General features: G+C 39.5%; 2 protein-coding genes across 2 annotated transcripts; one reads left to right on the top strand and one right to left on the bottom strand.

Annotated features, from left to right (window-relative positions):
* Positions 1 to 11,296: 11,296 nt before the first annotated feature.
* On the top strand, positions 11,297 to 29,983 carry LOC129767319 (protein pangolin, isoforms A/H/I/S-like). The gene is made up of 3 exons (XM_055768049.1): positions 11,297 to 11,954; positions 12,064 to 13,869; positions 27,697 to 29,983. The coding sequence occupies exons 2-3, from the start codon at positions 12,656 to 12,658 to the stop codon at positions 27,791 to 27,793; spliced, it is 1,311 nt and encodes a 436-aa protein (XP_055624024.1). The 5' UTR covers positions 11,297 to 11,954; positions 12,064 to 12,655; the 3' UTR covers positions 27,794 to 29,983.
* Positions 29,984 to 33,116: 3,133 nt separating this feature from the next.
* Positions 33,117 to 36,662, bottom strand: LOC129765546 (uncharacterized). The gene has a single exon (XM_055765951.1). The coding sequence runs from the start codon at positions 36,660 to 36,662 to the stop codon at positions 33,117 to 33,119; it is 3,546 nt and encodes a 1,181-aa protein (XP_055621926.1).
* Positions 36,663 to 62,516: the final 25,854 nt, after the last annotated feature.

The raw sequence follows: 62,516 nt of genomic DNA, 5'->3' as shown, positions 1-62,516 counted from the left end.
GAGTATTCTTTCTTTCTGTTCTTCCATTATCCAGTTGGACCACCGGACAGCGAAGACAGTTGATTGATCATTGTTGAGTTATTTAGAGAACAGCAGCCCGATGTGTCTTGCAGAGCAGAGCAGTTGTATGGATGAATCGATCTTATTTCGACCGTGGATCGATCTCCATCGCTGATAATTGTTGCGTGGACGTAGCTATTCTGTAACAACACAAAGATGGTCAATGAGGGTCCTGAGTTTTGAACTCACGATCGATCGCTTACTAAGCGAACGCGCAACCAATGTGGCTACGGAGACCCCCGATCTATTGACTATATATATATCGCATTGATAGTCACCTTAAGTTCGGTGAGTTCCATGACTTTGGAGTCACCCTGTACTTCAGTACAGCTGTCGCATGTCAAAATATAAATGAAAACAGAGATCGCTCTCTCGAAAACCATTCGACTGTAGTTTTGTGTTTATCGTGTCTAAGGAATTTCTTGTGTAAATCTTCTTCTTCTTCGTCAATGGCACTAACGTTCCTAGAGGAACTTCGCCGTCTCAACGTAGTATTACTTGCGTCATTTTTATTTGTACTTAGTTGAGATTTCTATGCCAAATAACACGCCTTGAATGCATTCTGAGTGGCAAGCTCTAGAATACGCGTGATCACAGTGCAAGTCGGAGGAAATTTCTTTGACGAAAAATTCCCCCGACCAGAACGGGAATCGAACCCGAACACCCGGCATGTTAGTTACGACGCTAACCACTCGGCCAGGGAAGCTTGTGTAAATTAGTGTATTCAATAATGATGATTCAAACAAATTCGGACAAAAAACTCATAAACCTATCCCATTTAGTATGATATGTGTGGGTGACTACTTTACCTGCACGCAAAAAAAAAGTTCGATTTTTCAACTTTTGATGTAAAACTACGTCTTTCATTAGGGGGGCCAAATCAGAAAACAGATCACGTTTTTATGAAATAAAGTTAACATTAATAACTATTTTTGCCGCGAACAGATTTTGGCGATTCACATACGAATCGGAAATTCCGTAAGATTTGTTTAATAGGCTGTACATAAGAATCCTCTGGTTTGTAAATGGTTAAAATTCATGAAAACTTTAAGCGTTTCCATTTTCCCATACATTTATTCTGTCCGTTTGCGTGCTTTCCCGAACAGAGGTGTCAATAACGAGCAACTTATCGACGACCAACGGAGGGGAAATCGTAGGATATAAAGTCTCCGTGAACAAAGGAAAAGTAGAAGAATGAAGAGGAATACTTGCCTAGAGTATAAACAGTGGATCTCGCTGAGGCAAACTTTCATTCTGCTTCGGACTGTTGATCAATCCAGTTCACTTTGCTTTCGCTGCACTTCGATCTAAGATTGGACCCCACCAGTGGTAATCCAGCTTGGATATCGTCGTTTGGTTTTTCTGTTCGTTTTTCGCGTTATACGTATCGTGTATTTTTCTTTCCGCGTCATAAATTGGACGCTTCGCGTAGTATGTGATGAGCAAGAAGAAAAGGAAGGCAGGCTCGAGCCCTGCAAAAAACGAACGCATTGCCAGGAGCAATAAAATTTCGAGACAAGCGATGTAATGATGCACGCGATGTTGCTGTAGTGAAAAGCACTCGCACTGAACCGAGCATTCGCGAGTGTGACACCACATCAAACAACAGCGAAGTAGGCGATTCCGGCTTCCAAAAACGGTGATTGAAGCGATATGTGGGCGCAGGAAATGGGCATATTCCTTATGGTGACCCTTATGCCCTCACTTCCCCTATATATAGAAGGATTGTGTCACATTTACCCGAAACCCACTCACCCGAATGACAGTTACTCGAAAGACATTAACCTGAATGTAACAAGTACCCGAATACGACAGCTACTCGAATGTAACATTCACCCGAACTGATGCTTACCCGAATGCGACATTTACCCGAACGCAGCAATTACCCGAATGGAACAGTTACCCGAATGTAACATCTACCCGAATGCGACACTTACCCGAAAGAAGGATATATTCGAATAATACACAAATATTATTATTAGGAAGTATTTGTATATTTATTTCTGATCAGCAGTCTTCAGAATGCAACTCGGTGCTGATGTGCAACAAGATTTTTGTACCCAGTTGAGCTGCCACTCCTTGTGCACACACGCGCTCTGGCGAATTAGCACGCTCCGAAACACAGATGAAATGTTTGGTTGTCAGCGCCGTGAGCGCAAGCCAGTTTTAAGCTGAGTTTTACGCTGAAATTCGGATTGCTCTCTCTGTTGAGATATTTTTTTCACACAAGCGTATACGGTTCAAATGGGGACGCGCTGTTGTTTTTATGCTTTGCCTAGAACGAACGAAGACAAAGTGGGTGCTAGAATTTGATGTGTATGTGTGTGTGTATATAGAATGAGACGCGCATCACACAAGTGAGAATAAATGTTTAGTATCTGAGTTCTGCGCCGGGTACATTTTGCGTTGTCGTGCTTATGAATTTTGTGCGCTTCGCACCAAGAGAGAATACGAGTGTTCTTTGAGCGCGCGCTGATGAAAATTCAACTCAAGCGCAGCGTTGCGTTTGTTTTCTGAAGACTGCTGATCAGTGTTATATGAAGAACATATTTGTCTCGTACGGGTACCCAGCAAACATAAAATCGTATAATTTTGCACATGTCAAGTCTTACAAGAACATACCGAGATAACACCGATAGCTACGGTGTAATCACAAGTGTCGATCAAGCAGAGGATTATAAACAATAGAAGACTGAAGCTTTGAAGCACGCCAAATAAAAGCTGTCAAAAATCTGTAATTTCCTTTGAATCGATCCCGACAAACTTCAAAGAATTCGTCTTACAAGAAATCCGAATAATATCAATCAAAGTATGTATCGTGTATATTTGAAATCGCATAAAATGTAAAAACTCGATTTTATATACCATTATCAAATTAAGTCGCAATTCGGTATAATAGACATCAATTTTATGATGTACATTGTCGTAAAATATATTTAATCCGCGTCATATGCGAATATTACGCTGATGCAGTTTGTGTGTCGTATAAGCGTATAATTTAAATGAGGGGCTTAGTATGGAAGGGGTGTAAGTGATTTGATCGATTTCTCTACATCGACTCTCTCTTTTGGTCATAACTTAGCTTTTTTAAACATTTTATGAAAATATTTTGTGCCATTTGTTTTTTTTTCTATGTCTGTAATAAATCGTATATGAGTATGGCAAAAGTCGTATTTGGTGCTTTGACAATTCATGAATATATTCATATTAGATCGCAATTCAATTTCAACATAATCGCTATTATAGCCGGTCAAAGTTGCATATTCATCCAAACAAATTCGGTAAGCATTTGCCATGTATGTATATGGCCTCCACTTTTGCATGCATATGCCAGTTAGGCGCATTATATGTCAACCAAATTTTAGGGCATATGATGTTATATATATGCTTGTTATGCGATTTAATGTTTGTTGGGTAGTGCAATTTCAGAAATAATGGCGTTGAATAAAATCCTTTTCAAAAAACAGGAAGTGGGTTATATCTATGGTATAACCGCAAGGGTGACGTAGGACTATCGTTGATTTAGAGATCATTTGTTTGAAGTTGAATCTGAATTCATTCTGAATAAATGAATATTTGGAGAACTTCGAAAACGAGAGAGTTACCTTGGAGGCACAAGGTTTTATGCATCCAATATTGGATACGGAAAAATCCTACTGATGGGGAAGAATAATCTTCAGAAGCTATCCTGTTAATTGCGATTGATTGAAAAATCACAAAACCAAATGGATTTGGTCACAGTGTTACATGGATAGAAAACATTAAAATAAACTCTTTCACATGAATATAATTTTAAATTCCCAGAGGAACTGGCAGATTATTTTCAGTAATGATTGGATATTTCCACATTTTCCTCGATACTAGAAGCCCACCAGTGGTTTATGCTAACTCGATAACCATCTGTTAATAGCACTTGATTGAAACATATTTGGTCATAGTGTTACATGGATAGAAAACATTCAAATAAACTCTTTCACATGAATGTATTTTTAAATTCCTAGAGGAACTGGCAGATTATTTTCCGGATCTTTCTCGATCCAAACGGAAAGAATTCCGTGCGTGTATGTGTGTGTGTGTGTGTAGCGGCTGCTTCGAGATCTTCCCGGGGAACCGTTTGTGGCATCACTCTCCTCCTGATGGATTCCCTTCTGGCCTAAGGTGCACAAACAGGCTCTTGGTGACACCATTCATCCGCGCTTTCATGATAAATGAAGAGCTTCACCACAACAGCGAAAACATGCTCCAATCGCTGTTCAATTAGAACTGAGTGAATTTCCGAGCGGCGCTCGCTTATATACCGATTGGTGATTTCAATAGCCTGTTTTGAAAGCAAATTTAAGACTATTGAAACAAGTTTTTGGATCAGAAAGTAACAAGTATAGAACGCGTAGACATTTTATCTTTCGAATGAAGTGTTTATCATACCATTTCGTTCAGTTGTTTAGGAGCTATTAACACTCAAAATCTCGGTCTCCGGCGTAACGCTTTCGTTTTCGAAACTTTGATTTTACACCCAGGAATAGAAATGAAAGACGTAGTCCTACGTCAATAATGAAAAGTGGAACAATGCAGTTTTATAACGTATTATAAGTTTATTCATTCATATGGATGACGCTGCTCGTTAACCCAAAGGTAAGCTGACAATTCTGGTACATACATGGCACTGAAATGCAATTTTGATTATGAGTTTATTTTTTCGCAATAAAATCTGTTTTGCGATCATGACATGCATAATTAACCGGGCGAATGCAATGCACCAGGTAAACGTATGCCGTCCGACGCTCGCTAACGCTAACTAAAGGATCGTCTCATATGTTTCAAACAAACCGGGCAATCGGTGGAACACAGGTTTGCTTGCGAGAGTTCGATTACGATATAAAAAAAAGATTATTATTATATTTTTGGTCTCTGTAGTGTGTCTATAGTGTTTATTCGGAATATATTTATTTAATTATGAACCAAACGTTTACAATTGAGACTGAAAGAATGTTTCAGGGCATAAAACTAGTAACGAAAGAAGTGTGAACTTACCTTGTAGCAACCTTGTAGCAACGCCACGGGAAGACACAAATCTGAACTTATTGTAATCAGTATATTCAAAAAACCAAGGAGACCAAAACAAACCATCTAACAGTTGATTATAGTTGATAATTCCTTAATATTTTTCTTCGTTGATCGTATTTTTGACGTAGGATTACGTCTTTCGGGAACATATAGGGGTACAAATTGAAAATCGAAAATCGAGCACATCTTGAAAATTGTCCAATTTCAAACGCTTATCGCTTATCGCATCAGTTCATGATGGATTGATGCGATTTTTGCGTCAATCAATTTCGGCACTCCATAACAATTTGTTACATTGAATCAAATAATCTATGTCATGAAACTAGTTATTGAATAATTGGAAAATCTCAACCCCTACCCCGTCCAAGGTGGCTTTCATCATATCTCATCTTATGGACATTGGTGGAGTGAACAAAGAATACCTAACAACCAGACAAAACGGCCCTTTCCAGGGCCACCAAATCACTATCGAAGAGTTTAACAATGTAATTCTTCAAATATATCCAAAATCAGCATCTAACAGATAACCTAATGGAATTCTACGTCAACTATAAGGTCGTGTCTCGGACACAACCCTCCTGTGACTTTTTCACATATTCTTTAACCCTTGTCTTCGTTCGCCGAGGTAGAGACGTCGGTTAATCGTTCGATTAATTTGCGATTCACATAGAACGTTACGGAAAAGAACGTCTACGTTCCGTCAACGTCTCCATCAATTCACACATACAGTCAATGCTTGCACCAGCACCGTCACGTCAAATGTCAAACGAATGATTTATTCAATGTTATTCATGGTGTCGCCATCTACAACAATTTTGAATTGCAATGCCCTCTTTCAAATCAGCTTGCCTAGAGTCAGTTCTAAATTTAGAAAAATTCAGTGAAAATCATTGAACTATATTATTAAAGAAGGAATTTTTCTCAAGGTTAATGCATTTTTTGGTTAAGAATTAGGCTATATAATTTTTTTATCCAACCATCTAACATCGACAACCTGATAGACCACGCGATCAGAATGACAACGTGATACGTGATCATTACAAGGAAAAAATATTCGCTCTATTCATCGAATGTTGAAAAACAATTATTCGAATGAATCGAATATTGAAAAATGCCCCAACGATTAATTGATAATCGAATAAATGAAAAATTTACACATCACTACGCCGAGGCATTTTGATTGAATATCATACTTTTCAGTTTACTATTTTTGACAGCAGAGGCAGCCGTGGCAGTGTTCCGAGCTCTGCAATACAATTTTCTTAACCAATATTAAAGTTGCTAAAACTTACATTATAGACCCATTAAACCTAGAAATAATAATTGAGGGGCTCAAAATGAAAGGGGTGTAAGTGACATCGTCGATTTGTCTACATCGACTCTCTCTCTCTCTCTTTTGGTCATAACTTAGCAAACTGCAAACTCATTTCTAGATGTATTTGACAATGTGGAAAATAGGTCACAACCTCATCTATTGGATTATATAGCAAACTCAAAATGGAACGTTTTTGCAGCTAAATTATTAACTGAGGAGAAAATTGATGAAGAGAAATCGATCAAATCACGTACACCGCTTTCATTTTAAGCCTCTTAATTGTATTTATTTTATCGATAACACAATTTTATTTTATTGATTTTCATGACATGAAACGCTTTGACTCAGGAATAATATTTTATTGAGTGGTTATAAAAATGTTTCGATGATGTTGTCTGGCAACAGTGTCGAAAAAATAATGATGCTTTCACCAAAACAAACAAAACCATTACGAAAAATTGAAAAATTAAAATTTAACTTTCAGAGCACTAGCTCGAGTTTTCCGACGTTTTTCATTATACATTGCGGCGGTAGATGAAAATTTAATAACTTGTGAGTAATCGATTAGAGTTTGGTTGATATTACTTGATGGGAAGTGTGCGAAAACGATCATTTTCTACATACTGTTTCGCAAAACTATTGAATATCGGGCGAGGGGTGAGGGAGGGAGATGAAAGAAATGAGCACCATTGTGGCTTCCTTTCACCTTCACCTTAAGCCAGCTGTTTATATACCCTCACTCTGTTGCAAATGCATCGCGATGAAATAAATTAGGCGAGGCTTACGAAGCGAATCTTTTTCAGTGCGTTTCTCGGACTGAACAAATATGAAATGATTATCAGATAAAAGCTATTCCAGATTCCTTGTAGAAAACAACTTGATTCACTATTAAATAGGTTATTAACTCTTAAGGGTGTTTCTGTTAATTACCCAACACTCTGTATTGGGTCCATGGATGCCACAAGAGTTAAGCAAGAAGTATTTGAATAACCGAGTTATAATCAGTACCTCTCTGGGGACTCGTCAATAGCACGAAGAGCTAGACTGAGGAATTCTATCGTATCCTTCATACCCTCATATTATTACTTTTTTTCTCCTTAGAAAATTTACACATACAATTTGTTAACAAAATATTAGCGACTTATAATTTGGTTTAGACACATTAGAACAACTAAATTAGTGCCATGGCTGAAGTAATGTTCATTTGAAATAGGTCACTATTTACTACAAGAGCTGAGAAATTTCCTACATTGATACATATATGGCATTGAAGCGATTGAGCAGCATTATTATTTGAAAATATATTTTTTTTTCTGAAGCGACGTAAAAGCGTTCAATTGATTCTGACATTAAGTTTGGGTTTGATATAGACATATTTTGTTGAAGTTGGTTTCTATGAAACACAAATCTGATAAATAAGTGTCTACCATTTTCTCTGAATTTCTTGCAAATGCTGGCTGTGAGTACGCTTGAGGTGGTCTATGCGAGGGATCCTCTTTTCCACTTTTTCGAGCATTTTAGCTGCTATCTTGCCAATGATCCGTGTAATCTACCAAGGCCTTAATTCGTTCCCAGTCTATTCCCATAGATGAGAGATTTTATGTAGAGGAAAGTGAGTAACAGTAATAGTACATATGTCAGGCTTAAATTGCGTTTATTCAGCTGTTTCATGAGTTGTTGAACAAACAAAAATAGAATCAACCTCAACACGTGCCACTGTCGTATTGTTCAGCTAAATATCAATGGTTGAACAAAAGCTTAAAGTTTGTCTAAATAAGCTTTTGTACAACGTATAGTTCAGCATATCGTCTTATTGAGTACTCAATACTATTGTTCAAGTATTATTCGACAGACTAGTTTAATAACTGCTAATGATTATTGGGTTCTTCTTCGAGACAATGCGCAAATCACCGGCCAACAATAGGAATGGCCTAATTGTATGAGAAGTGTGCACAGGATTTGGCTTATAGCGATTTTTTTGTTTTCAAAATTAGTAAGATGGTTGAAAGTAAGGATATTTGCGTCAAATATATATTTTTTTATTTATTTATCCCTTTTGTTTATTTATTAAGACTCATTAGCATTATATCGGCTAACTGTTAAAGGGTGTGTCACATCAAATTGCATCACGGAAAAAACGCTGTAGAAATTCGCTCAGTAGACCGATCCTTCTGAAAATTTTAGACAGTAAAATAAAAACTATTAAACAACTTTTGGCATTTTCTTTTTATTCATACTTCGAGCCCAAGCCCGTATGCTCGCACCTTCCTCTTTACCCCGTCCATAAGGTTCTGTACAACGTCAGGTTGTAGTTTTTTTTTGAACAGAAATCCATTTTCTCTTGAAGTCCGCCTCCGATTTGACAACTTTTGGGTTCTTCCGGAGGGCCTGCTTCATAATCGCCCAATATTTCTCTATTGGGCGAAGCTCCGGCGCGTTGGGCGGGTTCTTTTCCTTTGGCACGAAGGTGACCCCGTTGTCTTCGTACCACTCCAACACGTCCTTTGAATAGTGGCACGAAGCGAGATCCGGCCAGAAGATGGTCGGGCCCTCGTGCTGCTTCAATAGTGGTAGTAAGCGCTTCTGTAGGCACTCCTTAAGGTAAACCTGCCCGTTTACCGTGCCGGTCATCACGAAGGGGGCGCTCCGCTTTCCGCAAGAGCAGATCGCTTGCCACACCATGTACTTTTTGGCAAACTTGGATAGTTTCTGCTTGCGAATCTCCTCCGGAACGCTGAATTTGTCCTCTTCGGAGAAGAACAACAGGCCCGGCAGCTGACGAAAGTCCGCTTTGACGTAGGTTTCGTCGTCCATTACCAGGCAATGCGGCTTCGTCAGCATTTCGGTGTACAGCTTCCGGGCTCGCGTCTTCCCCACCATGTTTTGCCTTTCGTCGCGGTTAGGAGCCTTCTGAACCTTGTATGTACGCAGGCCCTCCCGCTGCTTGGTCCGCTGGACGAATGAACTTGACAAATTCAGCTTATTGGCGACATCCCGCACCGAACTTCTCGGATCACGTCTAAACTGCTTAACTACGCGCTTGTGATCTTTTTCACTGACGGAGCATCCATTTTTGCCGTTCTTCACCTTCCGGTCGATGGTTAGGTTCTCGAAGTATCGTTTTAGTACTCTGCTGACCGTGGATTGGACGATTCCCAGCATCTTACCGATGTCCCGATGTGACAACTCCGGATTCTCGAAATGAGTGCACAGGATTAATTCACGACGCTCTTTTTCGTTCGACGACATTTTTCCAAATTTACGAAAAATTGACAGTGAAGCATGGCCAACGTGATCTATCTATCTGATTATAAGCGAAAGCTGAAGATATAATTCCTAAAAATTAAATTTCTACCGCGTTTTTTCCGTGATGCAATTTGATGTGACACACCCTTTAGTTCGTTGAAATATACTCCAATCTAATGAATCCATTCTGTATGCATTTCCGTATGTAATTGTATCTAATATCCAGATGTTTCATGCGTTTCTGATCCCTAGGCTCCTCAGCAATACGTGTACAGGACTGATTATCCTCAAGGGTAAGCATCTATTTCGATTCCGAACTCCGTCACTAAATTCCGTAGTCAGATTGCGTCACATGAGGCTTGACTCAATGAAATATATTCTTCTTTTGTTGACCATAATGATACCGTAGCGTGTTTCCTTGTAGACAACGACACTGCGTTACCAAATACTTGAAGTCGAATTTCCATCGGTGATATCGCTTCCCCAATCGGCATCAGCGAATCCGACTATTGATTCCAACTCATTGTTGCGTTGATATACGAGACGATAGTTAATTGTTCCGTTAAGATAACGTAGGACACGTTTCAGACATTTCCAATGTTCCTCAGACGGCCTACTTTGAAAACGGCTCAGATAGTTCACTGCGGCACTGATATCCGGACGAGAAGACACCATCCGGTAAGTCAAGCAACCAGTTAACTCACGATACGGATATTCAACCGGTTTTTCATTCTCTTCTAGTCTCCTCAACTTTATATTAGCTTCAAGTGGAGTAGCTATCGATTTACATTGTTCCATCCCAAAACGATTCAATAAATTCAGGACAGGATATATTTGCTCTGCAGAGCAGTTGTATGGATGAACCGATCTTTGTTCGACCGTGGTTCGATCTCCATCGCTGATGATTGTTGCGTTAGCGTAGTTATTCTGTAACAACACAAAGATGGTCAATTTAATAATTTGGCTATAGCTAAAACTCATTCATGTTTTGAAGTGTTGTACAAAACGCACCACGATAATAGCATAAACATGTAAAGAAAAGAGACCATGGAGAAAAACAAATTTTAAAAAGCCAAACAAAAGCTGCGTTCCACCGTAAGGTGTTTGAAACAATTTCAGCCCACGCAGTGGAGGATCCAGACAATCATTTGTCTAAAATACAATCGATAAAATGTCAAGTTTCATCATCTGATATTTTGTGATTCAGCGAAATTGCTAAAACTAGAATTAAAATTCAACGATTCGTCGGATGAATATCCTGGGTGGACTCCATAATCACCCGAAATTCAAACGTCCATTTTGAATTTGCCGCATACGCCTCAATTGCTATGTTGCACAACACGCAGCACCAGTCACCGCCACCACCCATAGGGGGAGAAAGAAAATGAGCCACTTTTCATGTTGTGAACCAACGACAAAATGTCAACATAGATGCGATAGTATGGGTGCCACGGCTGTCCTGTTGCTAGACGTTCTTTTGCTCCCTCTCTCTCTCTCTCTCTCTCTCACACCAAAACAATTCGTGAATCGCCGTGTCCTCGCCTGCCTGTGTGTAGTAGATTCGCTTCGCTTTTTCACGCACTCTTCACTCTCCTATCGGTCGTCTCGCAGTCGCGGCGGAGGCAGAAAACCAACATCTCGGTTTTTTCTTCGTTCAATAGAAAATGTTTTAGTAGCTCTTGCGGTATGGTCACATTTCGGGAAACGCGAAAGATGGTACAATTTTGATTTTGATTACTTTACGCCACTGTATTGTTGAAGAATTGCTCAACCAATTTTCGCTGTGCAAAACATGCTCAGAAGAGATACACTCTCCGCGGATGTCTGCTGTTTCGGCGCTAAGGAAGGAAAGCAAGTGAAAGGAGTACAAATGTTGAAAGAAAAATAGTTCTTGGAAAAACAAGTGAAGTTTATTCGGTTTTTGTAATGTTGCCGCTGCTGTTGCCGTGGCTGGAGCGTGTGCCATCGCCATCCTCGCCAGAATCATTGCAGACGGGGGCTACTCAGCTTTCGTTCTGATCACACAGTCAATAAGACACGTCGGTACGCGAGAAAAGGAAGTTATTTATAGAACGCATCTTCGTCTGCGAGTGTTTCTGAAACTGCGAAAGGGAAATAGAAGAAACGCACCGCCAGCCGTCTCAATTTGTGGAGTAGACATTTTATCACCTTTCTCCTCCTTTGGCTGGGATTAGGAACGAAAACACAAAGGAAACACCAGCAGCATACGTGACGTCATGTTACAACACTTCGCGTGAAATACAAAAAGGTAATGTTTTCAGATCTGTCACAAGCCTGTATTGCAATATTATTCACTGCCGTTTGTGTGGTTCGACAATGTGCTAATAATGTTTCTCTTGTCGCGTATTTTTTTACAGATTCAGCAATGATGCGAAACAATGTGAGCCCATCCCGGTGAAAATGTGAATATTTTCACCAAAACGCGAACGATGTGAAGATGTGAGGAAACATTTTGTTCAGCCAATGTCGTGAGGAAAAGTGTAACTAGTGGGTGGAAAGTGCAATATTGTAACCAAGCTCTAGTCATCATCGTCAATTTTCGCGACGACACAGTAAGAAGCACAGTAAGAAGAGAGATATATACAAATGTTTATTTAGTTCTAAGAGAAAGAAGAGAAGTTGTGCAACGCTGCAAAATTCTCACTCAAGGGATGGATGGTTATATGCATACTTTGCTTGTTCATTTGTGTTGTGTGAAACAGAAAAGTCATTTGCCACAGTGCCATAAATAATAGTGTTGGAGAGTTTTATTGCCTACCCACCTTTGCAAAATTGTGGCAATAGAGATAGCATTTCATGTGACAAAGAAGCAGTCTGCCGACTGCATGCGTAAGGACTGTTATGAAACGGATTATTTCAATGTTTCATCGAAGCACATGTGGATTAATTTATGCTAATTAGTGTCAATCGAATTTTGCCGTGTGGTTTAGTGTTGTTGATGGCAGAAACATGCCAAACACAAACGAAAATTCACATTCCGGCTCGACCGGTGATGATCTTGGTAGTACGGATGAGGTGAAAGTGTTCAAAGACGAAGGCGACCGCGAGGACGAGAAGGCCTCGTCGGAGAATCTGCTGGAGGAAAAGTTCAACCTAATCGACCTAACGGAGAGTGCTGAAAATTTGGTGAAAAATTCCTCCCGCCAGGATCTTAGTCCGCCGTATGCAGGGGGAGGCAGCGGTGGGAGTAGTGCGGGTAAACTCAATTCACCTGATCACTCGCCCGGATTCAACATGGGTTACCTGCCGCCTTATCAGTATTCCAGTGGCACTGCTAGTGCAATACAGGGTTCTATGAGCAAAATGGGTCTATCGCAGTTTTTCTGCAACGACGATCCTCTCTCCAATCCTCCACCAGCCCACTGTGGAATCATTCCTTACCAACTTGATTCCAAAGCGATCGGTCTCTCCGCACGACAATCGCTGTATTCCTTCTCCACGAGCCAATACCCTTATCCCATATTATCCTCCAATATGTTACCGGTCCCCCCGTCATGGCACACACCATCAATGTATTCCACAGCTCCCAGTTTCCGAAACTCCTACCCATCCCTGCAAATCTACACTACCCTAGCTAGTGACCTCTACTCACGCTATCAATCCTCGTCGTTGCTGAACTCTGTACACCCACACAACGTGTTGAGTCAGGTGAAGCAGGAAGCGTCCGCCTCCCATGAAATTTCCCACAATTACAGCGTACGACAGGGTCTCACAGGCCACAAATCCTCCGATCTCCCGCAAGAGCTTACGAACCGTTACGCTCGGCCTTCGAACAGCAGTAGTATCGGTGGAAGCAGCAGTGGCTCCAGCAGTAGCGGCACCAAGAAGAAATGTTCTGCCACCCAGCAACAGCAACAGAACCTCAAACCACATATCAAAAAACCATTGAATGCATTTATGCTCTACATGAAGGAGATGCGGGCGAAAGTTGTAGCCGAGTGTACCCTGAAGGAGTCGGCAGCCATCAACCAGATCCTGGGCCGGAAGTGGCACTCACTTTCGAGGGAGGAACAGAGCGTGTACTACGACAAGGCGCGTCAGGAGCGACAATTACACATGGAAATGTATCCCGGCTGGACCGCGCGAGACAACTACGGATATGGTACAAAGAAGAAGCGGAAAGCGAAAAAGAAGGATACGCTTGGGACGGAAACAGCGAGCAGGTGAGTGTCAACGTTTTGGACGGGGGAAATTGCTTTACGTGAGCTACTATTTTGTTGTTCCTGGTGCAAACGTAAGGAGTAACGTGAAGTGCGATAACGAGTGGGATGAGAGACAGAGACAGAGAGATACAAGAGTTCATCACTTTGTCAGCGAGGGTGATCTAGTTGAGTATGAGACCTGTTGAATTTCGAAAACGTTTTTTCGGCTAGCGTGAATTCATGACGGAAGTGCTTCTGATAGCGGTTTGTATTGACAATGTTTGTGGTTTATTTTTGTAAATGAGGCGAACTGTGATCATTATAAATTACCGAGATCTCGATTGTATTGTATACCATGTTATGGAGGCACATAGTTTTAATTATGTGGTATTTCATTTTTCCGGAATCGGGAAATTTTCGGAAAACTCTGAAGGAAAATTCGGAAAATTGAATTCCCATATGTTTTACAATTACATCATGATGAGCGTTGTTACTCCATTTGATGTTTGTGCTATCGAAATTGATCTTTGTTTGGAAGTGGAAATGGATTTTCAAGCGAAGTAACATTCCTATATCTTCTATCTGTCTATTCAATTCAATTCTTTGTTTTAACAAGGCTTTAAACTTTGCAGTTCATTCGCCTCTATCTGTCTATCTATATAAATAAAAATAAAAGACCAAATGCGTTGTTAAGCGAAAACTCGAGGAAGGGATGGTCCGATTTAAGCCCTCTTATTTTTTTTCAAATTTAAATTTTTGAAAAGCTTTGAGAGGAAGTTCGAAAAAAAAACCCATATGTTCTACAATGACATCGTTGTAAGTCCAATTGGATTTCTGGTTTGTGGAATTAAGTTTCGTGTTCCGTTGGTGTGAAGTGAGAATGACAATGAATTCTCAGCTGGACTAACACGCTTTGAATATAAAAATCATGAAAGAAAATTTACATTTCTGTATCGAACATGTGTTCCATGTAACGGAAAAACATTTTATTTGTATGTGAATCAAGAATCTTGAGCAGTGTTTGGATTTCGATCAATATCGAATGATACACAATGTGTCATGCAAGTAATCTCTCACGAACATATAACCAAATATGACTGGATCATTCAGATACTTGTATGAATGACAGTAATCACTTGTGTTACACTAAATGATTAAACCAAGAGTGGAACGAAGACTGTTATTTACATATTCAAGCTGTACCAAACATCGCACACCATTTTCGAAGCCTGCATACATGTTTGAACCGCATATATCGTCCCGTTCTACTATAGCGAAACCCACTGCACAGACAAGTGCAAAGCAATAAATGATACAAGAAAAAAAAATTATAGGAGGTTGTGTCCAAGATACGACCGCATTGTTGACGTAGAACTACGCTGTTATTTTATATAAGTCGCTCGTTTATACCTTGGGATATTATTCTATAATGCTGTGAAATTTTAGAAACAACTGCTTAGTAGAATAATCTCTGAAGTGGTTTTTTCGTTGTAGAATCAGTTGAGGATAATTGATTGATGATTCATTCTTGCCCTAGCAAAACAATACACTAACTGATCGTACGTCGCAATTTATTTCATGTCAATGCATTGAAAATTTACCTCGAACGCTATTCCGGTGGCCTTTTTTGCAATTGACATAGACTCGGCTACAGTCGATTATATACATGTTGCACCAGCACCATCATTCCACATCACATCACTACATCAATATATCTTTGGCACCACATGGAAACAACAACAATGACAACACTTGCAAGTATCAAATATTATGCTACATGTTATTTAGCATTGCCTCAAAGGAATCGCACCTCTAGGCATCGTTCGTACAACGTAAACCAAGCGCCAAACAAGCATTCGCCATAGCATGCATACAGAGCCAAACTACTAGGAATATAAACACTTCTCATCATTTTGCGCTATTCTCAAAAGAAACGCTTCTGTTAATATTAGTGGCCTCGAAAAAAAGTTGCATTACTTTCTCATGCTCGAGAGAAGCGCAGCTGTCACCCTAAGTGGAGGAAGTTTTGTTACTGGCAAGCGAAACCTAATCACATACAAAATTCCAGAACGACATTTACTTTCTTGGTGACTAAACAAGCGAAATAAACTCTTTTTGTTAATAACAACCTCGAAAACAGTAGCAATGCTTCATTATGATCAATATTAGCGCAAATGCAATCCTAGTTGAATGCAGTTTTGCGACTGGCACGCGAACCCAAATAACTTATAACATTCCAGTAAGACATTCAAGATGCTTGGTATTCCCCAAATAATTTTTTGGTGCGCCAAAGGCACCAACTGCTGTAACACCCATCGATGCGAATTCGCTGATGTGTTTGTCAAGAGCGGGAGGAGCTTGATTTTGATTGCTGCCTGGGTAATGGCGTTTACATTTTCGACCGACGCACCGAAATCGCCTACTTCGCTGTGGTTTGATGTGGTGTCACACTCGCGAAGGCACTCACTGCACCAGCATCGCGTGCATCATTAAATGACGCTTGCCTCGAAATTTTATTGCCCCTGGCAATGCGTTCGTTTTTTGCAGGGCTCGACCTACCTTCCTCTTCTTCTTGCTCATCACACACTACGTGAAGCGTCCAATTTATGACGCGGAAAGAAAAACACACGATACGAATAACGCGAAAAACGAACAGAAAAACCAAACGACGATATCCAAGTTGAATTACCACTGGTGGGGTCCAATCTTAGATCGAAGCGCAGCGAAAGCAAAGTGAACAGGATTGCTCAACAGTCCGATGCCGAATGAAAGTTTGCCTCAGCGAGATCCACTGGTTATGCTCTAGGCAAGTATTCCCCTTCATTCTTCTATTTTTCCTTTGTTCACGGAAACATTAAATCCTACGATTTCCCCTCCGTTGGTCGTCGATAAGTTGCTCGTTATTGACAGATCTGTTCGGGAAAGCACACAAATGGACAGAACAAATATATGGGAAAATGGAAACGCTAAAGTTTTCATGTATTTTAACCATTTACAAATGAGGGGATTCTAATGTATAATATATTAAACAAATCTTACGGAATTTCCGATTCGTTTAGTATGTAAATCGTCAAAATCCGTTCACGGGAAAAATAGTTATTAACGTTAACTTTATTTCATAAAAACGTGACCTGTTTTCTGATTTGGCACCCTTAATGAAAGACGTAGTTCTACGTCAAAAACGTCATCATTCGGTCACCATTTGTGGAGAGCAACGAATGGGAAAAGAGCTGAAACGAGAGAGTTTTTGTTTCTCACTGGAGCGGTGTTGCTAGTAAAACTATGCTGTCTATATGAATATATATATCACAAGGAATAGCAGCGTTAAAAATGGAAAATATATTCTGACTACCCTTCCCTTAACCTCTATCGAGCTAAATAATCATATAGTTTACACTCTTTGAGACCTAAAAATCAAAATACTGGTGTATCATGAAGTGCGAACCGATGCAAAGATGTCTCGTTCTTTTGTGTCGTGATTTGTAGCACGTAACAACAAACGAATGCCGCTGAGGGAAATGATTCCTGTATGATCATATTTGAACTAACGAAAGCGATTTTTTCAGTGAATGGATCAATTGGCAAACACTGATCTTGAGCGAAAATTGTGTTTGAAAATAAATTTATATATGGTAGAGTTGTGGTATGAGTAATAGGAAAACTATGGTAAAAGTAAGTTGTGGTTGCCAATTAGAAAATCAATCAATGGAGAGTTTTGCGATAGAACCCACGAACGTTCGCTTAGTGAGAAAACGTGAATAGTCGAAAGAAATCATATAAAAAAGATATTTTGGGCGAGACGAAGTTCACCGAATCAGCTAGTAATTAATCAAACAAATATGACATGCTTATTTTTATGTGCAAAAAGGCGCAGAGATGTGCATTAACACGTTGAGTGCCGTTTCGGTCCCTAGGGATTGACATTGAGCTTTTTGTTAGAAAAACGTTAATCACTGGGACTAACAGTTAATAAAAAAATAAAAAAATAAAAAAGGGCATAGTTTGTTTTCGGATGTTTTACGATATGTAACTTCTTTTCAGTCAGGTTTCTGATCATTTTCTTTTTATACAATAAATATTTTTTGGAGTGGGGACCGAAACTGACATCGTTCAAATACTCTTGATGCAGACTGAATGGAAAGCGCAGCAAGAAAAATCCGTTGCTCAACGTGTTAAAGTCCACGGTTTTGTAGGTGTATACCTAAATTGAAAACAAGATCAGTGTCAAAGAATTTTGTATAAAATATGTTTTCATTGAAAAAGTACAGGATCCCAACGACCTTTTATTTCACAATCGACGCACATTAGATTGCCATATGTTAACAGATGTCATCAATAAACTTGTGAAATTTATCATGAAACGCTATACGAGTATGTCATGTTTCGGTGATATCAATCTAGATTTTAACCTATAGATTTAACATCAATAGATTTCTTTCTTTTTGGCTATGAATTGGACCCTATTTGTGTGATAAATTGATTGAAGATTTCAAGATAAAGTTGAGAAGGCTTCTTCGAATATATTATGTTCCATGCCTAATCCCTATGTCTTTCTTCTACAACACAATGAAAATTTTAAAGACATCTCGAGAAATGTTTGTTTTATAAAAAAACCAAATCCTGCAAATCCTCTTTCAACACCCTATATAAATTTATTTAAACTAACGGGTCCTTCGTTAAGAACACATGTTTTTTGAGATATCGAGTTCGAATTTGTTTTCGTTGTAGTTCAACATTTCAAGAATAAAATTCGATTCGGTCGTATGACCACTATGAGCCCGTTTACAACGATCGATCCGATGGATTTTCACTACTCGGCCACACATTCGCTTTGGATGTGGTCTGTGAACTCTCCTAAAGTTGCTGGTTTGTTGGAATAGACCCGATACTTCACATAGCTCCATAAAAAGAAATCCAATGACGTCAAATCGAATGAACGAGGTGACCAATCGACAGGTCCTTTTCTCGAAATAACACGTTCCCCAAACATACGTGCGCTATGTGACAAGTGGCACCGCCAAAATTAGTTATCGAACATGTCGCGATAGCGCTCTCCATTGAAGGTAACATGACGGTCGTTCTCATCGACGAAGAAATACGACCCAATAATTCCTCTGGCATGAGAGCCACACCAAACAGTTTTTTTTTTCTGGAAGCAATGATGTTTCTTGAAGCACATGTGGGTTTGCATCTGACCAATCACGCGTATTTTGCCTTTTAACAAAACCATTTAACCAGTAATGAGTCTGATCGCTGAAGATGATTTTGTTATAAAAATCATCATTTTCTTTTCAAAATTCGCCAAAGCCTAATCGATGAACGATTAAACGATATGGCAACTCTGTAGCCTAGAAGTTTCGGGAGTTTCTGGAAGGTAGGCGGTGGAATGTAAACGCAAAAATTTTCAGTCAGAGCTTCTTGTTTGGTTGGTAACATCGTTGCCGGCGAGCGTCGAGCGGGAATGGATTGTCTTCCTCAAGACAAGTGAAGGAGGAGTATGGAATAGAGTTTCTTTCCACAAAGGTCCTTCTCAGGGCTAGAGGCGAATGAAGTTCAAAACCTCTTAAAAACTAAAATGGAATGGAATGGAATGTAGAGCTCTCGCAGACTGGTCGAGTTGGACTGCTAGTGCAAAAACAGACCCAACTGAAACGGTGTAATGTGCGCATATGTATACCACCACGTACTGATTGAAAAGCCGACTAAACTATCGGCCTACAAAAAATTATAGATAGCATTCGACCAAGATAGAAGGAAAGACCATTGCACAATGGTCCAGATAATGCATTTAAGTGGAAATTAGCATTTAGAGCTCAACAGTTATTCTCTAGACAAAAACTGTCTTCGACAATGTTGTTACATATGATAGAGCACTCATTGCCAAAAATAGGGTGACCAACATTTTCGATGAAATAAAATATCTAACTTTCTTATCTCTATAGATAGAGGTAAACATAGTTCGACAGTGTTGTAGTTCCAGTTATTTAAAACACCTTTGTAGAACAAAGTATTTTTCTATCTCTTGATATAACCGATATAGCGCCTTTTTCCTAATTTGCATTGGGGGCACCATTAAAAAAAAAACAGTTTTTTGCTCTAACTTTTATATTTCAAATTCTACATACAAACTGTCTTCGAAAGACTTTTAGAACATACCGATACAAACATTTTGCGATGCAGAACTTGTCAATATCTCAACTTGACTCAAAATTATTGATATTTCGTCCCGGAAAATATGCTCTCTTCAATTGCTTACCATTTTTTTAGGGGCAAACATAAAAAAAAGTTTGTTGACGGAATTTGAAAGAACAAAATTCATTCTATATAATATGTGATTTTCAAAGATATGTTATTTTTTATATTTGAGTAAATTAAAATTTGAATCATGTGTTTTTGGGTGAAAACCCATCGATAACTTTGAGCAAGATAAGCTCCGAAAGTCGTACGAAGACAATTTTGATGTAGAATTTTAAATATAAAAGTTAGAGTGAAATTCATGGTTACTTCATGGTGGTTTTTATAGTTACCCTAATTGGTGTATTCACTTCCTTAGTTTTTTATTAGGATTGTGGAGATTGTGGAGGAATATCAATAACTTTTGAGCAATTATAATGTAACCATGTGCGTACTTTATACGTCTTGAGCTCTGGGTCATTGTCTTGGCAAAAATGATAAATAATCCTTTCGAATACACCAACAAATTCGTAGATCAGGCCGAAGACAGCTACAGATAGTTGCAATGAACAAGGAATACCATACTAATGATGGAATTCGGAAATTGGTCAACGCCTTCGAAATCGAGTCGAGTTTGAATCAATTTTCATATATTAGCACATACATTCGCCATTTTTAGCGAAACCATCATTCCATCATCATTCTGAAAACAGATAGCAAACTTTTGACGTAGGACTACGTCTAACCGGAAGATATAGGGGGTGAAATGGAAATCTAGGCACTGCACAAGTAGGAAAAAATGCAAGATTTGGAACGCTTATAACTCGAGCATTTCTCAATAGATCGCAAAGGTTTTTGCATCAATTGATAGGAAATATATCTACGCATCTATCATAACGAATAACATTTCATTTTTCTTGAGATAAATAATTGAATAATTGTGAAATATCAAGCATTGTCAAAATGCACTATGTGCCCATTTTTGATTGGTCCATTTTGTGCTCCTCAAATCATACCGACCAAAACGGGCAACCAGAGCAGCAGCGAAATAGAATGAAGCACGATTGGAAAGGAAAAAAGAAAAAAATGAACGAAACATTGGTCGCAGTCTCACACATGCGTAATTCTCTACCAACTAGTCAGCTTAAAAATCCCCGCTCCGCTGCCGTAACGATCATTCTCATCCAAACCGTACACCACATCGTTTCGCATCACATCAACAAACCAACACAAGCAGCCATGTCTGGACATGACAAAGGAAGAAAAGTGAAGGGAAAGGCAAAATCCCGCTCGAACCGTGTTGATCTGGAGTTCCCCGCAAGGGTAGCTAGGCCGAGCGCGTTAGTACCAGTGCACCAGTCCACCTAGCCGGCGTTATATAGTTTCGGCCGCCGAAATGATCGAGTTAGCTGGCAAAGCTGCTCGCGACGATAAGAAAACCCGCATTCGGAACAGAACACATTCGGTTCGGTGGACATCAAGACAACAACAGGCAGTTGCAGCGAGTGGCAAACGCAATCGCAAAACGGCATCAGGTAGCAGAAGAAAAAAGTTTGTTCTTTATACAAACTGCTTTGGTGGCAAATCCAGAACAAGGCGGCATCGAGGGCGTTCGAAATGTTTTTTTCAAAACCACGAGTACTAAGTTTTCTAAATTGGAACCATTCCATAAAACAAGGCGCTTTTCAGGGCCATTAAACCTTCCAAAAAAGAGTTTAGGAAATACAGTTCAATGCTTTCTAAAACAATATCCAAAATAATAATAAAACACAAATTGATTTTTTCATAATTTGTTTGCCAGGAGATCATTTGTTTGAGTATGTGAATTTGGCAGTTGTTCTGAGCTTATTGATTTTCACCAATTCTTAAATTGCTTCTAGATTGAAAGTACAGTAATTTACACTTATCTCGACATTTAGCTAATTGGACGGACCTGTAATGCGACATATTTAGTTGGACATTTTTGTAAACATAGAGTTCGGGGTCCAAATTATGACCTCACATTGAAAGTCGACATTGCACCACTGTCATCGCAAATGTTCAATTACAGGTTAAAATTACCTCCAATCCGATACTGAGTGGTGGTAATGCGACGTGCCATAGAATGTAATTTACTGTAAAATATGTCACAAGCTGGATGGGAAGAAATTTTCCAACTGTGAAAGCTGTGGCGAGTGGCAAATGCAATCGCTAAACAGAAAGGTTTAGCCGAACAAGATGGGGATATCGAGTGATAACAAAACAATAAACTCTTTAGATTGAAGATAATTTTGTTATCCTGAAAAGGACCTTTTTTAGCCTGCATGTGAATCCAACGAGCGAACAAATCGTAATGAATGTATTTTTTTGCCATCGCTCCCTTTTAACGCTCATTCGTTCGTCTCGTTGGACTCGCCCCTCTGGCTGAGTCTGCCGATTTGTCTCTATCCTGTGAGTGTGTACCGCTAGAGTATAAAACACGCGGACCCCAAAAAAATATCTTATTTTCTTTCAAACCGTAAACCCGTGTGGTTGTACGGCATCGGCATCGTGGACGTAACAAAGGAGGACAAGTTAAGGGAAAGGCAAAGTCTCACTCGAACCGTGCAGTTCTCCAATTCCCTGTTGGTCGCATTCACTGATTGCTCCGCAAGGGTAACTAGGCCGAACGGATTAGTGCCGGAGCACCAGTATACCTAACAGCGATTATAGCCGTCGCCGTGCTCGAGTTGGCTTGCAAAGCTGCTCACGACAATCAGAAAACCCGCATCAAGAACAGAGCAGCTTCGGTTCGGCGCTCATCAAGGCAACAATTATAGCGAATTCGTTTTTGTTCAGTTTCAACCCCAGTGCCGCACTAACTGCTGTCAAAACGTTTTTTTATTCACTCAATTTCGCACTCAGTGTCGCACTAGTTCGCCCCGAAAGCTGTTAGTTTCGCACTGAGTTGTATCACGGGTTGGCACTCGGGTTCACCAATACAACTATACTGAACTGTCAAGTTCCGAATATTGTTTTGGAAAATCTAAAAATAAAGACTATGAAAATGGAAAACCTGCTGCTTTTGCTTTTGTATTATTGGAATAGTAATCCAATTCGGACTCTGATTTTGAAGAGTAGAGTAGACGGCATTAAGCTACGTGTGCTTTCATTGGGAGGTGAAAATAATGATGGATATTCAGGTGGAATAAATTTCAAAATCAAAATTATGAATGAAAATTTACTTTAACGTATCGAATATTTATTTTATGTGATTAAATAAAAGTTTTTTTCCGATATCGCAGAATATTGAACGAAAACTGTGTCTAATGATGGTTTTATATTATAATAGTAATTATTTGTGGAACAAACAGGAAATGCATCGACAAATGGTTAAGTGAGTGTCAGAACTACATGTGTTAGGTAATCAAACAATATTAAGTAAAAAATTTCATTCAAACTTTTATATGTTTACACTGCACTTGGCCCTTCTGATCTGATGGAGAACAATTTACCTCCCAAGCACTAACCAGACGTCGACACTGTACATTTGCCGTCGTAAATATAAACAAATCAGACTATATAACGCACACCAACAAACCACCGCATTCGTGAAACTGAAAACGTTTTTTTATTACAGAGTCAGTTTGGCACTGACTCAGTTTTAAAAACGAATTCGCTATAAGTTTCAGTGAGTGGCAAAGTTTTTCTCCGGCACGTCGCATTAAATGTAATTTACTGAACAATATGTCACAAGCTGGATGGGAAGAAATTTTCCAACTGTGGAGAAGAGAATAAAACAATATATTTAAAATATATATTTAACAAAAGCTGTCCCCATTGTATAGTCCTACGTCACTCCGGTTATGTCCCCGACATTACCCACCCGTCTTTTTTAACTCTAATATGACACTATGACTTTTTCTAAATAGAATGTTCCGAAAGCTTGTTTTCGACTTTCAAAAGAAGGGAAAAGAGATGGGGGAGTACGATTACGAGTTTGAGTCACTGTGTTTAAATTTAGACTTACAAATTTAAAGATTCAAACTTAGTTTGTTCTGGAACGCATTTCTGACTTCCTCAAGAGTTTATAGTCCTTAATCGGCATTGCTGTTTTACCGAGTTTTTATCTTTTCTCCAGCTTTTTGCGTGAAGAATAATTGAATCGTTTGCTTGAGAAACCCCATAATTGCAATAGCAAAAGCTGCGTCGGCGTTGCTCATGATAGCGTCTCGCAAGTGAGTGTATTATTCCTCACACTGCTTCTGATTGTCTAGAATCGCAGTCGTTCGCTCTCTCCTTTTTTATCTGTATTATATTCGATACTTTTTGGCTGGTTCGTCACTTTTGTTTCGATTTTTGGAAGAATGTCGGGAGTGAGAATTGAACTCGTGACCTTCAGCGTGAGAGGTATGGATGTTCCCACTACGCCAGATCGCCTCCACCCGCTCTCTATATATGTATCGTTCGCGAGTCATTCTACGTTGAGATGGTGAACGTTTGAAACATTAGGAACAATGGCACTAAATTGAAGAAGACGATGGAGAGCGTCATTTGAACGGTGGATGTCAACGATGAACTCCAGATTATTGTTTCTTCTTCGAATCACAATTCCTCGCGTCCCTGTGCAGTCGCCTAATATGACTCCAGCAATGTCTTTAACAACATACACATTGAATGTATACACGTGATCTCCAGTCGGTGTTTTATTAGGATGGATGACGATAACGTGATTGTCACCATGCGAACCGAGCTCATGAAGAATTTCAATAATTTATTATGTTTACTCAAAAAGTCTTCCAGCTCGCCGGCAATACTTATGGCTTTAGCTGAATTGAGATTAATGGCCCATGTGTGGATGAATGTTCGATGAAGCGAACTTAGCGCCATCTGTTATTTAACAACGAAAATAAATTCGTTCGCTTTGAAAAACGAAGCACGGGTCGATTATTTGGATTTTATTTATACCAAAATACTGAAATCGCGATTGAAAATAGGTGATGGGGAATAAACTTTTGAGGTTAAATGTAGTTTTATGCCAAATTTAAGAAAAAAATAGAAATAAAAATTGTTCAGATTTTTTTTCTGCATAGGGCCACCCTAATCGGTATTAAACATACGATAATCGGTACCCTAGCGGTAACATATGTAGTTTACGTCCTATTCTCATGCCTACCAAGTTTTTTGTGCATAATTTCATGTTCTTTTTAGCTGTTTTTATTCATTGTTGTGTTTATTCGCAGTGCTGATTGTATATGAGCATCTTGCGATTGTTTGCATAATTCGTTCTGGATGTCTTGGTTAGAAACAAATTTTGTGTTCCTAATTGACGCCCAGGTACATAGAAATTTAATTTTTCTAGTTATTCAGCTGATTGTACTCGTTGCGAAATTAGATCATTAACAAAAGAAAGCAATGCAAATTTACGGCGTTCTTTTAGTGCTTGGATGTTCATGAGCATGCAGCGTGCTTCATATGAAGGAAGCGGAAATGAGGTCCAGTTAAGCTTACGGAGTGCAAATTAGCGAAACTGTTTCTGGACTGACTCAATGCGTTCTTCATGTACGACTATACTCAAGTTCCAAACGATATTAAAGTATTCCAGAATGGACCTTCTATATGGGATATGCAAAAGTTTTATTGTGTATGGGTCCTGGAAGTTATGTGAGAAGCATTTGACAAAGCTTAACACAATATTTTTCTTATTGATTACATAGTTGTAGTGTTCTACACTGCGTTTCACAACTATAGAACCACTCATTTTTTCTGAGTTTCCAGAGATATGTAAGAAGTCGGTTGAATTGAAGAGTATAGTGTAGGTTATAACAACTATCTTCATTTAAAAGAATGGCCATTTGAACTTCGTTGTTGTGTTCTGGCGCGAAACATAAAAAAAACAACAATTCCAGTGTTTCATAACTATAGAACCAAATGGAAAAACTCTCACTCCCTCACAAAATTAACGTCAATTCCACATGAATTACAATAAGTTTCTAATTCGTACGTCATCTTTAATTCCCATTCAGTTTAAATAACCCATTCGGGGTGGTTTTAACCAAGCTGCGCCATATTGTAGTGTTCGTCTCGTTCAACGCAGAGGATAGTGTTCGTTTAAGCTGTTCAAATCACTCATACTGTTTGTAAGCCGCATCTACTATTCGTACGATCACTTGGTCAAAACCCCCCCGAATGGGTTATTTGAACTGATTGAGAATTAGAGATGACCTACAAATTAGAAACTTATCGTGATACATGTGGAATTGACGTTGATTTTGTAAGGGAGTGAGAATTTCTCCATCTGGTTCTATAGTTATGAAACACTGGAATTTTTGGTTTTTGAATGTTTCGCTCCTGAACACAACAATTAAGTTCAAAGGGCCAGCCTTTTAAATGAAGATAGTTGTTATACCGTACACTATATACTTCAATTCAACCGACTTCTTACATATCTCTGGAAATTCAGGAAAAATTAGTGGTTATATAGTTGAAAAACGCAGTGTATGAATGTGAGTTCACAGTCCAGGATAACGCCTAGATCTCTAACTATTTCACATTTTTCCACATTTTGACATGTAAGACGTATTACAATATTTGGTACATGATTTTTGCTTCTAAATGTTATGGAGTTGAATTTTTCTGCTTTCAGTTTTAGTAGATTTTGATTACGCCAAGTATGGAATACATGTATTTCGTTTTGGAATGCTTCGATGTCGTATTTATTGCCAATTTCCGCGAAATTGCATACACAAGTAAATTGATACGCTTGAGAACGAAGGAGATGTCATCAACGTACAGAATGGAACGAAGAGGACCAAGATGAAAGCCTTGTGGGACTCCTGAAGTGACTTTTACTGGATTTGAGAGAGAATTTTTAAAATGAACAATTTAATCACGATTTGTTAGATAAGAATTGAGCCAGTTTAAGAGTCCTTGTTGCTCTATTTTATAACTGAAGAGCAAATGTCAAAATCAAAAATAGGGATTCATTCCAAAAATAGGATTTCATTCAAGTATGCATCAAAAGTTCTATTTTTCCTATTCAACCATTTTCTGTATATAACTATCTGAAACAATTTCACATGTTGAGTCAAACTGATCATGTTCAAAGGAAGAAAACTGAAAAAATGGAGAACTAATTTTACTTGTACTGGTATATTTACTCGTTAGTAAGTACAGACATGAGGAGTAATGCGGAAATTCCATAAAAAGCTATGAAGACCTGTCTTATCCAAAGTTATTATAATATTTGAATGGTGGTTAGTGTCACCTTACCGGGGGTACGGGTTCGATTCTTGTTCAAGTCGGGGAATGTTTCGTCAAGAAATTTTCCTCCGAATTGCACTGTGGTAACGCGTTAGAACACAATCAAGGCGTGTTATTTTGCATAGAAAACTCAACTAAGTATTTATAAATTTACACAAGTAATATAACGTTGAGACGGCGAAGTTCCTCTAAGAACAGTAGTGCAATTGAAGGAGAAGAATAGTTTAATTTCATTGTTTTGTTTGATTATTGACCGTATATTGATTAATTTCTAATTTTTTTTCGTAACCCGAGTAATACTGTGATGAGCTTCGTATTGGGGAAAAATATATAAATCCATGATTGAACCACTCTCAAACTCCATCGATGCTCGTTATCGCACTCAGCCTCAGCACTCATCGATGAATCATTTTAACGTTCTATATCTGTTACACACCCAATTGCGTTTTTCAGGCGAAAGAAAATTTGTATACGAACCGATGAATCTGACAATTACGATGGCTCGCGTATGTCGGATGAATACATGAGCAATTACGGCACCGTGGTGTAATATTGATGGGCGCAACCGCCTACAAGACTTAAACACAACCCAAACCAAACTATTTCTTCGCGATACGTCTGAATCATGTTATGTCAAAATTATGGGTTCTAGTAATGACAACTGTTCAACGCGCGGTAGATTGTGAATCGTTATGCTAATTTTAATTTATTTATTGTAAAGTTTGATTTCCGGAAGCCCGAACTGTCATAATTCTGTGTATACTAATGAAGCGGTCCTGCAAGCTTTAAAATATTTCTGTTATAAGAAATGATTCTCCCACGAGTTTCCTAGCAAGCGAAGATCCGTTATTGTACTTAACACTATTGTTTACTCGTCTAGACCGTACTAAATCGACACTATTCAAATGGTAGAAGCCGCAAACCGACACAACAAATACACGTTGCGTAACATGAGAACAGCGATTTTTCTCGGTGTTTCGAGCAAAGGTGACGAATTACTTAGTAGGTAAAAAAAGATAACAATCTGTGGTGTTTTTAAAGTGAAACCAGTGACGATGAAATGAGAATGATAAGAATGAGTATGCAATGTCTTTAAGAGTAAATTTAGTAAAGAAACCAAAAAAGGATATAGATATAGGTATATTGAGTATTTAGAGGGTAACCATGTAATTAAAGTGTAAGTAAATGTTTGTAGTTTCTGATATAAAAAAACGAAGGTACAGCAATAATGGTATCATTTATGGTAATGATAATCATTGCTACAATGACAATTAGTTAGAAAGAAGAAAACGAGTAAAATGAAACAGGGAACGAAACAGGACACTGGCATTGTTCGCTAGCAGTTTTGGATGGCAATCCATTTCCGCTGAAACAATTAGGATTTCGATTAGAGGGAAAGAAAACCGAACACAAGTTAAAATAAATCGCACACGTGATGTGGGAAGTAGGAGGCATGTAATATTCGTTTGACTTAATTTCTGGGAAGTTAGTAATCTCCCTTCACCAACGAGCTTATAGGAAAAATATGGTACTACTTGGGCGGAAATGAATTGTTATTTTATCACTCTTGAACGTATTTAGGTTTAGGATATGCACGTAAATTTCTCGGGTGGTGAAGATCGCTTCGCATATTGTTCGAATCCACCCCATCTCTCGAAGCCATCAACCAGAAACCATCATTAGGAGAAGTGCTCATTTTGCCGCTGCTGCCTCTGCCAGAGAAAACGGTTTGATTAAGATGTTGTGATGAAATGAAATCTTTTAAGTCTGTTCCAGGTCGTAGAGCATTTTGGTTTGGGATGCTCAAGTGAGCAACAGTTTCTGCCGATACATTCAGAATGTAATAAACAGAAAGCACGGGAGCACCCCCACCGGATGACGAGAACCGTTTTCGAACCCCTGTCAGCGACTATCGCCAAAATGATTATTAATACACGTTGATGGGGGGGAGAACGGACGGAGCCTTCCAGCGGGAAGTAGAAAAAAATCAGCAGTAATCACGCTTGAAGGATATAATTTGCTTTAAATCGGATCGAAATTTCCTATTTGCGTTCCCCTCACATTGTTACGCGTTTCCTCACTTCTCTGCCAACCACACTCTCCCTTTATAATTTGAGCTCGATAATCCTGATAACCTTCAGAAACAGAAGCGGAAACATATTGACGGCCGTCAGCACTGCCGTCGTTGTCGTCGTCCTCGTCGACGTCGTGAGCAAAATTCTCTAATTACTGAGAAAAAGGGAATCCCTCTGTTCCCGCAGTGATGGGTTTTGTTTTCTTATTGCCACAAGGATGCTTTCCCTGACGATGGCTTGCTCTCCTATCGTTGCTGTTATTGCTTCAGCGGTGAACCCATACCCTGCCACGGTGGAAAGGGGCAACAAGAAATCGCTTCATGTGTTTTGAATGAATAATTTTAATCTTCTAAATTAGAATTGAGGGGAAGAATCCCCTCCGGCTGCTGCTGCTGCTGCTTCCATTGCAACAGTACTGCTGGCTGCATGAGCGATGATACTCGTCGTAGATGTTGCTGCTTCTTATGTGGCAATATCTGGTCCATGCATGGCGTTTCCGAGAGTTGTGTGTAATGAACGAATGAAACAGACAGAAATGGTATTTTTATTCACAGTTCGTTGGCCGCACAGTGGGTTGCGCTGGTTGAAGTTTTCTGCTTCAGCATCTTTATCGGAAAAACGTCATTTGCAAATTTTCAACTGAACTGACCAGGGGCTTTCCACATACCACGTGGACAATTTTAGATGGGGGAGGGGGAGGGGGGGGGGGGTTGTGGTAGGAGATGCCAAAATGTCCACGCTTGTCCATGATGAGAGGGGATGGGGTACAGGATGTGATTGAATGTTTCTGAAAAGTACATTCAAATCTACTTTCGAAACTATCGAAATCTGTTCTGCACTTCAAAAGTTTTTTAATTTTCTGCCAACACTGAGTACTCCGTATTTATCCATAGAATGGTAAATCTGGCAGATCGTGCTACTCGATCGAACATTTATATTTTTTTTCATATTGTTGAACTTCTTCACTAGAATCTGTTTCTGAAAGTAACTCACATAAACTGTCAGCGATCATGCTTCCATTGGTACATCCAAAATTAACTTTTAGCACATGTTTTGACGTCCTGATTTATAATATCAAATGATTTTAAAAATAACAGAAAATGTGCTTTCCTCCCATTCAAATGTTATATTCTATAATATATATGCCATAGCAGTATAAGGGCACGTGAGAGTGAAACAAGCAACAGCATGCATTAATCCTTTTCGCATACTTTGGTACAGATGCGTAGTGTAGGAGGGGCGGAGGGGCGGTCCGCCCCGGGTGCTGTTTCTTCATGCGTCTCGATCCAGGAGCAACCTTCTTGAATCTATTGCAGCTCCAGGCCAACCTAGATTTCTCAAGCTATCGTCCTGTGACAATGATGTTGTTGTACTCACGAAAACATGGTTACGCCCGGATATCAATAACGCTGAGCTAGCTTCAACATACAGTATTTTTCGATGCGATCGGTGTACTGCAACCCGCGACCTCTGAGTTGTAGCTTGGTTGCTCTGGAAGATTGCATCAATCTCGAGCAAGCTTTCGTTCGCATAAAGCTTTTGAAGTCAACGATCTACGTTTTCGGAATTTACCTCCAACCCAACTCGCAACCGGCGTTGTATTCTGCACACTCCGCAGCAATTCAACAGTCCTGTATTGTGGACTCTGACAAAATCGTTGTAGTCGATAATTACAATCTTCCTCGATTAATATGGGAAAAAGACGACGATGTCAAAGGATTACTGCCACCCAACGCATCTTCTAAACAAGTGATTGTGCTGATCAAAGCTAGGGTTGCTTCTGGTCTACACCAAATCAACAGCCTATTAAATTCAAATGGTCGGATACTCGATCTAGCATTCGTGGACGAACCGAGTGATGTTGAATTGATTGAACCGCCTTCTCAAACTCGAAAACCACCACATGTTGTTCGTTCTTTGTATTGACGTTGATGACTTTTGTATGCAGTTTGCTAAAAGTCTGTTTAAAACTGAAAGCTATGACTTTCGAAGATGCGACTACAAGGAGCTGCACACTGCCATTTCCGCTGTAATCTGAGGCATGATTTTCCACCGTCATTATACAGACGAAACGGTATGTCTATTTTACGACAAAGTGTATGAAATCCTGGATCAGTTTGTTTAGCGTAAAAGGTGCTGAAAACATTCTTACAGGCATCTTTGGTGGACATTCGAGCACCTTCGTAAAGTCGTACGCAAATCTCGGAAGCGCTTTTTCCGAGCAAGGACAGACGATAATCGTAATCATCTTCGTTCAATTGAAACCCTGTACAACGATTGCCAGATTGCATTGTTTCGTGGTTACATTGATCCCATGGAAATGACCGCGAAGCAAAATCCCTCTGCTTTTCTGCAATTTCCCGCTGATATAACGTTACGAGATAAGACTGCTGATTCTCCGATCGGTGTAGCCAATTTATTCGCTGATTTCTTCGAATGCGTACATAGCACTAGTTCACGCTCGACGCTTCTAAGGAACCCGGGACCGACAACCTTCCACCGTTGTTCCTGAAAGAGTGTGCAGAGTCTCTAAAAAAGGCGGTATCAACGATTTTCAATAAATCTTTCCGTCGCAGTGTTACCCAAAGCTATGGAAGACAGCCCAATGCACAAAGCATATTCGAGGCACTCGGGGAAAATTACCGTGGTATCTCCATTGTGTGCTGCTTGGCTAAAGTACTCGAGGGATTAGTCTACAACGTCATCTATTCAGCTTCTCAAACACCATCTCTGAATTTCAACACGGATTTGTGAGGAAGCGGTCAACCACAACAAACCTTATAGCGTTCATCAGTATTATATCAACGGACATCGAGAAAAAGCACCAGATAGACGCCATTTGTTTCGATAGCTCCAAAGCGTTCGATAAAGTTCCTCATAACTTCGCTGTTACGGTGATCATCGACCGGAAAATTCGATTCAACGAACATATCAACGTAACCACCGCCAAAGCGTTCTCAGCCCTAGGATATGTTCGACGTAGCACCAACAACTTCAAAGATACTTATGCAATGAAGGCACTTTACTGCTCATTAGTACCATCATTGTTGTCCAATGTTGCATTCTATGCACCTTCTCGTCAACTTTGTTAGCGTTATTGTACATTAAACGACACAGAACCTCTTATGGGCTCAATAACCCGTTAGATGTTTGTCTTCGTTTGTTCAATAATATTTATGCAGTGTTTGAATTTAATGTGTCAAAAAATATCTTCAAAAATAGTGTTGTTCGTTAAAATTAAGATGTTAGTATTGGGCCATAGTGGCCCAACACGGCTTTCGGACTAAGTACTAACTCCTTCACGGTCGGTTTTAGACTGAACTGTATTTCCTTAAATTTTACATTGCTTAGGTCACTTGGGTGTTTCTTGTTTCTCCATGTCAGCACAAAATGTGCGTTTGATTATACAGCGTTCGCATTATTTTGATTATACAGCATTCACACTATCGAGTCGGATCCTCCGCTGCGCCCCTTCCAGTTCGCGCAGTCGTTTCGTGTTTCTCCTCCAATGGTAGTAAATGATGGCGATCACCATCGCCACGATGAATGCCCCGTCTATGGAATATGATGCGACGTCGTGCATCGATATGGTATTCTCGATCTTATCGCTGCCGAACATTATACTTGTTTTTAATTGTCGCGTTTTCTTGGAACTCGTAATGTTCCCTACATTGTGGCGCATTTTATTGCATCGAGGAGGGTCTTAATCGCTGACCCAAGCACTCGAGCGTGTGAAACCACTTCGTTTGGAATTTCGGGTCTCGCTATTATCAGCGGAAATTTGCATTGTCAATTTTTTCATAGGGTCGTCACCCAATCTGATTTCGTGTACTTCCATTTTCTCCCCCCTTTGGGACGAGGGCGTAGTCTACCGTCCCAAATCATTTGGGGTGCTTGGGGAGGGGGATCGTCTTCTAGTTCGATTGCTTCGGCTTGAGATTGCTGTTCGTTATCAGCTGTGTTGTCATACTCTTCTATAATGGGTTGAATGGTGTGCTCCTCGACTGGTAGAGGAGCAAGTGTTCGCACGTTGCGTTTGTAAATTCCGGTAGCGGTTCGCACTACTGCCACTCGGACTACTCCATCATCTCCAGGGTGTATTTGTGTGACAATTCCCATAGGCCACCTTGCTACGGGAAGGTGATCGTCTCCGATCAATACGATTTGGCCTACCTTAACGTTGGCTTGTTGCTTGGTCCATTTTGCATAATCACGTAACTGGTGGAGATACTCGTCTCTCCATCTTCTCCAAAATTGTTCGAGCTGCGATTGTACTCGTTTCCATCTGGTTGTGAGATTGCTTCCATCCTCACTCTGCGTAGGGATGGGCACGGCTAGCATTGGGCGTGCTATCAAAAAATGACCGGGTGTGATCGCGGTCGGTGAATCTGGCGTCGTGTAAACAGGTGTGAGTGGTCGCGAATTCATTATTGCGGCCACTTGGTAGAACAGTGTCTGCAATTCCATGATGTTTAGCTGTGCTCCTCTGGCCGCTGCACTAAAGAGCCGCTTGGCTACCTTTATGTTCGCTTCCCAAAGTCCTCCAAAGCTGGGGCTTCGGGGTGGAATGAATGAAAATCTTATTCTGTGAGTTGCCGCAATATCAACTAATTTGTTTTGAAAAACTTCATTGTTATATATTCTTCGTAAACGATTGAGTTCTCTGCTGGCCCCGACAAAGTTCCGCCCATTGTCGGAGTAAATAACCTCGGGTATTCCCCTCACTGATGTGAAACGGAGAAGTGCTGATATGAACGCTGCCGTCGACTGATCTTCGACGACTTCTAGGTGAACTGCTTTGGTCGCAAAACATATGAAGATGCAAGCATATGCTGTGGTCTTGCATTTCGATTTTTGATTGAGATATACTTCGAATGGCCCACATAAGTCCACTCCCGTGTGAGTGAACGCTACTGATTCATTTACCCTGGGCGAGGGCAGTTGTCCCATTCGTTGCTGTAAACGTCTGGGCCGCGCTTTGGCACATAAGATGCATCGTTGAATGACTCCTTGTACGGTCCTTCGGAGATCCCTCATCCAAAATCTTTGTCGAAATTCGTTTATTACCAGATCTGTTCCGGCGTGAAATCTATCCTCATGTATTTTTTGAATTATTACCCTCGAAAATGGGTGCGATTTGGGAATCAATATTGGATTCTTTTGTGAGATGGGCATTTCTGCATTGTGGAGTCTCCCTGTGACATGTATGACTCCATTTCTGACGATTGCGTTGAGATGCTGGAAAGGTCCTTTCGTAGGCACCTTCCCAGTTTTTCGTAATTCCGCTACTTCATTTGGATAAATAGTGGCTTGCATAATTCGGACTACGAGTGTTAGTCCTTCATTCAATTCAGTGGTGGTGAGTGGGCCCGATCTCTTTTCGTTTCTGATGCCTGTGTCTTTATTGACCTTCTTCATATTGTTTATGGCTCTACACAGCCATGCAAAGTGTCTTACTGTTTTGTCATGAGTGTGATGGTGCGGGTATTTTGCGATTAAGTCTTCGCATGCCTTTCCTGTTGCTGCTACCAATCGTGTTATTGGTTCTTTAATCTCTTCCTGTTCTGCAGCAGCAGTGTATTCGTAGCCGCTCTGCAGATAATATTGTCTTCTTCGTATACATTCCGGTCCGTGTAACCAAAATTCTAGTTTTGCTTCGCGTAATTTTCTGACTGGAATTCCTCTCGAAACCATATCAGCCGGATTTTCTTTCGTAGATATATATTTCCAATGCTCTGGATTCGTGGTGGAGTGTATCTTCTGCACTCTATTTCTAATGAAGGTTCCCCAACGTGTATTTGAAGATTTGATCCAACTTAGCGCTACTTGTGAATCACTGTAGTAATATTCCGACGAGATTCGACCGGCCAGAATGCTCTTTATTTTAGCAGTTAGTTCTGCTAGAAGTGCCGCCGCCAAGAGTTCCAGACGGGGCAGAGTGACCTTCTTCAAAGGCGCCACTCTCGATTTCGAACATAAGAGATTCGTACTCTCTTCTCCTTTTAAGTTGATTGCATGTAAGTAAATGACGCATCCATAAGCCTTTTCGGAGGCGTCACTGAATCCGTGTAAATCTAGTGCGATCGTATGACTCGGAGTCGACATCCGAGGTATTTCTATCTTGCTGAGCTCCACTAATGAAGCTTCGAACTTCTTCCATGAGCTTAGTGCTTGATCTGGAACATCATCGTCCCAGCTGACGTTATAAGTCCACAATTCTTGCATCAATATTTTAGCTGTAATGATTACAGGTTGTATCAATCCGATTGGGTCATACAGTCTCAAAATCTTCGAGACCATCTGTCGCTTTGTGAGCGCTTCGTATGTTTCACCTATGTTTTTCGTACTGATGAACTGGAACACGTCTGTTTTGGGGTTCCAGGCTATCCCCAATGTCTTTATGACCTCTTGGTCACCAACTTGGATCAATGGTTCCAAGTCTTTCTCTGGAATTCCTTCCAGTACGCTTGCGTTGTTTGATGCCCACTTTCGAAGTGGAAATCCATGAAGTGACAATGCATGCTCTATTTCTCGTTTCGTCTCCGTCAGTTCATCTGCGTTGGACGCTCCAATCATTAGATTGTCAACATAGAACGATCGTTGAATGGTGTCGGCAATTCTCGGATTTACCGACCGATAATCTTCAGCTGCTTCGTGTAGTGCCCTACAGGCCAAGAATGATGAAGACGCTTCACCATATGTGACAGTCGTCAGTCTATACGCTTTCAATTGATCATTGGGGCTGTCGCGCCACAAAATACATTGTAACCAAGTGTCTGTGTATGCGATGTGAATTTGTCTGTACATCTTTGCAATATCTGCTACTAGCACGTCGTTGTGCGTCTTGAAATCAATTAGCAGATCAAATAAGTCCTTTTGAATGGTTGGTCCCACGATTTGTATATCGTTCAGGGATACTCCGGTTGACGTCTTTGCACTTGCGTCGAACACCACCCTAACCTTGGTGGATGTTGAATCTGGTTTCACCACACACGAGTGAGGGATGAAATACTTTACTTTGTGAAAGTCTTCTGTGGTGACTGGTACCATATGTCCCAGTGTTTCATATTCATTCATGAATGCCCTGTACTCTTTGTACAGGTCTGCATTCCGCTTGAGCCTTTGCTCAAGCGATGTGAATCTTCTATATGCTTGTTGATAAGAGTCGCCTAACGATGACGGCTCCCCCCGTAGGGGCATTCGTGTAATGTATCTCCCGTCGGGAGCGATCTCTAACGTTGTGCGGAAGTGACTTTCCGCCTCGCATTCGTCATGTTGCTTTGGTTCCCAGTCTTGAAAGCACGCTTCTTCAAGACGCCAAAACTTCTCTATGAGTTTGGCCATTTCGTCCTGTGGGAATTCGAATTCATTTCTGCTACACCTTGTAGCAGACAATACAGTGGTTGATGGGCTGCTGTGACGTAGCGTCCCACATGCAATCCAGCCCAAGCTGGACTCTTGATACGTAAGACCGTTGGCTACGCTAAGCCGGCCTGGCATTAGAATTTTGAAAAATATTCTCGCTCCGAGGAGAATGTCGATTTCATTCGATCTGTAAAACTGGGGATCGGCAAGGTGCAATTGTTCTGGTATCCGTATACCCTTTTCATCAATAGCTGTGCTTGGTTGATCGTCCAATATCTTTGGCACTATGATCAATTCTAAACTTTCATTGTAGTTGCTTGCGTGAGAGGCTATCACAGTTTTGATACCCCTTTTAACATGTGCTTGTCCGCTAACTCCTTTAATGGTTACGTTTACCGAGTGTTGCGGAATTCCTAGGCTTCGAGCAGCCTTTTCTGTGATTGTTTCTACTTGACTCCCTGAATCAAGTAGACATCGAAGAGGGTGCCATTTCTGCTCACCCTTAACATGAATTATGGCTGTGCCCAGAAAGACGTATTCTTCCTGAGCTAGTCATTTCGTTGAACTTGCTTGTGCTTGATTGACATCCTTCTCGGGATGCAATTGTTGGATCTCGTCCCCCTTGGGAGAGTCTCCACGATGAAGTAGTGTATGATGCTTCGTGCTGCATATTTGGCATTTCCGTTGTGATTTGCACTCCTTCGTTGAGTGCCCAGGTATGAGGCAATTAAAGCAGTGCCTCCCTGCTTTGATAGTTTCCCATCGTTCTGGGATGCTCATTTTCGTGAATTTAGGACACGTAAATGCTGTGTGTCCTTCATTGTGACAAACGTAGCACCGCTGTGCTTCCCTTTTGTCTTTGGTGGTCGCAGCTTTGCCTTCGATTGCTGCTACGACTTTCGGCTGGGGTCGATGACTAGAGTGTGCCGTTTCGGCAGCCACTTTGCAAGTCATCTGGTTAGCCAGCCGCTCTAATTCTATTTTGAATTCGCTCCAAACATAAATGCGCTGGAGGTCCAACTTTTCTTCAATCTTAGAAAGTGTTGATTCATCCAATCGTTCTTTCACTAAGCATATTAGTAACCCATTGGCGATGCAATCTGGTTCGCCAGGTTGTTCATTTGCTATTTGTCGAGTGGCGGACAATAGTGTATCGACAGCGTCGATCAGTCCTAGTATCGCTCTTTGCGATGCCTTATGTATCCTTTTAATTTTCAGCAGAGTGTAAAAGTAACCTTCATATGCGATTCGTTTCTTGTAGAATCTTGCTTCCAGTTTGGCCCAGGCTTCAGTGAAAGGCACTCCTGAATTCTCGAGTGCTTCGCAGGAGTTACGAGCGGGCTCGTATTCTAAACATTTCGCCAGGAAAGCGTATTTGCTTGCATCCTCGTTTAGGGTCGCAATCCGCTTCTCAAAGCGGGCTTTAAACGATAGCCACTCGGTGGCTGACCCACGGAACTTCGGGAGCTCCAATCGGGGTAAATAATCGGCCTTGCTATTGCCGGTGATCATTGTTTGATCCAGTACTTGCCTTGAACCTTCATCCTGACTCGGTTCATTCGTCTGTGATTGCGCATGCCGTATTCTCTTTGCCAAACTGGCTCTGGACTTGATATATGCGGGGAGGAGAGCATCCCGTCTCTTGGAGGGCCCCGTTTGGCCCTCAATTTTCAGTATCACTGCACAAGTTTGATCGTACAAGCTTGTTAGTACTTCTTGTTGCACTAGTAATGTTTCGACTTCGTCGTCGTCTTCTGCTAATTTGCATGCGTCTTTGATAATCGGAGCAATGCTTTGCTCCAGTGCCGTTAGCTGCTTTTTCCAGCTTTCAACGGCATCGTCCTCGTTTGTCGTCATGTTTATTTGATTTGATAATTACTAACCGCTTTACTTGTTTGATTGACTCAAATACTTAGCTGGGTCATTGATTATGCTCCAGTCTAAATAGTCGGCTATGGCTTCGGCCGATCTATTTAGTTCAGTGGTAAATCTGCTTTCGTATCTGTTTATAACCGCGGCTCCTGCCGCCAAGTTGAACATGTGCGATATTATCAGTTTTATCGCTGCAGCTTCTTCCCGCGTACGACGCGGGTCCTGTTTCAAATTCTCCTCCGTATCCCTCATATACATGTAGCACATGGAATACAGTAGGTCGTTGGAATGTCGAGAATTCATCTTTACAAATTTTTCACATCAGTCACAATAATTCGTGTTTATCACACATCTTCCACGCAGTTGCACACCGTGCTTCGCTCACGGGCGAAGTTTACTTATTGATCACACAGTCACGCAGTGTCATGTTATGATTCCCGCGAATGGGAAATTCACGTTGTCAATTTTCAGCCACACAGTGGCGCATTGTAATAACTATGCAGTGGCGCAGCATACTTCCCGCGAGTAGGAAGTTCACTTTGTTAATTTTTAGCCACGCAGTGGCACACCATACTTCCCGCGAATGGGAGATTCATTTTCTTGGTTTCAGCCACTTAATGGCGCAACATCTTCCGTGCGCTGAGACAATGTCACTTCACTTTCCGATTATACAGCCATGCAATGGCATCACTTTTTCGCGCGCGGAGAGAATGTCACTTCACTTATCAGAATCGATTACTTTCGCGAGTCCGTGATCGCTCGAAGTGCGATCACGTCGGGGTCACCAAATGTTGTTCGTTAAAATTAAGATGTTAGTATTGGGCCATAGTGGCCCAACACGGCTTTCGGACTAAGTACTAACTCCTTCACGGTCGGTTTTAGACTGAACTGTATTTCCTTAAATTTTACATTGCTTAGGTCACTTGGGTGTTTCTTGTTTCTCCATGTCAGCACAAAATGTGCGTTTGATTATACAGCGTTCGCATTATTTTGATTATACAGCATTCACACTATCGAGTCGGATCCTCCGCTGCGCCCCTTCCAGTTCGCGCAGTCGTTTCGTGTTTCTCCTCCAATGGTAGTAAATGATGGCGATCACCATCGCCACGATGAATGCCCCGTCTATGGAATATGATGCGACGTCGTGCATCGATATGGTATTCTCGATCTTATCGCTGCCGAACATTATACTTGTTTTTAATTGTCGCGTTTTCTTGGAACTCGTAATGTTCCCTACATTGTGGCGCATTTTATTGCATCGAGGAGGGTCTTAATCGCTGACCCAAGCACTCGAGCGTGTGAAACCACTTCGTTTGGAATTTCGGGTCTCGCTATTATCAGCGGAAATTTGCATTGTCAATTTTTTCATAGGGTCGTCACCCAATCTGATTTCGTGTACTTCCAAATAGGATTAAGGTTTTGATAGGTTAAGTCCAGTCTGTGGAATTGTTTTCAAAAAAATTCGAGATGCTGCAAATAAGTAAAAAAAAATGATTGCTCGCTTGAAAGAGGAATTTCCACCAAAAGAAAGTCCGAATTTTCGAGTGATTAACTTCAACCCACCATTTCAACCAGCTTTTCTTGCAGCCAACGATTTCACTTTTGTCCAACCCCCTAAAATATTTCGGTAGGGCGAAGTGCTATTATTTGCTGAATCGTATGAATCTGAAGTTTTAAAGTTATCGTTAACAAATAAAAAAATGAAAAATAGTTTCTTTCTGTGTTTCCATTAATAAAAAACATGAAATACATAAATAATAAAATAATTTAAAATGAAAAAAAACATTATTTTTTTCAATTAAAAATTATATTAATGTTCAGCTTGATAACAGGGGGAGGACTATAGTCAATATCCTCATTTATCCACGGAGGGGGACGGGGTAGTCTAAAATCGTAATTTTCTGTTTCTTTCGAAATGTCATCAGCGTGGATGATATTCATTTTTAGTTACCTCTCTGAATGTTTTTGAATTTGAATTTGTTCCAATGCAAGTAGCGATTAATCTCAAACTATCATATGGTGGCTCACTGTATACTCACTCCCTGTTACCATTGAGTACGAGTCCGGTGAGCATACATGCGATCTTTAGCGCCGAAGAAATGAATATTGCGGGTCTACTCATGAGTATATACAATATACATAATATGATGAATGTTGGATTCCTGCCAGGCTTCCGCCGTCTTTTTCCCAATGCCACTACGGAAACCGGAATAAAGAGGGTACTATTTCCCCGTATACAGTAGCAGCACACCTTACCAGCAGCATCCAAGTCCCATTCTGCCTTTATCGCACTTCTTTTCGCTTCCATTCAGATGTGCAGCGGTGTATCGGCTTTGTGAACAGCAATGCATGAACTTCTATTATTCCTGCATCTTATTTTTATTTTTTCAGACCAGGGAACAACCTCTCGCTGTTTGTCGACCGAAAACGGGATTCCCCCCTACAACACCACTACGTGGATGTGGGGAGCACCCATCCGAGGGAGAGGATATTATCATTATTATTATTTTGATGAATTTACTATGCATACAAAGCCCACCAACCTCCGCCCGACTTCTAGTTGTGTAATGAATGATGGGAGCAAATTTGGTCCGATGGGTTGAGAGGTCGCGTATTTACTCAACCCAAATGCAAACAACAGTAGCTTCGTAAGCATCGACACGCGGAGCGGAGCTAACAACAACTGTCGGTTGAAGATGTAAATAGAAATGTAAACAATACCATCCTCACCCTTGGCGCGCATACAGTTTCATTCGTGCAAACTCGCTGGCTAGGAAAAGTGGTTGATAATAGACGGGGGGTGGCTTGTGCGACTGTAACATGGTTCAGCTGGAAAAACGGTACGGAAAAGGCCATATGAACGCAGGCCCTGGTGTGGAATAGACACGTTGGATGCGGGAAGCACAGCGTGGTACCGAAAGGAGGAAGGCTTAATTGTGTAACGTAGAAGAGTATCCGATTGTTTCTGGAAAAAGTGATATAGGACGAAGGAGGAAGAGTAGAACCGAAATTCAAATCCGTCTTCATCACTCCCATTCTGTTTCTGCTTTGTCGAGCTGTTGAATATGTTGTTTTTCGAGGGCTGACACAAAAGTGGAACACAGACAGGGTTAATTATAATATACCTGCGATAAGTTGGATTTTTGTGCAGCAGCCGAACAAGTTGTATACTTTGTTGATATCAGAATAATAATTCGAATAGTGAATTGAGGGTGATCGTAATTTAACTCGGAACTTTTTTCTTCAGGATTGATTTAAAATGACAAATTTGTAAAATGAAGCTGGAAATATATTGATGATGAGTTAACGGAAACAACTATGAAGGAATACTGAACAATAGACACAGATATGAATCGGTATTTTTGGTTGAAATGGTAGCGTCAGCGTCAATTTCGACACATATCATATTGTGGACCTCTTGAAAACATACGATTCACAGTTCCTCATTCCCGTCATTGTAGCTCATCACCAGCGTCCTCCTGCAATGACCAGACAAACATATCCTTCCCCGAATTTCGACTCTACGATATCCATTCCTGCAAATTTACACCCCGTGTATGTGCAAAGGAGGGATCATGTTTGCATACTACATTTAAATCAAACCAACCAACCGACCGACCTGACACGATACTTGTACACATCCAGATACACTCCGGAATCCTTGTCAGAGTGGCGAGAAAATGTTGTTAACGTGTAGGGTGGGTCGTGTTGCCCGGATTTAGAATCGATGAACACCTATTTTCAGCAATTACATTAATGTTGATAATTGCAATGAAAATTTACGTTGCTGGTTAATGCTTTCGAATAAGTTGGAGTGACGATTGTTCCTATTTTGTTGTCAGTCGTCTATGATGAAGGTCTTTTACCGAGCTCGGAGTCGTATTGAATTTTGTTAATATTCCGCATCAATGACTTTATGTTCATTGTTTGAAATATCTTCATATCACACGCACCTTGCATCCTACTGACACTCATGGCATAAAAAAATCAGTCACTAGTATTTTATGCGTTATCTTTTTAATTTAACTGCCTGCAGACGTCGGGGCATGCTTTCAACCAAGCTTTGTAGTTAACACATTAGCCCCGTTTTTTTCTTGCTCCGCTTTTCATTCAGCGCGCATCAAGAGCGTTTGCACAATATTAGTGTCGGTCCCAGTTCCCAAAGATACTTACTGTAATCATAGAAAATAGTCAGCAAACTGACTAGAAACTAGTAAAATTTTGTAAAACATCCGAAAACAAACCATATATATTTTTATTTTATCATTTTTTAACTGTCAGTTCCAGTCAGTCAGCACTTTCCTACCAAAAAGCTCAACGTCCCAACGCCCCTAGGGACTTAAGCTGGGCTCAACGTGCTAACGTTGATCAATTTGTTTCCCCGTCGTTGAAAGTTCGTGCTTTTATCCATTTTTTTTTATTAAGAATTGACCACAGATTTTCGATCGAGTTCAGATCGGGTGATTGTGTTGCGGGTCCTACTTCCGTTGATCCTGTGTGAAGTTGATGTATTAACTTCACACAGGATCGACGGAAGTAGGACATCGTTTTATACGCCGTATGCAAACCGATCTGCCGTGCTGAGCTCTGCAAATTGTGCATAAGGATATTGATGTATTTGTCAGTATTCATCATATCACCGATCTGAACCAGGTTTCCAACACCGGACCAATCAAAACACCCCCAGATCATGATGTTGCCGCCACCGTGTTTCACTGTCTTCCGAACGTTCTCGTCAAGCAACTCCTCTCCTCTTTTCATCCATACTCTTGGTTGTTGTTTCGTTCAGAAAAGCTCGAATGTGCTTTCGTTTGACCACAGCACCTTTTTCCAGAACGAGATTGGCTTGTAGACGTATTTATTGACGAACTCCAAACGTTTGATCTGGTTGACCTAACGGATTAACGATCGCCGAGACGCAAACTTGTCCCTCATCCTTGTTGTTGCAGTCTCAATCGCACTGTTCGTTCCGATATGTTCAATGATAAGCCTTCTTTTATTGTTCTATTTGTAGCTTTCGCACTTCTCTGACGATTCTGATATCATCCCGGTCTGTTGCCTAGCCTTTTCGTCACCAAGCTCTTGCTATTTCCTCCAAAGCTTCTGAATCGCACCAATGCTTATGCTATACTTGAACGCCATCTTGGCGGTCCTTAACTTTTAGTTTCCGCACAGAAATGTCGATTTTCATGATCAGCAAGAAAAAAATTATAACAATTTGCGAAACTGTATTCAGAATCAACAAACAGAAATTTCATTGATATCAGCAATGACACGCCATCTCCAGCTGAATAACGGAAACTGTTCAGCTTATTTGTGCCACTTTCAAAATTACCGTTTCTACAACATTATTCCTTTGTTCACAAGTACGATCAAATCTGGCACAACCAATGTACAAATCTTGTACTGCAATCCAAAAACAATATTTGTTGTGATAGCTGATGTCTTACTTATATAAAACAAACGATTCATGAGCAAAGATGAGAAATTTGGAACTGTACTCTTTATTGTTGTCAGAACTGCATAGGAAAATTCAACACTTTAGTAAGCTTACATGCAGATCACAATGGGTTTTCTAAGTGACTGTGCTTATTATTTTGTTCTTTCCTCTATCATGATGATTGTTTCTAAAACACGTTCGATCTATGGAGTGGCAAAACTGTTGTTTTTGATGTTGCTAACACAAAGCAGCTAGACGCTAGGAACGCTGTCATAAGTAAATACGTTTGCTCCATTACTAAATGAACCATGCTTCATCGAGATGGAGGATAGAAGGTGGGAAGGCTCACGGGTTTTGGTTGTGTTAACTTTATTATTTATTAGTAGCTATTTGGCAGATAGCAGTTCACATATCAGACATACCAAACAGCGAGATGGAAGATAGTAGGTGGATGGATTCACGAGTTTTAGTTGTGTAAGACTTGATCGTATTAGGAGTTATTTGACAGATAGAAATTCACATACCAGATATACCAGTCAGTTACTCAAATGGTACAAAATTGAATGTGTTAATGAATAACATTGAAAGATGATACACAGAACCTAATTGCATATTTGCAAAACATATTTTTCGCATTACATTCATCATAAAAAAAACATGTCACGAACTAAATTGTTTTATTTTTCTTCGATTTCTTTTTATATCAGAATTAGTATTCTAATGTGTATCATTTTTGGATTTTAGACGAGCCTCATGGAAGTTTATCTCTTGTGCATAATTGCAATTTCTTTTTCTTCCAAATTAGAGTACTGAACAAACATTGTTCTATTTGTTCAAACAAAGCGATAAAAAATAACGATAAAACAAAGTTTTCTTTTGAAATTTAATTACATGTAGTCGAAAACCTGGACTACATGTTGGGGACTGTTTCGAAGGATATCATACGAAGGATAGCTAAAAAATATATTTTTTATGTGAAAACACCACATTCAAACACATTTTTTTCTAAATATATCTATTATAAACGTGCCCAAAAGATAAACGTTGGGTATCATGTTGGCTATTAATTATTTGTTTTTTTATTTTTTAATAAACCATGAAGTGGTTTTTTTCTATGTCATAGACATTTTTTGTTTTTCCTAAAATTAAATCGACTATACTGAGATGGCAGAATGGTCTACTAATTACCTATTTTTACGTAGTATTGACTGGAATACCGACAAGTTTGAAAAAACCTTTAATATTGGAACACTTTGATTTCAAATGGGGGTGGAATTTTTTTTGCGTTCATCAATGTACAATACAACTGACAATACAATTGTGAAATCACAGGTATAATATATTAAATCTATTTTAAATATTTCAGTTATTAATAGTTATTAATTTCTAACGGTCTCATATATCATAGTGATAGAAAATCCGTAGGATGGTTCATTTATCCAAACAGTTAGGGTAAAAACCTCTCCCAAAACTTTAAAGATCATACTTCCAAAACGTGAAGGATATCTTGCTATTTTTCATCAGAGATGTTTAGTTACTGTCATAATTTGGCATTATGGTTACTTGGGAATGCATGGATCACACTAAATTGTCATTTGCAAGCTAGTAACCAATAATTCTGACAGAATACCAGTTCAGTAAAAAGATTTTCAAATTTCTAGCCAGTGAATAGAGCCTTTGACAAAAATTTGAAATATAAAACATAATATCCAGTGTTTTCCACATTTTTTGGCGTAGAACTACGTCTTTCAGGAGGGGTGCCAAATCAGGAAACAGGTCACGTTTTTATGAAATTAAGTTAACGTTTATAACTATTTTCACTGTGAACGATTTCTTCTATTTTTCGTTTATGCCTCACTGTATTTGAGACAGAAAACATTCACCTATAATCTTCGCAAAGATCATTCTCGAGTTAAAATAAAAACTGTCTCGATTCCGCTCATCTATTCTCAGAAAATTTTGCATTCTCTCTTTTGCCTCTCGGGATGACGTTAGATGGTGAAAGAATCAAATTGAAAACTTTTGCTTGCGCCAGCGAGTGTCTCTGTAAAATCATTCGTTTTTCACTCAAATAGCAATTATTGAGCCTCGATCGCGGCAGTAAAATATAGGTAAAAAGTTGAAATCGAGTTGTTTCCTGTGCACTATTGCAATGACATTTTTTTGTTTCTAGTATGAAACGATCTAAGCCAACGCTTAGTGGAGAAATGAGAGAATGAACTTTTCCACACTTGATGCTGTACATTACAATTCGCTAATCTCTAAACGGTGTAAATTCATGAAAACTGGAAGAACTTCCTTTTTTCTCATACATTTGTTCTGCCGATTTGTGTGCTAACCCTACCCGTATTTCGAATGCTTATAACTCGAACATTTCTTAACTGATCGGAAAGATGTTTGCATCAATTGATAGGAAATATTTCTACGCGTCTATCACAATTAATAAAATGTTATTTTTCATGAGATGAACAATTGAATAACTGTAAAATGTGAAGCGATATCTAAACGCCCTAACTGCCAAGGGTTTATTGACCCGATTTACGGTTTACCAACACAGACTTCAAAATCGATGTACATGTGGAAATCCGCTTTTAAATATACATGCAACTCGAGAAATGATTTTTTTAACCGTTTGGAATTTTTGTCGTTTTTTTTTCGATCGGTTTGAATTTTTACCGCATTGGCTCCGAAGAATTATCTTCTATGGTCTTTATTTGTGAACCAAATCTCGGTTTTCCAATATCATTGACCACCCGGTAGGGAGACTATCATCACAACGAACTCACCTCAGCAGGAAAAGCCGTTGCGAGATGTGGCGATGATAGCATCTCATGATGCTTGCGATGCTAATGATGAGCACACAAAAAGCGAGGGAGGGAGCGTAAGATGACGAGCAAAACGAGGAGGGCGCAACATTGGAAATCGTCTGATCATGCGGCAGAGAGAGGGATGAACGCTAAACAAACAAATATGTACTCCAACGTATAAATAACCGAAACAAAACAAAAAAGAAAAGATTAATGTTTTGTTGTGATGTGAGTAGATGTGTTCTGCTCAAACACATCAAATCGAGACCGCTTGCAGGCTTGACTATTTGACTGGTGAGCGTTTGGATGGCACCCGTTTTTTTGCGCATATTTTTCATAAACAGTTTTCAACCGGCGGCGGCTTCCACAAATTAGCCCAGAATATTTATTACTGGGTAGCACAAGAGCTATAACACATGACGCGCACTAGCGTGTTGCGGGGAATATTTAAGAAAATAAGTACGGTCACTGGCGGCATACAATTCAGTTTTTTCATTCCCACCTTTTTTGAAGTTTTGTTTATTCAATCTTGTGTTTGTAAAGAATGCATCGCGAGTTTTGATTGAATTAGTTTCAACGAAATCCGTCTGTTATTGATAGTTGAAATCACCTACAAAATTTCAATTAATTTGCAAATATGTTTTGCTGCCACATGCTTCTTCATGGTCAAATATTCCTTACCACAAATTCACAATGAAAATACCTTACATAGCTGGGATGTACGTGCTCTAACCAGGCGAAAATATGTATCCTTCTACGGTGTTCATCCTTCCTCGCGCATCCAGTCATCATATATAGATATTTGTTGCGGGTATACCAGTAGAGAAATCTTATCTTTTTTTAAATTTCGCTTAACGTCATAGGAACATCCAGGAATTTAACCTTCCTGCCGAGCTTGCACATATCTTGAATGTGAATATCGTAGATGTTTCCACGATGTAAATCCTCTCCTGGCACAACATAACCGTCACTCGAGAGATAAGCCTGAGTTCGAGGTAACCTGCCATCGGGAGGTTAGCGAATGAAGCCCGACACTAATCGATCAATCCGAGAACTGCACTGATGAGAACTGTAATTACTCTACTCAATTACGTTTGAATAATTTTCTCTTGTGTTACATAATGGGAAGCGATCCCAGCAGCGATGTAGATGAACCCTATTTTTTCGCAGAGGCATAAGAATAAGCTGCAAGTGCTCACTCAGCGCTTGTCGACACGAGTTGTTGACGATGGAGCCAACTAGTGTGGGGCGGGAATTGGATCTAGGACTTAGATGCATATAATCTCAACACGTGGAGAGCCTCCAGCTGACAGGAATGTCTCGAGTGATGCTACTTTGTGAAATGCCCCTCTCGCAGGGGCGCATTTGCGTTGCAGTTACAGTTGGAGATACTATTCACACGGCTTCACTAATTAGCCCTCTCTAGAGGCTGCTGTGTTTCGGGCTTAAAAATCTAGGCTAGCACTCGTTGTAGACTGGAGGCTTTTTTGTAATTCAACTAGAGAGAGGACCTATTGGCGTTCCTAGATTCTGTGAGTTAGGCAGTTGAATACATCAGTCGTATTCAGTTGGATTTTGGATTGAAAGTGAGATTGTATAATTGTAGTATAAATTTACAAGAATTTGTTTTTTTAAACAAAAAATATGGTGAAGAGATAGGGGTATTTAATCCATTGCGTTTGAAGGTGACACTGTACTAGACCAGCTGACGGGCGTCTAGAAACAGCTACGCGGGCGACCGGTAGACCGCGGACTACCGTTTGGTTTATTTTTTTTTATCCCATTTGTTTATTTAAGGCTCATTAGCATTTTAGCTGTTACAGAGCCGAATTTTAATCGTGTACATGTCACATGGTTATCATATCTATAATTAGTACATTACACAGTTGCCATTCGCCAGTATTCCTTCTATACCATTTCATATGGTACATTCACACAGTAGCCATTTAGGCGTAAGAGTATTCTTTCTGTTCTTCCATTATCCAGTTGGACCACCGGACAGCGGAGACAGTTGAATGATCATTGTTGAGTTATTTATAGAACAGCAGCCCGATGTGTCTTGCAGAGCAGAGCAGTTGTATGGATGAATCGATCTTATTTCGACCGTGGATCGATCTCCATCGCTGATGATTGTTGCGTGGACGTAGCTATTCTGTAACAACACAAAGATGGTCAATGAGGGTCCTGAGTTTTGAACTCACGATTGATCGCTTACTAAGCGAACGGAGACCCCCTGCCGTTTGGTTTATAGTGCGCATGAAAATACATAGTTATCTCGATTTTTCATATGGAATTTAGTGCGAAATGTTGATTTACACGATAAAATACACAATTCAAAATATTAGGACTTCATTTACTAGAGTCGCAGACGTTAAAAGTTGAGTTTTTTGAAAACCGTAAAATCACCGGAAATCGGGAAATATAAAAAAAAAAATGATTCAAAATGTATTATGATTGCACGAGACATCGAGATTTACTGTTATCTCGATTTTTTTTGTCGAACAGAATTTTTTTTTCACTCGGTCATTATTCCGGTTGTCTGAAAAGTCGATTTTTGACAAAAATATTATTGATGTAACCGAGTCATGCATTTTTTCTTGCATAAAAAAAATTAAAACCCGGATTTCCGGTGATTTTTTGCTTTTCTGAAAAATCAAAATTTAACGACATCGTAAACCATACGTTTTGCCTCGTATTCCGAAAAAACGACTCAGGGTATCAGAGTGTCGAATTTTGACAATTTTTTTTGTGGCATGACAGTAGATCTCAAGGTTTTTCCCGGATTTTCTTTAGTTTTTCTGTACCCTTAAGTGATTTTTCGATTTTCAAAAAATTCAAACTTTGACCGCTTTGCGTCCTTCCCTTTCAAGTCCGATTGAGCTGATATATTGCATAGAGTGTTTTTTCGAGGCGGTGAACATTTTTTTTAGGGTAACTTTTTTGAAATTTTAAGGTCGATTTTTTTCCCATACATTCATTGGCACTCTAATGTATACATATTAACACTTACATTGTGTATTTCTTTCTGTCAATTAGTTGAAAACAAAAAAAAAATTATTTAAGAAAATTTCAGGGTATTTTCAAGAATTGAAACTTCGCCACTTTTTATCTCTGGCTTCTACCTCGTTTAATAAACAAATTATCATCAGGAATCAATTTTTACATTCCTTTTCGTCACATTTGCTCACTCATCTCATAGATTCTCATAGATTTATTGGCCGATTTCGTGAGCATTGCTAAAAAAAAATTATAACCATTGATTAACCATTGATAACTGCTGAGTCGTCAGACATTTCGACTCTTCCGCTTAAACAGGCTCGCGTGCAAATGAAGAGGCTCTGAAAAACCTGATTTTTTTACCCTTTTTTAAAAGTGTATGCAAAAAGGTATCCCGTCTTCGCCCTTATTTTGGCACCGCGAGTGTCGTAAGATAGCAAAATCACTCGATTTATTCTGGAAGTGAACTGACTTTTACTTAATATTTTCCCATTGACAGTTCTTTAGCTGGGTTTGGGCTCAACATGTTAAAAAATAACTGGATAACAATAGATAGGGGAACTGGAGGTAATACGGACTAGCCATGAATAACTTCGATTGTAACGCACAAAACTTAAATGCAAAAAAAATAGTTTTCTTATGTATTTTACTAAAATTAAAACTGACCTAGAAGTAGAACAGTTTTTGTGATAGGGGTAAAACGGACATGTAACGAACGGATGAATTTTCACGCAGTGTACGCCCAAAATTAATTTTTAGTGCAACATCCTGATTTATAACATTAAATAAAGTTAATACTAACAAAAAATGACCGTCCCATACTGGTACAGAATTTGTATAATATATATGCCATAGCTATATAAGAGTAATATGTGCCATATGTTATATTTAACAGTTCGGCTGAAAAGTTTATAAGGTAACACAGTAAAACTATTTTTTGGGCAAAATTCAATTTTATTATTCAACATAATTGCCTTCGAGGGCGAGACAGCGATTATAGCGATCTTGCAACTTTTCGATACCATTTTTACAGTACTCTTTCGTTTTTTTATAATAGGCCTCAGTTTCGTTAATCACTTCATCATCGGTTTTAAATTTCTTGCCAGCGAGCATTCTCTTCAGGTCTGCGAACAGAAAATAGCCGCTGGGGGCCAGATATGGAGAATTCGGTGGATGCGGAAGCGATTCGAAGCCCAATTCATGCAATTTTGCCAAGGTTGCTTCACTCTCAATGCTGTAACTCACAAACCAATCGATCGATTGCTGTCATATTTTGACACGTATCCATTGAAAGATGGTGCTTGTGATAGTCAAGTAGATTTTTGCAAGAGGTGCTATCTAGACGTCAACCTTATGAACTTTTCAGCCGAACTGTTATGATATAACCTTAAGCCTGACGTAGGACTACCGTTGGCTTAGTAATCATTTGTTGGTATTGATTAAATAATTGATTGAATGAGACACTTTCCGAATTCAATTGAATTTAACATATTCAATTGGTAAGTAAAGAGTTTTAACAAATCTCATGTTAAGAGAATTCATGCATTGTGATAGATTACGTTCTTCGTTGCAAGTAAACTTAATGAATAATTCTGACCGTTCTTTATCATTTTAGGTATGGCATGTTGCGTTGGATATTTAATTCATTCAACGTGGACTTCCAAAATATGTGTACGGATAAATTATCAAACGATCATTGTATTTCACTCCCTCTGAAGTTATTTTATCTCTCAAGTGTATTCCTCGTATTACTCGTATTCCTCGAACCGCGTGTTTGCTTAATTTAATGAACGTCAGGCACTCAGATTCGATTTTGACATGCAGCAAATGGTTATCACCATTTGACCTAATCGTCAAACGATATGCGTAGAAGTTCAGTGAGCTAAATGTATGAAGGCATATCTCCAATGCCGTCTTGAATAACCGAGCCAAAACGTTGTGTTCGTACCCGCTCTTATAGCCCGTATCAGGAAAACCAGTGTTTCCCGATTGACCGTTCCACTGAATAATTCGCTTTCGATTCGCTCTTACAGAAATCGTTTCCCCCAGTGGTATTCTCTGACTTTTACATGCTACAAATCATGAGACAACTCTGCTTCGGTTCGCACTTCATGATACACAAGCGAGCAAACCAAAACCGTCATGAGGTTTATATTCTTTTTTGCCTCTAACTCATTACAAGTCGAGCCTCTCCATGCATCATGAAGCAGTAAAATCATACGGACTACACAAAGCGAATGATTCGTATTCAATCACTGCAACACATCCTGACCCATAAGTGTCAGAGAGTTCAAACTTTGTGAATATTTAGCTAGCTAGACGCTCAGGGAAGGGTAATCAGATTATATTTTTCGACTACAATCACTTTGTTCAATACAGATTACATCTGAAAACTCATCTTTCGTTGCCGGTAATATTGTTGTCGATGTAGTTCATAACGTTTGTATCGCATCAGTTCGATCGATATTTTGTCTCTTTAGCTTGAAAGATTTCCTCCATGTCAGCTAGATAATCCACGACTTGCAGTGAGTGAAACTTTATTCCCCTTTCATTCGCATTTTCCCATCGTATTTTCAATGACATTAGTCCTGTCAGAAGCTCAGTGTTTGAAGATGGCATAATCTCTCAAGATCAATTGACTGAGAGGCTAGCCTCCCAGTTATGCAATCGGGTAGTCTTACGGAAAAGATACCGTCATCATGTCTCGCGAACTGCAAACTTGTGTTCATCCCATCGCTGAAGTTGCGTCCTAGTTGGAAAGCAGTGAAAACAATCTAAATTATCATCATGAAAATGATTCATGTAACCCAGTTCCACCAGTGTCGGAAGATGGCACCCGATTGGTGTTTTCTCGATTTCAAACCCCGCTGGGGGAGAGAACTTTCAGGGCTGGCTGGCTGGCTGGCGCACGGTGCAGCACGCGTGTGTTTTCTTGTGCGCCTGACTTTGACTGCTGCTGCAGTCGCTCCCGAAGTGTATATATAAACCAAGCGAGCGCGTATTATAATGTCACTTGACATATTTTTCCCGTCCACCAGGCAGAGGCACTCCGCCATTATTCCATCGTACACAAGTACACATAGTAGTGCCTCGATGCTCCGGGAGTAAGAGTTGATGCACTCTTGGTGCATTTCTTTTCTTCCAATAGGAGCCGGAGGAGAGCGCTAGGCGCGGTGTTGTGGGTGGGTCGGTCGGTGTTTTCCACTTTTTATTCAGTTTGCTTACTTTTTCTGCATTTATCGCTGCCATGGTTTTGTTTTAGCTTGACTCTTTCAATTCAGTTTTTCTTCCTTCTTCCTTCTACTCTTCCAACCTTTCTAGTTCTAGGGGTAGCACTTCTAGCGCGAAGGGTTGAATAAGAAAAGTTTTGTCCCATTCTCATCTAGAGATGCTATTATACTCTTCTTCTCCGTTTCGGTGTGCCATGCATATTTGTGTGCAAATTCTGTAATATTTATTTGTCTTCTCGCGACACATGGAAGGATGACATCGTTGTTTTTGCCATTCAGCCAATTCAGGACCAGTCCTTACAATGTAACTTATTTTCCGTCGCTGAAAGGACCATTTTTGAGCTCAGGGGTAGGTTTTTGTTTTGGAAACACTCCATTCGTTTTGTAGTTAGTTAGCTGTTTGTATTCTCGGTTGTCGAGTGGAAGAGAATCATGGGTTTTCACTGTGGAACATAAATAAAATTTGAAACCTTCACATGATAGCATTGACTTGATCGGAGGACATCAAACGCTGTCAACACCGATAGTCACGGAAAGAGCAGTCATCACACTGTGAAATGCATCACAGGTGTATAGCACGATTTGCGTGGGTTGACAATTGTGGTACCATGCATGTATTTCGTACTTGTTTCGATTGAACGTGTAGTCTGCTGTCGGCTGTCGGCTGCCTTCATGATGATGAGAATAAAGAGCAAACGTTAACGTATAAATAACACACGTGTTATGGGCTTTCAACCAGATTGAACTAGTGTCATCGAGAAGAAAACGCCACCTGTCCTGGCCCCATTCCATTCATCAGGGTCTGCAACGATGCTGCCTGCCATCAAAGACGAGGCAAAAAGTCGTATTAACACGTTAGGTTAGTATGCTGACATTTTCATTTCCTATTCTCATTTCGCCTCCCCGTTTTAACTGGATCTGGAGAGGGTCCTTTTCCCCGAGTCTTTATATAATTTGTTTGGTGTGAGGGCGAATGTATTCGCACGTTGTTAGGGTGCCTCTTCTGCGGTGTGATGGACTTTTCGCTTGTCGTTAAGGTTCTCTACAGGAGGTTTTGTAGGGGTAGGGGAACCCCCGGTAGAGGGAATACGACTGCGAGTGAACAGGTGGTCTACCCCTAAAGTTGACGTAGGTTCGTTATGAAACGACGACGACGTCGATGGCGACCGCGACCAGAACGACAAATGCAGCGCAAGGGAAGAAAAAAAAGGACGAGTACTCAACCGGGGTGCACCATTGTGGATGAACCATAATCAAATGGATCGATGGAGAAGTGAAGGGTGGTTGGGGGCTGCGTGTTGTGGACAAGACGAATGCAGCAAAGAAAGAGAGCGATTTTCAAGGAAGTAATATGTCGATTGATGGAGACCGAGAATCCAAGCGATCCAAGTCGATGGAAACGAGTTGTGTACGGTCCAATTTATGTGTACTTTTTTATTTAAAAATAGTCGCTTTCATTAGTTAGAGAGTACCTGCTTGGATTTCTTGCTTTCCATCATTGCTTTTCACTTAACCACTGTGCTGTGATTCCCCATTGCTGGTGGGTTGGTGAATGAATTGAAAAGAAAGAAAATTTGCGGCGCTCAAACGAAGGAAATCGCTGGCAGTTTTCTGTGGAGTAAGCAGGAAAATTATCGTTATGCTGCTTTCCCGTAATGATGGATGCCATTAAATTCACTGGATCGAATAGAATGAGTACGACAAGTTTTGCAATATCACATAAACTTCAACCGTAGCCATTTTGTATAACAAGCTAACAGCAAGTAGATTTACCCAGTGTTGCCACCAGTACATAATTATCTGGAAAGGTACAGATTTTCGATTTTTTTTCTTAGTGAGACATACTCCTCCGCAACTGTTGAGTGATTTTTCAGGTATAATGAACAGGGGTGGTAAAATGATCCAGTGCTTTAATTCCAATAATTCAACTTGAACTCAATTAATACTTCTTGATCACCCTATTCTTATGACATATATAGCACCCTGTTATGCATGAATCTGTCAAAGGTTTAAAAATAAAAATCAAAAACAGAAATTGCTCTCTCGGTAGTAATTGTAATTTTGCGCGCATCGTATTTAAGGAATTTCCCTTTATTTTATCCGATCTGATATCTTTGGCAAATCATCAGTTTTAAAGATTGTTCACATATTCTAAAAGAGGTTTACATATATTTTGTTTTATTGCAGTGATTAATTTGTATTCGAAATTACTTTGTTGTTTCAGGGCAAAATGAGCCACCACCGGATAACGACTTACAATGTTATGTTTTGTAAAACTGATCTACCTTATCACACGTTGCTCTTAAAGTGGTTGCTTTAAGTTCCTTTTTTGACCCTGGAAAGATCTTGAAAAACCCGGCCTCTTGTTTTTCTTACTACTTTTCTTACTTGTACGTACAGTATGCAAAAAAAAGTTTGTCCAGTGAAAAGTTAGTGTTCTTCCAAAAAACCGATCAGAAAATTGACGCACGATTAATTGTTGTTCAGTTTATTATTGTTTATCTAAAAACAAGACCAATTCATGCGAGTTCAAAATAAAAAAAACAAATTCTCTTGCATTTGAGACATTGTGTTAAAAAAAACTCTGGCTCACATAGTTTTGATACGTCGTGCGACCACCTTTGGTTTCAATAACTGCTCGGCATCGTCGTGACATCGACTCAACAAGCCTAGCAGTCTTCTTCCGGGGTGATTTTGTTGGTTTTTGCTCCTAGGGTTTAATTTTCGAAATTAACCAGACATACTCGATCGGATTAAGGTCGGGAGACTGTAACTCCATAATAACTTGATACACTGCGAATCCATATTCCTTAGGGTGTTCATTTTATCATTTTATCTATGAACACAATGTTGAATTCTAAACATTTGATCAAACAGTATATTGCACCTCGAAACATTCGATAACTGATGCAGCCAAAGTTTGGCAAGAGCGTGTATGCCAATCATCAAACATGTGAGTAATTTGAGGTTTGAGTACTATTTGTTCAACACGATATACATTTTTGAAAGCCATAGTACAGATGAAAATGATTTCAGTATAACTGTGACAAAAATGAGACTGCTTGCAGAATACTCCTTGCCCTCAAAGATTCAATTACACAACCTCTTTTGCTTTTTGGAGTATATTTTGATCCTGATCAACAGATTAAATTTTTCCAAGCTGAAAAACCGGAATTCACGATGCTCAAAGAAGAGCATGACGATTTTTATCTAACCATTCTCACTAATATCTGCGAGGAATGATACGTTGTTTGAATGTCCAATGCTACCGAGTTTGAAGATCATTTGAAAAGCAGCAAAAATTTGTGTTGGGTAGGCAGGAAGAAGAAGCTAACAATGGATGGCAAAGGCAGATAATTTTTAAGGATATTTGTAGTAGTTTTTTCGTGGAGGTGATCAAGTAAATGAGAAGAAAATTCAATTACAATAAATGCACATGAACTATCAAGAACGAATTCCGTGCTCTATAAGTAAAATTACCCATAAAAGAAATCTCCGTTTCAGAAAACAAACATTTGCAGGGTGATTGGTGGACAAAAATTACATGCCTAGAAGAATTAACGGTTCGCTCGCATTTCCGACGCTTCGATGCCTTGTTTCTAACGATCTCACTATGCCTCCCTCATCACTCCTCGATGTCTAGCTGTTTTTTGTTTTCTGAGTATAATCAGAACAAGGATAAGCTTCGATGCGGTGTACAGTGGTTATAAAGCAAAAATATGTTGCGTTTACTTACTATATTATTCAAAAATGTGCTCGTCTGTGCATCAATACTGAACGTAATTTTTCCCGTCAAAGTTTGGAGTATACAGCAAACTACTTTTCGTACTCGAGGAATTTCAGGAACATTACTTTAACAGTTAGGCTGGAAAGTTCATAAGATTGTCGTCTAGATGGCGAAATTTACTTGACTATCACAAAGCACCATCTTTCAATGGATACGTGTCGAAATTTGACAGCAATCGGTTTATTGGTTCGTGAGTTACAGAGTTATGAATGAAGCAACTTTTGTTATTGTGAAAAACTTGGAAAAATCACAAATCAATGAAAAATCAAATCAATGCATGAATTGGGTTTCGAATTGCTTCCGCATTTCACCGTATTCACCGTATATAAATTTGCAAAAAAATTGTTTTACTATGTAGCTTATAAACTTTTCAGCCGAACTGTTATATGCCATTCTTTAATCACTTTATATGCCAATTTTTACAGCGCTATCTACTCCAAATTTTAAACTTTTTACTTCATACTCCATCCAATGTTGTAGTTTATGAACAATATATTAATTTTCTATACGATTTCTGTTTCTAGTTTGCTATCAGAGCTCACAGTTGAGTTATTTTGCAAAAGTTGCACAGACGTGCACATTTTGGAATAATAAGTTATAAGTACAAAAGTACAAAAGGTAATTTCTTAAAGTTTTTATTGTAGCTTAGTAAGAGTTTGAATAAAAATGTCAAATTATCCAAATCAATATTCTGAACAATTTTTCTGAAGACACCAAACTTCTAAAATGTAAGGTAAGACGAGAAAAGACGAGAAAGCTATGACTAAACCGATTATACTATTCCTGAACTTTGTTCTACTGCTCATCAATAAAATCAATTGCTCATTGCATATCAGAGATTTCTCAATTGTGCGAACTTTATAATGAGACATGAACGTTATTGTTGATCATGTTGGGTAATTCATGTTTTGAGAGCTACGTGCATAGATTCGCTGATGCTGACCTTGATGTGAAAGATTTTGCAGACTTTCTGAAGAAGCCTGACGATATTTACGTTGGTACCGATACGGAAGAAGCTGAAAAAGATTTTTATACAGCTAGGAAAACCGATTTTAAAACGATTAAAAAAAAAGCGATCGGGTTATCAAAATTGCGGTCTTGATAAACCCTCAAAATTTCGTCAAGCTACTAAACTATAATGATTTGATGCGCCAATTTCCTCAATTCGTTTAAGCAGGTAATACACTCTGTCCAACTTCTATAAGACCACCCTGATTCTATTTCGTTGCAACACAAACAGTTAGAGTTTCAACAAGATACAGTCATACGTTGTTGAATGCATAGAATAAAGTATATTTAACGTGAATTTCGTTCCAAAGAGTTTTTGATTTATTTATTGTGCTTAAATATGATAATTTCAGCTGTCCAGTTTCTATTAGACCAATTCAAAATTCATAAGTATTATCAATGAAAAACTCAAAACAATCGGCTGATTTACAGGTCAATAATTGACAACCTTGCCATTTGGGCTAATAACCTGGAAAATTCGTGTTGGAATACTATTTACCAAATTCTGCTGAACGGAGTTCTCGCTATTTTTCCATGTTTCGAAAATTGCGACCTCGTGACGATATCCACGTAAAAACGGTAGGAGAGAGGATTCCAGAACATGTATGTAATCCTTGAATGATGTGAAAACTATCTTGAGCTTTCCGGTTGCACAGAATCCCGCCCAACGAGCCTCCACCAAAATTCCTGGATGAAAAATACTGTTCCTCCGTCCGTTTTACCTCAGTACCCGTTGAAACCATCAGGGCCATCAAAAATGAACTTTTTTTTTTGTCAGTGCAGATAACCTATACATTGAAGAACTTTTCGTTATGGTATATAGCAAAATGTATTCTTTTGGAAACATTCTTTGTCACAACACACCATGTCTCACTGTCGGTTCATGTGAGCTTTGGCAAAACTCAGACGTCTTTCGATTTGAGATGGTGTAAGATGAGCAGCTTTAACCTTTTAGGACCTCTTTATGTGAAGCTTTTTTACCAAAACTTGACGAATTTTCACCGATCAACATTAATTTACATAAGCGATTTTGAGGTATTCGAAGCTGTTCTAGCTATTTCCCGCTTATCCTAGCCAGAGAACTTCGATTTATGTGGAGCTTTCTCCTTCTTACCGTTTCCTTGAGGATTCGCCAAATAATTGAGCACTTCTTGATGGGATCGTCGAATCCGAAGAGCAATTTCTCTGATGATACCAACATTTTCTTGGTGAAATGCATCGATTTGTCTTTCTTCTCTCTCCGTGAGCACTTTTCCCTTCGGCTTTTTCCAGATCTATTGATCAAAACAACTAAAACTGCGGAAAATGTAACTGGTCTTATAGAAACATGACACTTGAAAAATACGAAAACATTCATTTACGCTCAGCGTAAATTCATTTACATATGAAAATCATGCAGTGTTGGACAGTGTGTAGACAATGTTTGGATAACGAATGCAGACTAAAGCCTGTTTCTGTTATAAATTGGTCGCATAAAGTAGGACATTTCTCAGCATAGAAATAACATGCAAAAAAAGGAAAGGATGTCATTTTGTAGGTTTTTAAATGAACTTACGAGAAAAATACAATAAAATTATTCGTCAGCTGTTCGTATGAATTTTTGAATTTTTCGTGTGATACCATGATGTTGCACTGTACTGCTGGTAACCGTATTTGCAAAACCTACAAAATGACTTGTTTCCCTTTTTTGTATGTTATTTCTATGCTGCGAAATGTCCTACTTTATGCTACCAAATTATAACTGAAACAGACTTTACTCAAGACGAATTGTATGGAGTAAAAATTGAGTCACTCAGATATAACTTGGTCTCAGCTGTTGGATGTCAAAAGGCGTGATGATGATTTTGTTTTCATTGCTAAGGTCGTTTTTAAGACACTTTTTGATAGCATTCATCAGCGTGTGTCGAGCGAATATTTTCGCTTTACAATGCCATCAAAACAAAGTCCGGAAATCGGTTGGCACCCACAATTATAAACTCTATTTTGAAAGCAATAAACTATGTAACGGCTCAGGGAGGGGCGTCAAGGATGAAATTGACGGAGAATTTGAAGGCAAAGTTCAACAAAACCATGTACAAACGTCATACAATTCAAAGGATTATGAGAAAACCTTTTTATGTTTTTTTTTTGTTTTTGTTTAACAAGAAAAATAGATCCAAAATAAAAATAAACCATTATTTTCATTTTTACCTTAACTATTCGATACAGATTTTTTTTGCCAAAAATACAGATATACAGATTTTTTTCAGAAAATTCTACAGAATTAAATATGGCAACCCTGTGGCGGGTGCTCCCTTGGCCGAGTGGTTAGCGTCATAACTAACATGCCGGGTGTTCGGGTTCGATTCCCGTTCTGGTCGGGGGAATTTTTCGTCAAAGAAATATCCTCCGACTTGCACTGTGATCACGCGTATTCTAGAGCTTGCCACTCAGAATGCATTCAAGGCGTGTTATTTGGCATAGAAATCTCAACTAAGTACTAATAAAAATGACGCAAGTAATACTACGTTGAGACGGCGTATTACCTCTAGGAACGTTAGTGCCATTGAAGAAGAAGAAGAACCCTGTGGCGGGGGGTTCGGGTTCGATTCTCGTTCCGGTCGGGGTATTTTTCGTCAAAGAAATTCCAGAACACATGCAAGGCATGTTATCCTGCATAGTAATCTCATCTAAGTACTACTTGTAATTATAAAATAATGTCACAAGAAGAAGAAATATTATATGAAGTTAGTAAGTAAATGTAATATTTTCCAGAAAATAAATGAGTGTTTTTTATGCTAATAAAACATATTTTTCTGTACAACAAATATGTTCGATGGTACAGATTTTTAGAGGAAAAAGTACAGATGACCTTTACCCCTTCCGATACAAATTGAAATGTGGCAACACTGGATTCACCCCTAGCAATGCATCGAGTGCCCACGAGACAATGCTTCCTGCAAAATTCAAAATTTCATTCATTTAATTAAATCACAAAACTGCTGAGCTCCGCAGTAGGGAGCAGCACATTCGGGAAGGCTAAACTCAGCCATCCATTTCGGATTCCGGATAATGATCTAGTTCAATAATCATTGAAACTTAATTCCATAAAATTTGTTTAAACTGCGAACCCCCCACCGGTGATGACATCCGTTGCCTTATGGAAACGAATGTACACAATGAAATCAGTCCTCGTTTTTCAACAATGTCCAACCGAACAATGCTGATGACTCTCTCCTCCAGCAGCAGCGGACACTTAAAACGGATGGAGCGCCCAAATGACAAAGTTATTGAGAATGACATTTATTAGATTTCACAAGTGGAATCTGCAGGAGTCAAGAATGAGTGATTCGATAGCGCCGATCGAACGGCAGGATTTTCCTTCTATTTTTGTTTCCAGTGCGCAAACTGGCTCAAAATGATTATTTAGTTAAGAGACTAACTTCGAGTGATCACAGCGGCGGCAGCAGCGGCAAAGGCAACATAGGCAAATCGTGGTCCTTTTTATTTGCATTTATGCTTTACCATTTCGCTCCAATGGACCTGTGATGATGCCTCTTCCGCCTTGGTAGGCCAAGGTGAGGAAGAAAAACGACGTTGATGAGTGTTGTAGAGGACCTATCTATTGCAAGGCGCGCCCCCGTTCACTCTCTACCCTTGACAATTTGCGACGAAGCAGAATTTTTAATGAGTATTTACCGAGAGCATCAAATCAGCGTGCTTGTTTACAATACTGATTTATGCTATTTATCTACACGGTAGAAATGCTACGGAACACCGGCTGACTGACTGACTAACTGACGCTTCACGCTACACTTATTATTGTGATGATGTTTGAATGTGCCAAATTTACTCGCTAAAGAAAAGGCCCGTGTTCTGTTCCAGTAGGATATAAACAACAAAAAAAAAACAGCTTGCTTCACGTTTCTGAACTTTATTTGTTCTGTAACATTTCGAACGCAAACAACTGACGAGTGTGCCAAATTAGATCCCTATTATACGTTCTTAAGCAATATGATTTAACTAGTCAAACAAAACTAAACAATTGGCCATCGATTTTATTTCTCTAAGAAAACTTAAATTCTTCTGCCAAACAAAGTGAATATTTGTAAAAACAACGGAAAATACTCGGAAATTCTCTACATACGAGAGAGAGCGAGCGAGCGAGAAAGGGCAATCACAATTGTTTCTTATCGATACAGGGACAAGTTGATCGTCGGAAGATCTCCTACTTTCAAAGGAAAAAAAGTAGTCAAAGTCTGTTTTATAGAGGAAAACTCAAACCAAATAAAAAAATCTATTATTGTCGATATATTTACATTATGATTTAGGAACCACCAAAAGTCTAATGGTGCAATAAAAATAAAAATAAAAAACACAATTGGAACAAAGTTGAAACCAAATAGGTAACATTAAAAATGGTAATGTATACACGCATTCTCGAGAAGGAAACAAAAACACCGATGACACACACACGCACTTGGTACCAAGCATGTATTAAGTGAATAAATAAAATGATCGAATTTATCGTAAAGTAATTATTTAAAATAATAACTTTTGATTTTTTATTTTGTAAAATTTAAGTAAAGTAATACGAATCGTTAGTTTAGTGAAAACGGTCAATATTATTGAAGAAGAAAATCAATTAAAAACAAATCCAATGTAATATGCAGCATTAAACATAGAGCAAACATGAAGGAACATCACAGAAAA

The sequence above is a fragment of the Toxorhynchites rutilus genome, chromosome 2 (genome assembly GCF_029784135.1).
Source record: "Toxorhynchites rutilus septentrionalis strain SRP chromosome 2, ASM2978413v1, whole genome shotgun sequence".
NCBI lineage: Eukaryota > Metazoa > Arthropoda > Insecta > Diptera > Culicidae > Toxorhynchites > Toxorhynchites rutilus.
This window is presented reverse-complemented; position numbering and strand designations above follow the sequence as displayed.

Coding starts and splice junctions, on each gene's coding strand:
- LOC129767319 (XM_055768049.1), top strand. CDS start 12,656: ATGCCAAACACAAACGAAAATTCACATTCCGGCTCGACCGGTGATGAT. Junction 13,870..27,696: donor GGGACGGAAACAGCGAGCAG/GTGAGTGTCAAC, acceptor TGCGTTTTTCAG/GCGAAAGAAAATTTGTATAC.
- LOC129765546 (XM_055765951.1), bottom strand. CDS start 36,662: ATGGCCAAACTCATAGAGAAGTTTTGGCGTCTTGAAGAAGCGTGCTTT.